This window comes from Mixophyes fleayi, chromosome 4 (genome assembly GCF_038048845.1).
Source record: "Mixophyes fleayi isolate aMixFle1 chromosome 4, aMixFle1.hap1, whole genome shotgun sequence".
Classification (NCBI taxonomy): Eukaryota; Metazoa; Chordata; class Amphibia; order Anura; family Limnodynastidae; genus Mixophyes; species Mixophyes fleayi.
In genome coordinates, this window is record NC_134405.1 from 8377745 (window position 1) to 8438692 (window position 60948).

General features: G+C 36.4%; 1 protein-coding gene across 1 annotated transcript; it reads left to right on the forward strand.

Annotated features, from left to right (window-relative positions):
• Positions 1–24200: 24200 nt before the first annotated feature.
• Positions 24201–50458, forward strand: LOC142149631 (uncharacterized). Its single transcript, XM_075204951.1, has 3 exons — positions 24201–24929; positions 50034–50294; positions 50450–50458. The coding sequence occupies exons 1-3, from the start codon at positions 24201–24203 to the stop codon at positions 50456–50458; spliced, it is 999 nt and encodes a 332-aa protein (XP_075061052.1).
• The last annotated feature ends 10490 nt before the right edge of the window (positions 50459–60948 follow it).

Consider the following 60948-nt stretch of genomic DNA (forward strand, 5'->3'; position numbering starts at 1 on the left):
CAGGTGTAACTACACTTACCAGAAGTGCGGACCTCTGGGTAGTGTGGTGAATCAGTGGAACCATACAGTAGAATAGAGGAAAGGAATGTCAATAGTATAAATGCTGAGTCTTGGCACCGTGGAACTATGATGGTTCAGCAGTTTAGTAAACAGGATCAAATGAGAAAAGAGTCCAAGTGCTTAGCATGCAGGTAGCATATATCAGGCCAGTAAATGATAACTGGGTAAAGTTAGGCAACGACCAATCAACAATATAGTAGAAAAGTCAGCGACTTGCAGCTACAATACAGAGGCACTTGTAGACTTTAGTCCAGCTAATAGGTACCATACAGAGTAGTAGCTATATCACAAGGAAACATGAATGGTCTTCAGCTGGTAAGTTTCACCACGGATATGTAGAGAAGACTTGTCCAGCGCAGGTGTTGTAACAGAATAGCGTGAGTGGTTTGCAATTGGCAAGTTGTACCACTGATGTGAAGGGAAGACTTGTCCAGGTGTAGGCGTGGAACGGAGTAACGTGAGTGGTCTGCAATAGGCAAGTTGTACCACTGATGTGTAGGAAAGACTTGTCCAGGCGCAGGCAGGGAACGGAGTAACGTGAGTGGTCTGCAATAGGCAAGTTGTACCACTGATGTGAAGGGAAGACTTGTCCAGGTGTAGGCGTGGAACAGAGTGACGTGAGTGGTCTGCAATAGGCAAGTTAGGCAAGTGAGGTAGCGAGAGTAGTCTGCAGCGGGTAAGTTCTACTACCGATGTGGAGAGAAGACTTGTCCAGAAGCAGGCAGGTAACGGAGGTAGTGAGAGTAGACTGCAGCGGGTAAGTTCTACTACCGATGTGGAGAGGAGACTTGTCCAGAAGCAGGCAGGTAACGGAGGTAGTGAGAGTAGTCTGCAGCGGGTAAGTTCTACTACCGATGTGGAGAGACTTGTCCAGAAGCAGGCAGGTAACGGAGGTAGTGAGAGTAGACTGCAGCGGGTAAGTTTCACTACCGATGTGGAGAGAAAACTTGTCCAGGAGCAAACGGATAACACGAGCAGAAACAGGAAACACCTCAGAGTCTCAAGGAATGAGAACCAAGAACAGGCAAAGGTAATAGGGCAACAGGTGCCTTAAGTACTGAGAGGTGAATAATAGACCAATGAGACTAGAGACGAGGTATTAACAGTTCAGGGTTTCTGCACATGCGCAATCTTAGTCAAGATGGCGGATGGCCACGACTCAGGAGAGGCGCCGGCAGGAGCGAGAGAGACCCATGTCTCAACCTAGAGGCACTAACAGTCTGGTGAGTGACAGCAAGGACACAATAGTAACATACAACAAATGTATTATCTATCTGTTTTTTGTTGCCGTCTCTGAAATATAAACACAGGGGACTGATTCATCAAGGAACGTAGATGCCGATTTGTTGCGAATAATCCGCAAACTTAATCTCTGTATGCCTCAACTAAACACAACAACGATAAAATCAGCTCCGTACTGAAATTACACTTACTACAGCTTACAATTTTCAGAGAGGGAAGGAGCATTCTCCCTTATTATATGTACAGTTAGGCCAAACATGGGCGCACGGACCCCATATCACAGTCATTACTCTCTCTCTCTCTCTAGAATGTAACCTATCATGGGCAGAGTCCTCTTTTCCCTAAGCCTCATGTCTGTCAGTCTCATATTTAAAAACTGACAAGAGGAAGTGCTGGTCTGGGTCATACAATGCTTTGAGGTCATAGAACTTGACGGCTACAGTGTTGTATAGTGACAGCGATCATTAGACTGTAGCCAGTGAGTGGATACTTTGTAGCCATCTGCAGGGGATCCTAATAAATAATGTTTGGCTGTATCCCTTAGAGGGAATATTGATCTGCCTCTTTCATCAAGTTGTCTCCATATCTGTCACCATCAAGGAGGTGACGTATGTCGTCCAGAGGTGTTATAATAAATGCCACAACCAAGATGGTTATGCTAAAAAGAAAACTTATATAGTCCGGCACTTTAAAACAAACAAGTAATCAAATCTCTCTGTGTCAATATATACACAAATAGGAGATTATTTTTTTTGTACCCAACATAACTATTTTGGGATAAGATCACCTGCCCACATCAAGGCATCTCTTGTAGGTGAAAAAAAAACAAAAAAACAGCACTGTAATTCAACAAATTCAAAATTGAGATACCAATCTTTTATTCATATAAACATATAATAAAGATATATCTAAAAAATATATTGAGATATAATAAAACACAGTTTGCTATAAATCTCACATAATCCAGCATGTGATAATTGCAGAAATCTTCTCACCAATCTCATATAATGATGATCACTTTTCTAGATTCTAATTAATTACTAACACTCTTATTAGGACCATAGGACACTAAGCATCAGTCAATAAGTTCCAATGCTTATAGATGACAATTAGTATCCAGCAATGTCCCATCAAGTCTTCTATAGAAGGATGATAGTCATATATGTGATGTTGTTTTAAAGCTATTGGACGTGTAGTTCTGAAACCAAATATAAGATGACTAATTCTTATGTCTGTACTTATATATTCAGCAGCTGCGATCAACATTCCCACTAGCGGCTCTTACCTGATGGTGTTACTGTGATCACAATGATCCTCTCTCATGGGATTGTTGTTTATCCCTTCTTAGTGCAGATGACCCACACGTTGTAGCTGTCATTCATGGGTCCAGCGAGAGGGGATCCCTGCAGTGTGCCAGGAGATCTCTTAGATAGGTGTGTTCTGTGGTCCAACCAAGATGGCTCCAATGTTAAAGGAAAACATTCCTGTGTGTAATCATACCGCTTGGAATGACAGCTGGAATCGGTCCTTTTACGGTGATAATCAGTAAGTCCAGTTAAGGATCTAATCTTTGAGTTTGTCAGAGCAGAGGTGACTTGTTTCCTGATGTGTTTCCTTACCAACAAGGTAGCTTCATCGGAGGAATATAATCAGTCACAATTCAACAAACAATGTGGAGAGCTTATCCCAATATAACTATATTGTGCACAACATTCTCCTATTGATGTACATGCTGAAACATAGTGATTTGTATATTACTTCTTTAGAGCGCTGGACTATATTTTCTTTTGTTTGCACATACACAGTGGTCTTAAGTGTTCTGGCTGCACTCCTTGGTGTCACTGATCTCTAACATGGTTCTGCTCTCTGTGAACAAAGCTGGGTGACCCCATTGGAGAGACACACAATTCAATTCCTAACAAATACAATTCCTTTCTTCTGCATATACTGCAAAATATACATACACTGTGCAGTAACGTAACATGGCGTTCACATGTATGATTGTACGGTTCTGTTCTTAAGGAACATAATACTGACTATTGTGTTGTAAAGTTAGCTATATAGTCATCTGTGTAATTCAATGTTTATGTTTGTATATTGTCTATCTAGTGGTTACTGATAATACAGTCAGGTGGGAGCCATAGATAATGTGGACTTATTGTCAAGCAGAGCGGTGATACAGACTTTTTAGCGGGTATTTCCCGGTGCCTTCTGTAAGCTTTGGGGTTATCAACTGGCTGGAAACTGTAACTATTCACTGTATTGTGTGATTTTAAAAAATAAGTCAACTTCTTTCACCAGTTTGGAGTTGTGCCCCAGTGATTAGAGAACCCACTGGTGGATACCATCCCTGGTATCTTTACACTCTCCTGAGAAATGTTTTCAGAAGAAGCCCAAGTTAAATGTCTGTGCTCCCTCATGTTTGTGGTTCTCCCAGGGGGATGAGTTGTGAGGGGGAAGTAGAGTGTGATGTGAATATAATATACAAGTGACACTAATATGTAAATCTATTTTATGTTATTAAGGATATTAGTAGTCACCTTGGCTTTATATGTCTTGTATAAAAGTATCCTGCTTTCAGCATTGTGCCCTTATATTGTTGCGGAACACCTTGGTGGTTTCTACTATCCTTATGACTTACAATAGAGGGTGCATGGTCCCATATATTTGCAGAATGTTATGCAGCTGAATATGATAACCTGCTCAATTCTATGCATCCAAGTAACTTTACACAATCTACTAGCTGCACCCTCTAGTGGTCACTCACATTTATGTCATAGCAGCCCTTTTCACATTATATTATTATTTATTATATTGCTGTATTACGTTGGCCAGTTATGCCCTTTCATGGTAAGTCTTTTTTTAAATTATTATTATCTTTTATTTATAAGGCACAACAAGGGTTCTGAAGCGTCGTACACTGTGAGTTAGAGCATAGAACACAATGACAAAATTACATAAGTACAAAAGGGACAATAGTATTTAAATACAAACAACAAATTGACATAATTACATAAGGAAAACTCTAGGATAGAGAGCTTACATTCTAGAGGGGATGGGCAGACACAGAGTGGGTGAAACAAAGTGGGGTGAGCAGAGGTGGGGGATGCAGAGGTGGGAGAGTTAGGAGGAGGGCTGGTAGGCTTGAATGAAAACATGAGATTTAAGGGTATGTTTGAAGGCTTTGACACTGATCGATAGTCTAATTGGGAGTGGGGATGTGTTCCAGAGGTTGGGAACAGCACAGGTGTAATCCTGATGGTTGGAGCGGGAAGAGATAATCAGTGAGGAGGTGGGGCTGCTGTCATTGTGTGAGTGCAGTGGGTGGGAGGAAGTGGGTGTGAGGGTGGATATGTAGGGGGGAGGAATGTCCCAGGGATTTGCAGCAAAGGAGTTTGATTTGTATTCTGAAGTGTTCAGGGTTGATAGAGTAGGAGTGTATTGTGACATTTTGAAATGGCCGGAATTAATTAATTCCACTCTGATTCATATTATATCTGCTCTCTTCACACTATGCCAGGTCTACCAGCTGTAATTTCTTGTGGTTTAATCATTGGAGATCTATATGTGTGTGTGTTAAGTCAATTTTGTGAATCACATTGAAATCAGAGTTACTGCTGATATACAGAACATATGTTTCTGCTCGCACCCTCTGCATAGACTGTAGGCTAATCCTAAACAAAAGATCCATTTGTTGACATATCAGGATGTCAGAAACTGTGATCCTCTAATTAGAAGATTTTACCTCCTGACAATGTCTTATTATAATTTGCCTTTGTAGTAAGTGACCTTAGGAATGTTTATACCCCATTTACAAGTCAATGAAGTTTACATGAGAGACCCGGAGGTAAATGAATCAAGCTGAGAGCTTTCCGGTGGCTTTGAAAAACCAATCAGATTCTAGCTATCATTTATTTAGTACATTCTACAAAATGATAGCTAGAATCTGACTGGTTGCTATAGGCAACATCTCCACTTTTCAATCCTGGAAAGCTCTCAGCTTGATACATTTACTCACTCGAGACAAACAGTCTGAGAACCTTCTGGGCATCCTGGGAACTATTGATGACAGATGGGGAGGAATGACTATAAATAGGCAGTATCAGACCAGTGTTAGTGAGTTGGTGGCTGGAGAGCTGGAAGGATGGAACAATAAGAATGATCAGGAGGGAAAGAAATAGAAGGAGAAATCTTCAGAGTAAGGTAATTATATTATGCCCAATAATATACTGAGACAAATACAAACATTTATAGATATTATGTTATAGATAATGTTTTCTAATACATATCGTATATGTTTTTATCTTAACAATGATTATCTGGATAGTATTGTAATCTAATAGCATTATAATTATGCATATATATATATATATATATATATATATATATATCCTTTGCATATTCTCTACATTGTATTATCTATTAGTAAACATTGTATTGTAAAACAAAGCAGCGATTACATGTGTTGAACTTTATATATCCTGATAATACACTGTACATTATATGTATCTCCTTTCTCCTGTGGTTCAGGTGTAGTTAGATATTAATGAACCATTACAAATATTATTGTACATTTGTAATATATTCGTAAATATATTTATAGACATTTCTAGATTTTTATCTTATTTGTATAAGTCATATATGTTAGAACAGAAATAATTTAGATCTCACATATTCATAAAAGCCAACTTTTGTTGCACAATTACTTAAGATTAAGACCCAAATAGGTTCATAAACCAACCACTGTATACATGAAAATTAATTTAGTGTGGCAATAATTCTATAACTAAAAACACCCATAAAGCGATAGATATACATAAGAACTGATTGGCCATTTTACTAGGTGCTGAAATAGAATTTATAACCCAGCGTTAAGGAATTAATTAACCCAATCCTAACAATGATGAGTTCATGAAAAGGAATATTACTGACTAACTTGATTATAAAATGACTTCAACAAATGAATGACAAATTGCACAATACTTGTTACACTTGCAGTATTATCATTTCATCCACTCAGATCAAGAGAAATATTATATTGTTATGATTATTTGTTTAACGGTTTAATTACTTTTTGTTTAAAAAAAATCCTACTGATCACCGGCTGCTTAGATAGAGAATAGCGCGTTTATACCGCTGGTTTATGGAAATCTAAATTGTTTATCATCTCATCAAACCTCATTTATCACCAGCTGCTCTGACCAAAAATAATAATCTTTGAGCCTCTGGTTTACATCCTTTAATAACTACAGGAGACCACTATATACATTGGAAGATGAGTGCACTGATCAGAACTTGATAGCAAAACAATATTTATCTTGTTATGTGGGGACCAATTAATACATTTTTAAGTGTAACAAGTAATTTATTCATTTATTGTTATCTTGATTTAGTAATCTTTTAATAAAGTATATATATGTATATATATATATATATATAGATATATATATAGATATATATATATATATATATAGATAGATAGATAGATAGATAGATAGATAGATAGATAGATAGATAGATAGATAGATAGATAGATAGATAGATATTCCTGGATACAGGAAGGACCAAAGTTGAAACCTTTCGGTAGGATTTTGTCTTCAATTATAGACAGTGTTCTTTTAGTAAGATTGTAAATTACGGTTTGCTGACACCCGTCAGTGATATTTGCAACCTTGTGCCGTGAGCCACATCCCCTCAGGTGTCGTCTTTTCCTTTTTCTCTGCCTTTTGCACTGGTATAATTCACTCCTAAAAAAAACAGTCTGAAGAGGAGCCACGTGCATTATCCATACTGGAAAGGGGGTGATTTCCTCCTCACTAGGTCTAGTTTCCTGGAAACAGACATCTCTTCTTTGAAAGTGACTGTTGGGACTATGGGATCTAGTAAGTTCATCCCCCAAAAGACAAGGTTATACTATATTTATCTTATAGTCTAGAGGAGCTTTGTGGAGTTTGACCTTATTGAAGGAGAGAAGCTCTTCACCATATTTAGTTGCCTGATCAGACACCTTCTTACACCAAACATTATATACGATGATAACATGTAAATCATTAGTCTGGGTGATTTAATTTCTAACATCCACCAGGTCCTTTTTTGCCTCCTCAGTAACAACAAGGATCAAATCCATGGAATATTTATTTAAAATTACCCAACATGTTCTACAGAATTCAGTGTTTGTACGACCTATAGTGGGCTGGATATTGAATCTAAAGAATCTTGGTATTTATTTAGCTTTATAATAGTGAGTTACAGTGGCTGAATGAAATGTAAATCCACCTCTCTTTTCTGTAATGTCAAAAATATATTATAAATAACTTTACTTGTAGTGTCTGCATTATCGGGTAAAGTCTCAGAATGAATAATTTTACTGGCTTCACCTCTGAAGAGGACAATATCTCAGCATGTAGCAGGTTTTCACCTATTAGATCTGCAAATGCAGATAAAAAGCAACAAAACATCCACCAAATGCCAATAACAATGAGATTGAGTCTCTATATGTAAGTATAAATCAGTTATTAAATTATATAAATCTGGACATTAATATAAATCTATATATTCTCTATTATCAGCACTATGGTATCATGTGTGTAACAGGTTGTAAATTGATTTGGGCAGGGCCATCTTTACCTTCTATCTGCCTAAACAATAGGTAAATCCTAAACAAAAGGTCCATTTGTTGACATAACAGGATGTCAGAAACTGCTATGATCTAATTAGAAGATTTTACCACCTGCTGAGGTCTAATTAGAATTTTCATTTGTATTCACTGATCTCAGGAATGTTTATATCTCATTTACAAGTCAATGAGGTTTACATGAGAAGCTGCTCTGATGAAAGAATATATATGAACGTTATGAGACCCTAATTTAAATTGGATAGAAACAGTCTGAGAATATCTTTTGGTCATCTCGGAAACTACTGGAGAGAGATGGGGAGGAATGGCTATAAATAGGCAGTATCTGGCTTTTGTCAGTTAGTTGATGGTTGAATTGGTGGCTGGAGGACTGGAAGGTGGAACAGTAAGAATGAGCAGAAAGTAAATACATTGAAGTCAAACTCAACAGTGTAAGGTAATTATTTTATGTCTAATAAGATAAAGAAACATACACAAACGATTAGATATTGTCTTGATATGAATCTGGTATGAGTTATTGCCTTAAATGTTCTGCCTTAACAATGTTTATATAATTTATATTGCAATGTAACAGAATTATAAATATAGTTTTAATGGTACACTAATAAGATTTGTATATTCTATAACTTCTTTCTATCTATATATTTTGTGGTACTGTGGGATCATGTGTGTAATGTTATAATATAGGGACACTGATCCTCAATTACTTAAGATTAAGACCCAAATAGGTTAATGAACCAACCACTGTATACATGATAATGAATTTAGTGTGCCAATAATTCTGTAACTAACAACACACATTAAGCGATAGATATACATAAGAACTGATTGCCCATTTTACTAGGTGCTGATAAAGAATTTATAATACAGGACTGAGGAATTATTAAATATTAATTACTTTTTGTTTAAAAAAAATCCAATTGATCCCCGGCTGCTTAGATATAGAATAGCGCGTTTATACCGCTGGTTTATGGAAATCTAAATTGTTTATCATCTCATCAAACCTCATTTATCACCAGCTGCTCTGACCAATAATAATGTACTTTGTGCTGCTGATTTACATCTTTTAATAGCTACAGAAGACCTCCATATATCATTGGAAGATTTTACCACCTGCTGAGGTCTAATTAGAAATTTCCTTTGTATTCAGTGACCTTAGGAATGTTTATATCTCATTTACATGTCAGTGAGATTTACATGAGAGACCTGGAGACAAACAGTCTGAGAACCTTCTGGTCATCCCGGGAACTATTGAAGAGAGATGGGGAGGAATGACTATAAATAGGCAGTATCAGCCCAGTGTTAGTGAGTTGGTGGCTGGAGAGCTGGAAGGAGGGAACAATAAGAATGATCAGGAGGGAAAGAGATAGAAGGAGAAATCTTTGCAGTAAGGTAATTATATTATGCTTTAGAATATACTGATATATATACAAATATTTGGAGATACTATGTTGTAGATATAGTATTGTTATAAATGTGTTCTACCGTAATCTTATAAGCAAATGTTTGTTGTACAATTAACATAAAACATTATATATATATATATATATATATATATATATATATATATATATATATACAAATAATCACACAAGAAAAAGCACCAAACTTTCCAGAGGACAACAGATATCTCAGATAAGATTTATATGTAATGTCACTTGGTATACAGATATTGATTAGTGCACATCGCTATTTACATTTATTTGATAATACTACACTGTTTTGTGCTTTTTCTTGTGATGCTTTGTGGATGATTACCTGGAACAGGTGAAGGTGTTTATCACTAATATTGGATAATCACTTAGTGCCACAAATTTTGTTCTTGTGAGTATATATAGATATGCACTCAGTGGTCACTTTATTATGTACACTGTTCTAGGACTGGGCAGGGCCCCCCTTTAGGTTGCTCTAATATGATTTGCTAGTTATATATTTACATTACTCCAGAGAGCCTCATTTTTAACACTTTTTTTCTTTAGTGTACTTGTTGTGAATTTTATTCACGTTAGTAACACCTACATCTAAACACGTAAACTGTTAAGTAATAGTAATTTTGCTGTGAGTCTATTATCTCCTTTGTGGATATATCACAAATTTTTTGTCTTGTGTAAGTGTACAGATATACCTTGACAGATTACTTTTAAGTATGTATGTTTGTATATCAATGTACACAAAAATAAAAACAATGGTCACTGTCTGAGTCATAGTTGTTAGTGTGTATTTTATTCCTTCCTTATCCAATATAATATGGCTATTGTTAAACTAGTTTCATTAATGTAATGAATAGGCTGCTAAAGTTTACTTTTGTTTTGCTTACAGATAAATTAATGAGCAGTATTCCCATTAATAACAGAAGATATCTTGGACAGGTCCTTGTTCTCTGAGCATCTGAGTGTACTAAGAAAACTCACCTACAAGTCATAAATACTGCAGTGATCAATTCTTCTGTATAGCAGCTATTTTCATTTTTGAATAGGAGAAATTTTCTACAACTAATTTGTTGCAAAATCACATAATGAATCTAAAAGAAGAGAAGCCCTATCTGTGCTCTGAATGTGACAAAACATTTTCATGTAATTCAAAGCTTATTGTCCATCACAGGACTCACACCGGAGAGAAACCATTTAAATGCTCTGAATGTAGCAAATGCTTTACCCAAAAGGCAAGTCTTGTTAAACATCAGATGATTCACACAGGAGAGAAACCATTTAAATGTTCTGAATGTAGCAAGTGTTTTACTGAGAAATCAAACCTGGTGGAACATGTGAGGATTCACACAGGAGATAAACCATTTAAATGTACTGAATGTAGCAAATGTTTTACCCATAAGGCAAATCTTGTTAAACATCAGATGATTCACACAGGAGATAAACCATTTAAATGTACTGAATGTAGCAAATGTTTTACCCATAAGGCAAGTCTTGTTAAACATCAGATGATTCACACAGGAGAGAAACCATTTAAATGTTCTGAATGTAGCAAGTGTTTTACTGAGAAATCAAACCTGGTGGAACATGAGAGGATTCACACAGGAGATAAACCATTTAAATGTCCTGAATGTAGCAAATGTTTTACCCAACAGGCAAGTCTTGTTAAACATCAGATGATTCACACAGGAGAGAAACCATTTAAATGCTCTGAATGTAGCAAGTGTTTTACCCAAAAAATAGATCTTGTAGAACATCAGAGGATTCACACAGGAGAAAGGCCATTTAAATGCTCTGAATGTAGCAAGTGTTTTATCCAGAAATCACATCTTGTTGTACATCAGAAGATTCACAGAGGATATAAACCATAAAAGACTAGAGCAGTCTGGATATTGGACTTGGGGACATCTTTCCACCTCGCATGTTAATTCTGATATGAACTAGAGCTGTATATAACTAGAACTAGACAATGACGATGTGGCAGCCCTTGCTGAGCTCTGTAATATACGGCTGTTCTGCTCATGCAGGTGCTGGGACTAGTACATAAAAGAACTTTCTATCTAGTAGGGAGTTCCTGCAGCTCTTCTCAGTACTGGGATTACTTCTATGACAGACAGAGCTTTAGGTACTGAATATATCTACAGTAACACTGCACACTGCCCTGTTTAAAATACATATTTGTCTATTGATCTATGTTACAGCTTCCACAATCTTTCCCTCATACTTTTCTATTGCTGTCTTATCTACCTCTGTAATGACAACTATGTAATCAGAAAGTGTTGTTTAGTAAATGTTAAATGTAAACTACTGGTTGCTGTACCCCATAACAACCAATCAGATCATCACATTTGCTGGTTTTATGGCACCAGGCTGCTAACAGCTGATTTTGGTTGCTATGGGTTACAACGCATCCTTGTTCTTCACACCATCTTATTAAATAAGTCCCATTGAGGACACATTGTTTCTCAGGGTATCTTCAAAAGTATTTCTTCTATACTCTATAGTGATTGTCATCAGACATCACTGACCTGTATATAGACTGAAGAACCATGTTCACACAATATCTGTAATTACCATTTATATTACTGACAGCTGTTTCTATAACACTTCATGTTGAATAAAAACTGATCATAATAAATTCTGTTTTTGATCGTGGAACTAACATCTTTTTTCAGTAATAATCAACATTGTACACTCTACGTTTTAAAAGATAGAACCAGAGGTGATATTTATGGGGTTGTGTGATGCTGACAATATGTGAACCAATAATGAAAACACTGCAAAGACCAGTTATCATTATTATCATACAGCAAATGTATTAGAGGGATGTAGTAGAAATGTCTAAAATGAAATTGAAGAAGTTTTGAAATGTAAAATGTCTAAACCATAATGTTGACAAAGGTAATGTGTACAATGTTATAATGTCGACCAAAATAATGTCAACACAGCAGTAATGTCTTCACATTTAAAATGTTGACATATATTATGTCTACACATTCAAAATGTCAACATCTAAATTGTGGACACATAACATTGTTGATACGTTTATAATGTCTACACTCTTGTAATGTCGACATAACTAATATCTAAACATACATAATGTCGACCTGTGAAATGTTGACACATAACATGCCCAACAGATTTACAATGTAGACATTATATAGATAAATTGTCAACATTATAAAGGAATATGTACAAGATATTTGGCAAACTACAATTTATTGTAGGCAGTCATATTTTCTGTATTTTTTTAATGATGTGTTGTCATGGCATTTTATTTGACAAAATTAAAATCATTCTTACCCTTCTATTGTAGAAATGAATGCACTAAATCTATGCGTGTGTTATATGTCGCAAAAAACAATAACTCAGCCATTTATTTCCTCTAAAATGCCACGACCATGCATATCCTTATAACTATAAAGTAGAAGACAACCAAAGAACACTTTATTTACCTTAATTTAGTACATCTATTAAAGTTAATAACCAGGAAGACCTGCACAAAATGTTACGTTTTTTATCTTACAGAAATTGTGCAAGATGTTTTGCAAAATACTATTCATTACATCTCATGCACATACAGTCATGTCTACTCATTGTCAGTGTGAAGATATGTGGTTCCCAAATCACTCAGACATGGTATTAGAGGAAAAATAGAAGGAGGATTAAATACAGCACGGCCCTGTAATGATAGCAGGTCCAACAAGTCAGGACATCAGTTCAAGTAAATCCAGTGAGATATGTTCCACAGCAACTCTCTGGCAAAGCATCACCTTTTGGCCAAAAGTTTTTTTTAAAAAAATTGCCCCATAACTTAATTATAAATTAATTTTGGCACTAAATATTGATTGCCCCAACTATTTAAATATTAGTGTTGCTTCCTATTATGCTCTGAATGGTAAATAGCTCAAACAGCAGCAGTATGAGCAATCTCGCCACTTACAACCAATTCTTTTGTTTTTGCCATTTGGATGGTGGTTTTGCAGCGGTTTTACAAACCCCAGCTTAGTAAATCTGGTGGTTTGTATGTTCATTATTGTTAAAATCGAGATGGCGATTTGTAAAGTGGTGGTGTTGTAAAATGTCAATTCTGGCTGTTTTAATGGCGGTTTGGGCTTTAAATCCGGCGATTTTAAAACCACCGGAAAAATCTTTTTATGCAATCTAGCCCCTAGTGTGCAATTTAACAGGTATACATGTCTAGTACTGGGTAGGAATACCTTTTAAGTTGCCACATGATTTCCTGCCTCATTTTGAACACTTTTTCTTCTATAGTGTACTTATTGTGAATTTTGTTCACAAGAGCATGACCTGCCACATAATATGTAAATTAATTTATGTAATAGAGTGAAGGTGGTGAATACTTCATCTCCTATGTGGATATATAACAGTTTCTTGTCTTGTGTGAGTGTACAGATAACCTTCACAGTTTTGCTTTAATTATGTTTGTTTGTGTGGCAATGTACACAAAAATAATAACAATGATCAATGATTGGATCATATTTGTTAGTGTATACAATATTTTTGTGTTCCTTACACAATGTAACACTACAACTGTTGTTAAGTAGATTCGTGTTAAATAGATTCATTGAGGTAATATTTTTGCTTTCAATTTAAACATATTTTTTCTCACACGTGAATTAATGAACCGGATCCCACTAAAAACAGAAGAAGCCTCAGAAAGCACCTTGTACTCTGAACATCTGAAATAACCCCTCACCTACATGTCACATAGACTACAAACATCAATACTTCATAAACTCTTGCGGATGCACACAATCTCGACAATAAGACAGAAGCCCTATATGTGCTCTGATTGTGACAGAAGTTATACTATCACACATCAGAGGACTCACACAAGAATGAAGCCATTTAAATGCTCTGAATGTAGCAAGTGTTTTATCCAAGAGTCAGATCTTGTAAAACATAACAGGATTCACACAGACGAGAAACCATTTAAATGCTCTGAATGTAGTAAGTGTTTTGCTAATAGTTTATATCTTGTTGCATATAGGAGAACTCACACAGGAAAGAAATCATTTATATGCTCTGAATGTAGTAAGTGTTTTACCCAAAAGTCAGATCTTGTAAAACATCACAGGATTCACACAGGCGAGAAACCATTTAAATGCTCTGAATGTAATAAGTGTTTTGCTAATAGTTTATATATTGTTGCATATAGGAGAACTCACACAGGAAAGAAATCATTTATATGCTCTGAATGTAGCAAGTGTTTTACCCAAAAGTCAGATCTTGCAAAACATCACAGAATTCACACAGGGGAGAAACCATTTAAATGCTCTGAATGTAGTAAGTGTTTTACCCAAAAGTCAGATCTTGTAAAACATCACAGGATTCACACAGGCGAGAAACCATTTAAATGCTCTGAATGTAATAAGTGTTTTGCTAATAGTTTATATCTTGTTGCATATAGGAGAACTCACACAGGAAAGAAATCATTTATATGCTCTGAATGTAGCAAGTGTTTTACCCAAAAGTCAGATCTTGTAAAACATCACAGAATTCACACAGGAGAGAAACCATTTAAATGCTCTGAATGTAGTAAGTGTTTTACCCAAAAGTCAGATCTTGTAAAACATCACAGGATTCACACAGGGGAAAAACCATTTATATGCTCTAAATGTAATAAGTGTTTTGCTAATAATTCAAATATTGTTGCACATAGGAGATCTCACACAGGAGAGAAATCATTTATATGCTCTGAATGTAGCAAGTGTTTTACCTAAGTCAGATCTTGCAAAACATCAGTAGATTCACACAGGAGTGAAGGTGAGAAACCATTTAAATGGTCTGAATGTAGCAAGTGTTTAATTGAGAGGAAAGCACTTGTCACCAGAGGACTTATACATGAAAGTGACCCTGAGGATCTGAATGTAGTATATGTATCATCATCATCGATTTATTAATATAGCGCCACTAATTCCAACAAGTTATTTCTATGTATAAATAATATCTATGCAGGGGATTTATCATTTTTATATTTAAAATGTGGTAAGTGTTTTATATAACATCAAGGCCTTGTTAAATGTCAGATAAGCCTAGAGTGGTCTAACTAGGGGACTTGGAGGCATTTTCCCTCTGGAATGGTCTAAGTGTTAAGAAATAAATCTGCAGTACACAATCACACAATGACAATAGGGCGGCCCTTGCAGAGCTCTGCATTATACTGCTGTCCTACTCATACATTACTTACATGATATAGAGAAGAAGACAAGAAATGTCTCACTTTAAAACTTTGCCGTCCATGGATAGTCAGTATGGTGTAATTCCAGCATTTAGAGATACCACAGAGGTGCTGCAGAGACAAGCATAAGGGATTAGTCATTGTCCCTGAAATGTGCAGATGCAGAAAATGTTAAATATTGATAGATCATGTAAATAATGTTATATTGGTGAGAATAATCAATACTATGCAGTGACTGGAAATATCAAAGGCAATGAGACTGGACTGTACAGTCAGAGGTGACGTTCTCTGTAAATGGGTAACTAGTTTATTTGTACAACTGAGTTGTACAATGCTGAATATGGATACTTGATGTTTTTTCTGTTTCATGCATTTAAAATGAAAATATACCCTGAGACCTCAGTACTGGACACTGTATATGTTACATTATTTCTTTTTAAAATTGTAATTTTGGGTATTATCCTTTCACCTGAGAATTTGTACAATTCTTCTAGCTTTTTACTATGCCAAAGTATGTGCATCCAATTCTGTATTTCCTGCCTTCTATTTCTTTTTCATTTTAAGTATATTTTTACTATTACAGTATGTCACAGTCTAATAACCATGCTACTAATAAGCATTGTGACTGTTGTCATATTAAATTACATTTAATAACATTCTAAGATTTTCTTTATTTTAGTGAATGAAGTATTATGTCTTAAATGATGTTCCCCACTTGCCATTAAAATATCTCTCAGTCTAATAACCATTTACCAATAAGCACTGTGACTAATTATTGTCATAATAAATTACATTTAGTAACATTCTGGCTTTGTTCTTAGAATCATTTATGTCTCAAACAGTCTTTCTGTTTATAATGCTATATTTTTGCAAGTAATGTTTCAATGATGGTAAATTTGGATAAATTGAGTTTTGATTGTATTTTGGTATGTTTGTGAGCAGCTGAAGGCTTCCTTAGAGTGCTAGCTCTGGTACCAATCCCTGGTGCTGGTAACAGTCTTGTTTTTTAAAAATGAGTGTGAGATAGATGTTTGTAGTTTACTCATCTATAGATAGAGAGAAGAGGCTTCTGCACCAAAGACAAAATTCTGCACCGCCTAGTGTATTATGTATATAATCTATTTTTGAATATTTCCATGCACCTATATATTATTATTATTATTATTATTATTATCATTTATTTGTTAGACAAGATCACAAGATTTCAGCAGCGCCGCACACAAAGCAAACAGTAGACTATACAGGGTGAGACATTACAGAACAATAAACAAAAATACCAATGCTTCAGAAACTCCAGGCAGGTTATTGCAGTAGAGGCGGAGTAGAAGAACAGGTGTGGAGACAAGAGGGAAGAAGGCCCTGCTCATTCGAGCTTACATCCTAATGTGTGGACTGATAACTCATCTCACATATATTTAATCTTCTCTAGCTAAGAGCTGCTCCACAGAATTTTTTTGGCCATGATTCATAAAGAAAAAGGGGAAAAGATGCTAATCAGGGCACTGTTTAACAGACTAAGTTTGAAATTGTTTTTTGCCTAATTTAATTCATTAAAAACATTTCATATGCTTGCCTATTAATAAAGTTTGCAAGCGACATATTAAATTATAATATGAGTTTGTGAAAAGTGATTGGTGCTTTGTACACTAAATAAAATTGGTAAAAATACATCTAATTAGATCCTCGTCAATTTGTTTTGTTAACCTGTTATTATATTTCTTTAAATTAATCTAACAATGTGATTTCACTTGAAATTAATTGTAGCAAAGTCTATAGAAGTTACTGCAGCACATAAATTATACTCCTGACACAGAGAGTCTGGACATAAGTCACAGGTGCCGGCATGATCATCATTATCAGCGGACAGAGCTGGTGTCTGACCTGCAGTCAGTCTTTGCTGAAACACTGTTATCTTATGTAGCAGTGCGGAAAGTAACATCTTAGCTTCTGATTCTTACAAAGTTTATTGAGCATTTTGCTTTATCCACTGACACCCAGGGCAGCTGTCACTTGTAGCCGATGGTTATGACAGATGAAGAGCAGAGATATGAAGGTAATTGGGTACAGTGTGTACAGCTGAATTGGCTGCTAATCGGGACTTCAGTCATTTATACAATCGTTAGAGACAACAAATTGGTCTAAAGTTTTAGTAGTGTTTACCCATCTTAAGGGTATTATCATTCTGGCGTAATTTAGATGGATATCATTAATAATCTGCCTTTACAAATCAGTTTATGTATATTTATATACTATTTGAACTATTGATACATTTGGACACCATTTATCTGCAAGATATTATGTTGTATGACTTTGAATAACTTTGTTAAATATTTGTATCTTGTTCACCTAACCATCACTTATCATTGCTGAGTACAACACATACAGATCATCTCTCTCTTTGGTAATTGCAGCGCTTGAGCAATATCTTTTTTACATTACTATATTTTGTTATAGTTCATTTTTAAGAATGAACAATATTAAAATGAGTTACTGCAGATATCTAAAACAGGTCACTCTGCTGACACTCTCTGCCTAGACAATAGGTGAATACTTAACAATAGGTCCATTTGTTGACATAACAGGATGTCAGAGACTGCGAAGATCTAATTAGAATGCAAGATCCTGCCAAGGTCTAATTAGAATTTCCCCATGTAGCAAGTGGCCTTAGGAATGTTTATACCTCATTTACATGTCAGTGAGATTTACATGAGAGACCTGGAGACAAACAGTCTGAGAACCTTCTGGTCATCCCGGGAACTATTGAAGAGAGATGGGGAGGAATGACTATAAATAGGCAGTATCAGCCCAGTGTTAGTGAGTTGGTGGCTGGAGAGCTGGAAGGATGGAACAGTAAGAATGATCAGGAGGGAAAGAGATAGAAGGAGAAATCTTCAGAGTAAGGTAATTATATTATGTATAAGAATATACTGATATATACACAGTCATTTGGAGATATTATGTTGTTTTTATATTTGTAAATGTGAGATATGCTTTTGTCAGAACATTGTTTATATAGTTAGTTTTGTAACCAAACAGAAATATAATTATTAATGTACATTACTGTTACATTACTGATGATGATGATACTGTACATTGTATATTCTGCATTTGTTGTATCTATTAGTAAATATTGTATTGTAAATCAAAGCTGGATATACATGTCTTGAACTTTAAATATCCTGATAATACACTGTACATTATATGTATGTACAGTCATATATGGTTGAGTGTAGTTAGCCTGCATGATTTTATCTATATGGGATATTCTCCAAAATAATAAATGCAAATTAACTTTTATTATAATAGTTAAAAGAAAGAGTGAAATATAAAACCAATTATTATGTATACATTATTTTAAAATTTAATTTAATTTAAATATTGCTATCTGCGCCAAAACGGTTCTCTCTTTTGGTGTGTGGGCTTTTACTGAAAATAGGATTGGAGGAATATAGTTGTTAATCCCACTTATCTCATTTGACATTTGTATCTGTAGCATAAAGTGAGTTTGAGATAATTATTACTAGGTTTGCTCAATAATTAGTGCAATTCCATGTTCCTGTAAATATTTGGCAGTTCCTCTAACTGGGATCAATGTTTCTATTTGATTCTTTCATTTATCCCATGTTGCGAAAACACCATCCCTTCTAATAATACAGGGGGTGTATATACATGCATATACATTTACACTGACATTCTCTAAATGACTACACTGCTCTTGGAGCAGATGAAGAGCACAGATCTGAAGGTAAATCATATATAGTATGTACACATGTATCAGCATGTTGATTGGGAATTTTATTTCCCTGTCATTGGTAAATCTCTAATCGTTATAATTTCCCTGTAGTGTGTACCTAGCCTTATTGCTGATATATAGATCAGGTCTTTCTGCTCACACCCTCTACATAGACAATAGGTGAATCCTAAACAAAAGGTCCATTTGTTGACGTAACAGGATGCCAGAAACTGCGATGATCTAATTAGAAGATTTTACCTCCTGCTGAGGCCTAATTAGAAATTTCCTTTGTAGTAAGTGACCTTAGGAATGTTTCTTTTTTGTTCCAAGTCAAAGAAGTTTACACAAAAAACTGCTTTCATTAAAGAAAACTTACACATTTCATGAAACCCTAATTTAAATATCACTTGGAGACAAACAGTCTGAGAATACTTTTTTGTTATCTGGGAACAATTGATGATAGATGGGGAGGAATGACTAAATATTAACCTACATTTGTAATATATGTATAAAAATATTGATGGACACTTTTGGGTTTTCAATTAAACTGTATGAGATATATATCAAGGACGGGTATAATATAGTTCTCCCACAATCTTAAAAGCCAAATTTGTTGCACAATTACTTAAAATTGATGCCAACTAGTTTAATGAGCCAACCATTGATTACATGATAACATAATAATATGAACACTACAGATTTTGACTCCAAGGGAGAATTAATATAAATATTAAAGCCTATTTATCAGATGAAGTTCTGAAAATGTGTTTTATATATTCCCATCTTCCTATAAATTCTCAGAAAATTCCACTTAATAGTGGTGTATATTAGTGTGTGTCCAAACTACTTCCCTTCAGATGTCCAAAATATAATTATGTAGTATTTCATAATGTATCATCTCAATCTCAGGTAGTTACCAAGTTATCTCCTCCACATTCTATGTATTTGTATAAGTGATTCCATCCCCATATCAGCCATAAGGGGCCACGAGTGCGACCAAATTAATAGACTGAGCAAAAAAAGTATTTTGATTTTCTCTATATAGAAAGGTGTTTTACACTGTAATGAAAATTGTTATCTTAGTGCTAATTATATGGAATTATGGAATTAATGGAAAACATTCTCCTTACTATAGTAGAAGCTGTCAGATGGAATATAAAGTAATAAGTGACCTGAACCTACAATTATATAGTGATTATTGGTGGGAGACACTGAGCTTTAGAACACACTAATCAGGTAATGAGCACCTAAGGGGTGACGTCCTTTCCCCTGTTTTACATTCTCACACATTTCTTGTATTACTACCGATCACATTATAATTTTCATTTTAATATTTTGCTTGGGAAAAGAACAGTCTAACATAAAAAAGAGCTTTCTTCGTACTAAATCACATACCCATTTTTTTTAAACTATGATATGTTTAGTAATACAGATGATTATGTTCTCTAAAGTCCAAAGAGTATATTGAGTTTTAATCCATATAATTCCATATTATTTGTACTACTGCAGCCATCTCTGCTTTTTCAAACACAATTTGCATTGGAAATCACAGGAGCACTTCTCACTTGTTAATGTTATAGTTCGCTGCTCTGGTTACTGTGACAAAACATGTAGATTTAATTTGGTATACAATAAATATTTATATTTTAGATTTACCTTCTTAAGTGAACTTATTGTCTATTTTGTTCATGGCAGCTCCACCTACAGCTAAATATGTAAAGTGCTTCATTAATAGTGAGTAGGTGAAAAGTCCATTATCTACTGTACATATATACAGCTTTGTGTTGGAACAAGTCTTTTGCTCACACTCTCTGCCTAGATAATAGATGAATAATAAACAAAAAGTCCATTTGTTGACATAACAGGATGTCAGAGACTGTCATGATCTAATTAAAATTCAAGATTTTACCAGGTGTCATGGTCTAATTAGAATTTCCCTTTGTAGTAAGTGACCATAGGAATGTTTATACCTCATTTACATGTCAATAAGATTTACATGAGAGTCCTGGAGACAAACAGTCTGAGAACCTTATGGTCATCCCGGGAACTATTGAAGAGAGATGGGGAGGAATGACTATAAATAGGCAGTATCAGCCCAGTGTTAGTGAGTTGGTGGCTGGAGAGCTGGAAGGAGGGAACAGTAAGAATGATCAGGAGGGAAAGAGATAGAAGGAGAAATCTTCCGAGTAAGGTAATTGTATTACCCTTAAGAAGATACATAATGAAGTTTTGTGTATATTATGTTGTAAATATTGTAGTATTATACATGTGTTATGTGTTCTTACCTTAACAATGTTTGTATAGTTAGCACTACAACCTAACATAATTATAATTTTTTCATGTGCATTGTACTTTGCATTAATATAACTAAATATTGTATAGCAAAATAAAGATGGGTCAACATGTATTGAACTATAAATATCCAGATAATACACTGTACATCATATGTATCTACTTTCCCACATGGTTTCAGTGTAGTTAGATATTCATGAACCATTATAAATATCAACGTACATTTATATTATCTTAAAAAAGAAAAAAATAAGCACAAACAGGCTACCCAAATTATATACCACACATCCAATTAATAATAAAAAAATATACTTATTAGCGTCCAAAATACAAAATTAAAATTGCCTTTTAATCGTAAAATAAAATAAATGGGGTTAATATTTCTCTTTGTGCGCAAACCAGAGTAACTCATTCATTAGTATCTCCACAAATTGTGTAAATAGTTATTTGTCACAGATATATCTTATATAAGGGAGGAGTCACACCAAGTGCTAATTGTAGGCATTCTGGGGAATAATAACATCCCTCTTATAATTCAGAGGCATAGATGGTGTTATTTAGATCGCTGCTTTCGGGACTAATTAAGATCAATGTTTTACTTTGTATACAGCAAACAGTATATTCAGCCTCCCGAAAGTGCTTCATAATCCAGTCTCTCCCCAGCAGCACATAAAACACAGCTCCCCGTCTGTTACCTTATCACGGCTCAGTGTATTTGCTGTGTATGATTAGCAACTTCGGGACCCAGCTCTCTCTTTTACCAAATTCAATAAAGACACACGTGACCATTCAGGCTACACTTTTCTGGTCAAACAAATCTTTCCTTTTCTGTATTTCTCTGCATAATAAAACTGCAGTTTCTTCAGACATGTGGAATTGACAGCTAAACTAATTTGTAACTTAGAACTGACCAATCATGGCTTTCTCTATCACAGATAACAAGTGATACAATCAATTAATTTCCATTAGTATGATATCAAACATAGCATAGAAGAAATATAGCATATATCATAAAAGAATAAAACAATATAAAATGCTTTATTGTTTTATGATATTTGTAGTATAACTGATTTTAATTGGCTCTGAAAGCTCAATGATACCATCTATGCCTCCGAAATGTAAGAGGGAAGTTATTTACTCCCTAACAGTCTAACAGAAGAATACCTGCAATTAGCACTTGGAGTGAATGTTACTTTGAATAGGATATATCTGTGATTTAAAACTATTTACACAATTCGGGAAATATTAATAAATGAGAATACTTCAGTGTTTTCTCCACCAGAATTATTACCCATTTTATTTTATAATTAAAAGCCAATTGTTGCTTTTTCTATTTTTTATTTAATTAGATGGAATTTACTTTAATTTTGTATGTTTGGATATTAATAAAAAATTTATTTTTTAATGATTATTTGGATAAAATGCATATATTTTGGCGAGTCTGTTTGCGATTATTTGTTTCTTTTTGAAGTTTTTGGTGGTTAAATTTTTGCACAGTAATTTATTATTGGAGCAGCAAATCTATTCACAAATAATTAAGAAATTGAATTAAAGACAAAACATAATTAGGAATTAATATTTCATTAAGATAGATTTCATCTGAGTATTTTTAAGTATCTAATTTATCGTGTGTAATAAAGGAATTAAGGTCATTGTCCAATTGAAATTTTGTAGATTTTAGATTTTGTTACATTGATAATATATTCCCAAATATATTGATGGACATTTCTAGATTTTCTCCTAAATTGTAAAAGCCATATATGTGAAGACAGGAATAATATAGCTCTTCCATAATCCTAAAGCTAACTTTGTTGTACAATTGTTTAAGATTATGGCCCAAATAGTTTCCTGAGCTAAATGATATAAATATGCACTCAGTGGCCACTTTTACAGGTAAACCTTTCTAGTACTGGATAGGACCAACCTTTAAGTTGCTGCCTCATGATTTTCTGCCTCATTTTGAAAACCTTTTTTTCAATTGTGTAATTATTGTTAATTTTTTTTCACAGAAACACCACTTACAAAAAAATATGTAAATTACTTAATTTAATAGGGAGAAGGTGGTGAGTACTTCATCACCTGTGCAGATATATCACAGGTTTTAATTTTGTGCAGATAATCCTTCACAGTTTTGTTTTAAGAATTTATGTTTGTTTGGCAATGTACACAAAAATAAAAACAATGGTCAATGATTGGGTCATATTTGTTAGTGTATAAAATATTATTGTTTTCCTTACACAAGATAACACTACTACTATTAAAATAGATTAATAATTGTTATAGGCTTCTTAATATAAACATGTTTTTTTCTCACAGGTGAAATAATGAACAGGATCACTCTAAAAACAAGAGACGTTTCGGAAAGCACCTTGTACTCTGAACATTCCAAAAGTATACCGTCATCAACAAGTCATATAGACTACAGACATTAGTTATTCATAAACTCTTTCTCATTCACACAATCTAATTTTATTTTTCAATAGAAAATTCCTTCCACAAATAAGTTCCTTCTCCATAAATGGACAGTAGCCCTATTTGGGCGCTGAATGTGACAAAAGTTATACTTATACATCACAATTGACCAAACATCAGAGAACTGACACCAACATGAAGCCATTTAAAAACTCTGAAAGTAACAATTGTTTTACTCAAATGTCAAAACTTGCAAGACATCAGAGGATTTACACAGGAGAGAAAGTATTTAAATGCTCTGAATGTAGCAAGTATTTTAACAAAAAGTCAAATCTTCTTAGACATCAGAGGATTCACACAGAAGAAAAACCATTTAAATGCTCTGAATGTAGTAAGTGTTTTACCCAAAAGGCAAATCTTGTAAAACATAAGAGGATTCACACAGGAGAAAAACCATTTAAATGCTCTGAATGTAGCAAGTGTTTTACCCAAAAGTCATATCTTGTAGAACATCAGAGGATTTACTCAGGAGAAAAAACTTTTAAATGTTCTGAATGTAGCAAGTATTTTAACAAAAAGTCAAATCTTCTTAGACATCAGAGGATTCACACAGAAGAGAAACCATTTAAATGCTCTGAATGTAGTAAGTGTTTTACCCAAAAGGAAAATCTTGTAAAACATAAGAGGATTCACACAGGAGAAAAACCATTTAAATGCTCTGAATGTAGCAAGTGTTTTACCCAAAAGTCAGATCTTGTAGAACATCTGAGGATTCACACAGGAGAGAAACCATTTAAATGCTCTGAATGTAGCAAGTGTTTTAACAAAAATTCAAATCTTCTAAGACATCAGAGGATTCACACAGAAGAGAAACCATTTAAATGCTCTGAATGTAGCAAGTGTTTTACCCAGAAATCAAAGATGGTTGTACATCAGAGAATTCACACAATATAAACAATATAAATGTTCTGAATGTTCTGAATATAACAAGTTTTTCTGAAAAAAGGACAAAGCTTTGAGTACTGAATATTTCTACTGGAACACATTACACTGCCCTATTTCACAATACATGTGTGTTTATTAGTCTATGTTATAGCCTCCATGTTCTTTCCCTCATGCTTTTCTATTACTTTCTTATTTCCATCTGTTATGACAACTATGTACTCAGAAAAAGTTATTTAGTAAATGTTGCATGTAAAATACTGGCTGCTGTATCCCATAGCAACCAATCAGATCATCACATTTGCTGGTATGATGATAGCAGACTACTAGTAGCTGATATCTGGTTGCTATGGGTTATAGCACATCTTTGTTCTTCACACTATGTAATTAAATAACTCCCAAGGAAAACACATTATTTCCCAGGGTACCTGTAAATGTCCTTCAAAAGTATAGTATAGTATAGTAATGTATAGTGATTGTCATCAGACATCACTGAACTGTATATAGACTGAAGGACCATGTTCACACAATATCTGTAATTACCATTTATGTTACTGGCAGCTGTTTCTATCACACTTGATGTTTAATAAAAACTGACATTAAAAATGTGGATATTTTCTTTTTAAATGTGGAACTAATATCTATTTCAGTAGTAATGAGCACTGTACACTCTTCTGCATTTTCAGAAGATGGAACCAGGGGTGATAATTAGGTGGTCACCCATGCTGACAACATGATAACCATTGATGAAAACACAGCAAAAAACAAAAAATTAGTAACACACAGCAAATGTATTAGCAATGTGCTTTTTTTTGCCTGTACTGAAATATGAAATATAAACACTGGGTCTGATTCATCAAAGAACATAAATGAGAATTTTATGTGTATAATCCGCAAATTTATTCTGTGAATGCCCATATCCAGACCATTCACAACTAAACACAGCAATGTTCATTTCATCTGCATATGCAAAGAACACTTACTACAGGTTACAATTTCTGTAAGGGAACGGACGGGGAAGCAGCGTTCTCCCTTATTCTATGTACAGTAAGGGCGTGTCAAACACGAGTACACAGAGCCACATCAGATTCAAGCTCTGGGAATCTCTCAGGTACTTCATTCTCTGCTGTATCTCTTGCTCCAGGTACAAGACTAGTTTAGGTCCTGATTACTAGTGATGACAGTCTCGTATGCATGCTATAACATGTGTTTGCAATCAGGAGGAACTGTAACAATGTATTTTATGTTCAGTAGATATTACAAACATCCTAATAAATGTATTGGGGGAAAAAAACCGAAAAAAACATTTTTTTAATTAATGCCTATATTATTAACAGGGGACATTAATTGAATAGGTTTTTCAGATCCGTTAATTGTTGAACTCAGGAGTCTGCAGAGCTGATTACTGGGAGCTTTAAATTAAAGCGCACATTGCTCTCAGTTTACATGACTTGATGAATCAGGCACAGGGTCTTACTGACAATCAGTAATTGCTGAGTAAAAGGAAAGATACATAGTATTCCCTGCTAGCTGCTGTCTGTCCTTGTCTCCTGTCCTAGAGAGAAACAACTACTCACTGTGTAATGGTGGCTAATTTAGTACACTAAACTAACATCTCCCTATTACATATATACACACATATCCATCAACTCCAGTACCCCGCAATACCCTCAGACCACCTCCAGGCCCTTGCATTAAATTACTGCCCTACTTGTAATGCCAAATTTGCTTGAAAAATAGAAATAAATTATAACTGTTCATGAAAAAAATAAAAATATTACTAACTATTCTGTATCCACCAAGTCTACTCCCATATAGATATGTCCTTTATGGGCTCCCTTTTCACGCAGAAGACAACCTTCCCAGAGATCATTCCCATTTTATGGACACATTATGCAGGGCTTTATTAACATATAATTTCATTACCACCCCACAATAATACTGAATGTGGTTGGATTATTCACTATTTTCAATTTGATCTTTAGCTCTCGATATCCATCAAAGACTTCTTTGATTTTATTACTTCTGACGACATTCATCATCTTCATCATCATCGTTTATATCTAGTGCTCCACAGATACCATAGTGCCGGACAATCTGCTTACAAATATGACATACATCTTACAGATACGACAAACACGAATATAATAAATATATTAGCTCATCCATAAATACAATTAAGTATAACAACATGTACATGGATAGTCATGAGCTGGCATACAGCTAGTATGGATACAAGTATGAGTTCCATGTGTGTAAGAGTGAACAAACAACTGAAAACACTGTTCTATCAGAGTCATATGAGAATGACAGACATGAGGTTTAGGGAATAAAGGACTCTGCCCATGATAGCTTACATTCTAGAGAGAGGGAGTAATGAGAGACAGTCGAAGCAGATAGGACATAAGTGAATGAGGTTGACAGAAGAAATAGTTGGAGTGGACATGATGGTCTAGGAGGGAGTGTGGTAGACAAGCTTGAAGAGATGAGTTTTGAAAGGAATTCCATTGGTTGGGAGCAGATAAGATGAAGTCTTAGAGATGGGAGCGGTAGAAGGATTAACAGCGGGAGAGAGTGGAAGGTCAGAGGTAGAACACTGTGGTTGAGCTGGAGTCTATCTCTTGATAAGGTCAGAGATGTATGAAGGGGAAGAGTTAGTCATGACACTCGGTACTTACCTTCAGAGATAGTCTGTGAAACACACAAATCTATATCTGAGGTCTCACATTAAGGCGGCATCTATGCTCTAGAAAAATATCAACCTTAGAAATGTAAAATTTAGAGAAACAATTTGGATCACTGCTCATCCAGTCCTTCTCCTGACCTCTTTATAACATAAACATCACACTTAAGGAACAATGTAACACTCTACTTTCTAAAAAGGCTGCCATTAACCTTAAAAAACGCAGTAGCACTTCTATGATAAACCAGACTAAGCTTACTCCTTTCTAGTCAACAAGCTTAGATAACAGAAGGTTGCAGAAACTTGGATTCATTAAATTCCAACGAGGCAAACTTACTGACCTGAATTTTGGGACTTTTATTTGTCGCTGTACAATTTACCTGTAATATGGATATTAGTAGTCACCTTGGCTTTATGTGTCTTATATAAAAGTATTATACTTCCACTGTGCCACAATCCTCTAGCTGCACCCCCTAGTGGTCACTCACATTATTGTTATAATAACAGTCTTCACATTATATTAGGATTGTCAGCTGCGTGTGGTCGCTTTCATATACTTCACTTACAGGGTGTTAGCTCTGTTTTCTTTGCCAATTATGTCCTTTTATGGTCACTTTGTTTTTAAAATTATTATTATCCTTTATTTATAAGGCACCACAAGGGATCTGTGGCGTCGCACACAGAAGGTTAGAACATACAACAAAATGGCAAACTAAGTTAAGTACAAATGTGACAATATTATATAAATGCAAACACAATTTTACATAACTATATAATCATAATTCACAAAATGACATAATTACATAAGGAAAACACTGGTACAGAGAGCCTCATGTTCTTCTATCCTTGCCCCTAATCCATGTCATCTATCAGGCAATCTGAGCTGTTCTCTGATAGTGACCTGTACAAGTGAATGGGTGGGTGACTGACTTCCAATCCCTGTTTTTATACTGATGTATTTCAGACAAAGTGATAGATAATTTCATACATTCGCTCTATGAAGTGTAAATTTGGCATTGAAATATATTGGTGTAAATATCCTGCATGCCGTTAATTGCTTTATTGTCTTGTTGTGTTGTATATCTGTATATCACAAGCAATGTTTTTAAGTCATTTTTATTCAAATATCTGCTGCAGTATGTGATCTAGTGTAGGGATGAAGGGAAAGTGAGTAATTTCACAAACAGAACTGTCCATTATGTTTGTTACCAGGGTAAAGGTGATATTACACATGGGAGGTAATAGTACACAGGAGAGGTAATAGTACACAGGAGAGGTAATAGTACAGAGGGGAGAGGTAATAGTACACAGGAGAGGTAATAGTACACAGGAGAGGTAATAATACACAGGAGAGGCAATAACACAGGAGAGGTAATAGTACACAGGGGAGAGGTAATAGTACACAGGGGAGGTAATAGTACACAGGGTAAAGGTATAGTACACAGGAGAGGTAATAGTACAGCCTCGGACTGGCCCGCCGGACAGCCGGTCAATCCACCGGTAGGCCCAGCGGGGTTGAAGCTCCGCCCCCTCCGTTGTTAGGGCGGAGCTTGATGTTGAACTTTGTTTAGATGGCGGCGGCGGTCACATCTCCTGTAACCACACTACCGCGCAGATGCAGAGAGCCCAGGCGCGGTAGTGTGTTTTTCAGCAGTTTGAGCAGGGGAGGAGGACGTCCTGATATCAACATACTGATCCAAGGTCAGTTTGGTCATCATAGGTTCATGCAACACTGGACGCAATAGACCACGCCCCCTCTGACGCTGCAGAGTTTCCCCGGGTTATCTGAAGCCCAGCCAGTTTGATCGTGGCTGGGATACAGAAGCTGGATACTGCCGTTTGATCGAGGAAACATATGGACTGAAAGATACCTTTTTAACATACAAAATGTGAGTGTTTTTAACCCCATGTTTTAACTTAATAAATAGAGAACGTAAAACACCATGAGATCTTTCTCTGTTCTCTCCCTGGTCTCCCATATGTGCACTCTGGTGAGGAGAAGAAACAGGTTTAGAGGGGAGTAAAAGTACATCGTGGTGGTGCTTTTTGAAGCAAGAGGACACATTATTCAAATACTGTATGGAATAGAAAAGGTCACATTGATGTAAGTTTACCATCTGGGACATCGGTATAGGTGGAACTAGAAGACCAACATCCTTTAATGACTTTGGGACCGTTTTCCCCTTGACTTATTCATTGACCCAATCCTTGTGTTTCTTTACCCTTCCCCCATTTGCGCCCGTCCTTTGATATTTATATTCTCTTTCATACAACACTGGCAGCATACCAGCATATATGGAATAAATGTGACAGGCTTTGGATGGGCTGTATTCTGTTCATTTTTTTGTTTTTTAAAATTTCCCTTCTCAACAAGCATTCATTGGTGAAGTACGCAACCGTAGTAGCACTGATGCTGTGTGTATGGTCTTTGACGAGTGGCATATTCTGTAAGAGTCCTTAAAAAATAATTATAACAAAGAGTCATTTTAATAATCAGACTGTGTATACAAGATCTGGCAAATGAAGGGTGTTTTTCATGTAGTCTAGTATTCCAATTGCATCCAGTTGAAAATATAATCATTCAGGGTTGTATAATATGTTGGTCTATATTGTATGTTAGTGTAGAAAGGCACATGCATAGGAGAACATAATTATATTTATATATTTTTCCTTTTGCCTATTGTGCATTCTTTTTGATGGTTGTCCTGTTTAGAATTTAGGGGTGATATAGTGAAAGTATTATAGGCATATATCAACCGTATTTAAAATGAAATTAGATGGATTTCACTGAGATTAGTTGAGAATTACAATCACTTGTTTTTTTATGAATTGACTTTTATTCCAGGACATGTCACAGCAACAACAGGTTGGTAACCATTGTACTAAAAAATTAATTGTGCAGTTTATGTCTTCTAATTGATGATGTTATTATTTGGTTTGTGTAGCCCTTGTAATGGCTTTTAATAAGCTCAATACATGATGGGCAATAACAACATATGAGGCGAGGGTTGGAGGTAACCAAATGATGCACTTATCATAAGTAACTGTCTTGGTGCATTAGGAGACGACAGGAGCTGGTACTGGAGTTTCTTCCAAACCATGTAGTTCCCTACCAGTAGAATGGGCAGGGTCTAATGCAAAAGGTGCACATTTAAAATAGTGCTATAAGTTGTCCTCCATAGCCTGACCACACCCCCTTTACTGGCCACACCCACTCCTAAAGTTGGCCACACCCCAATATAGTGGGCCCCTATCACTGAATTCCCCCGGTGGGCCCTTCATGCCCCAGTCCGACACTGTAATAGTACACAGGAGAGGTAATAATACACAGGAGAGGTAATAGTACACAGGGGAGGTAATAGTACACAGGAGAGGTAATAGTACACAGGGGAGGTAATAGTACACAGGAGAGGTAATAGTACACAGGAGAGGTAATAATACACAGTAGAGGTAATAATATACAGGGGAGAGGTAATAGTAAACAGGAGAGGTAATAGTACACAGGGGAGAGGTAATAGTACGCAGGGGAGGTAATAGTACACAGGGTAAAGGTATAGTACACAGGAGAGGTAATAGTACACAGGAGAGGTAATAATACGCAGGAGAGGTAATAGTACACAGTAGAGGTAGTAATACACAGGAGAGGTAATAATACACAGGAGAGGTAATAGTACACAGTGGAGAGGTAATAGTACACAGGAGAGGTAATAGTACACAGGGGAGGTAATAGTACACAGGAGAGGTTATAGTACACAGGAGAGGTAATAATACACAGGAGAGGCAATAATACACAGGAGAGGTAATAGTATACAGGGGAGAGGTACTAGTACACAGGGGAGAGGTAATAGTACACAGTAGAGGTAATAATACACAGGAGAGGTAATAGTACACAGGGGAGGTAATACTACACAGGAGAGGTAATAGTACACAGGAGAGGTAATAGTACACAGGAGAGAGATAATAGTACACAGGGGAGAGGTAATAGTACACAGGTGAGAGGTAATAGTACACAGGAGAGGTAATAGTACACAGGAGAGAGGTAATAGTACACAGGGGAGAGGTAATAGTACACAGGTGAGAGGTAATAGTACACAGGAGAGGTAATAGTACACAGGAGAGAGGTAATAGTACACAGGGGAGAGGTAATAGTACACAGGGGAGGTAGTAGTACACAGGAGAGGTAATAGTACACAGGAGAGGTAATAGTACACAGGAGAGGTAATAATACACAGGAGAGGTAATAGTACACAGGGGAGGTAATAGTACACAGGAGAGGTAAAAGTACACAGGGGAGGTAATAGTACACAGGGGAGGTAATAGTACACAGGAGAGAGGTAATAGTACACAGGAGAGAGGTAATAGTACACAGGAGAGAGGTAATAGTACACAGGAGAGGTAATACTACACAGGGGAGGTAATACTACACAGTACAGGAGGTATTATATAGTATACACACAGGGCAGACTAAGAATCGTCCCTGGCAGTGAAAGCACACAGGCCCAGCTGCTGTGGGGCTCCATACAATGTATTGTTACACGATGAATGACCATTGCTGGTGCAGTGTGACATGAAGCATCTCCATAGACATATGTTTCATGCTCTGTGTTCTGTCCAAACTAATCATTTCCCTTGTTGTGTAAAGCACACAAGCCTCTGTGTGATGCACTCGGAGCACCAGGAATATCAATAATACCATAATGTTTATTAAAAAAGATATATGTAGCGAAGCTTAAAAAGCACCACACATGAAACTGATATGATTTATTCAAGGACTAAGTGATGTGTTTTAGGTCTGCAAGTATGTATAACAACTAAATGTTACTATTATATCTGTAGCGTTGCACACAGGAGGTTAGAACATACAGCACAATGACAAAACAATAAGAACAAAGTTAACAATATAGCATAAATTCAAACAACAAAACAACATAATGATATAAGGAAAACACTAGGAGGGAGCACCCTACTCATGAGAGCTTACATTCTAGAGGGGATGGGTGGACACAGAGTAGGTGAAACAGAGTTGGGTCAGCTGAGGTAGGGGAAGGAGAGGTGGGAGAGTTAGGAGGAGGGCTGGTAGGATTGAATGAAAACATGAGATTTAAGGAATGTTTATCGGCTTTGACACTGATTGCTAGTGTAATTTGGAGTGGGGATGTGTTACAGAGGTTGGGAAGAGCACGGGAGAAATCCTGGTGGTGGGAGTTGGAAGAGGGAATCAGTGAGGAGGTTGGGCTGCTGTCATTGGCTGAGTGGATCAGGTGGGAGGGAGTGTGTGTGGAAATTAGCTTGAATATGTAGTGCGGAGCGATGTAGTCGAGGGCTTTGTAGGTAAGGAGTATGAATTATATTCTGAAGCAGAACTGTCTACTGTGAGTTTTACCAGTGGAGAGATAATAGGACACAGGAGAGGTGGGGAAACAAGACAGATAACCTTACATCACCTAATATATATATTATACCATATATTATATAGTATACACATAATAAGGGCAGCAGCACTCACTTGTATCTTGTACAGATCAGGTGCAGAGGCAGGGAGCATAATATAGTATATTACAATCAGGAAAACACTCAGAATGAGCACAAAATCATATTTATTAGGTTAATCCATTTCAGCAACAAGTTAATCCAGAGGTCGTCCTTTTGTCACTTCTTGTGGTCTTTTGTATCAACTCGTTAATCAGTTGGATTAACCTAATAACTATGATTTTGTGCTCATTCTGAGTGTTGTCCTGCTTGTAACATACAGGATCTATTTACATAAACACAGGATCCTCTGCACTCACCAATGGGATTATTAATGATATTTAAGCTGTAATCTGTATTGAGAAAATGACCAACTCACACTGAACTCTGCCCTTTCTGGACAGTTCCTACACTAAATATAAACATACATCACTGTGCTAAACATATTACCATAATCATTGTAGATGTATATGTGTGTTTTATGTCTAATTATTTATGATGAAATATATTGAAATCAGAGAAACTGCTGATATGTAAAACAGATCTTTCTGCTCACACCCAAATATAAATTTATTCAGAACCACTTTATGCTGTTTGCAATGTCATAAAAAAAATATGATCACGTCTAGTAATACAGTGTTTATAGTTTTCTATTATCCAACGTTAAATTGCAGCATTGTGTAGATTAAGTTCCTTATTCCAGGTTAGGGCTGAAGCCTACTGCATGTGAAACTGAACAGTTGAAGTAAGCTGTCTGGCAGGGATCCCATGTAACCGTAAGCAGCGGTGGGCACGGGTCTCTTCTGTGGCCGACAGATAGGTGTAATTAGCGTCACCAATGTACTCACTGATAGCCGTCTCCATCTTGTGGGAAGGAGGCAGCTCCAGCCTAGGAGTGAGCTGCAGAGAAGCTCCACCGTGGTTTATACTGTAACCGATGACAATGGTATAAATGTCCAATTCAGCCTGTGAATCACAATGGATTTCTTTGATCCTTTCATGAGCTCCAACAATATGTCATAAAAATGTCCTGACCGGTTTCATCACCATCCAGGTAATGTCCACAGAGGGGATGTGGACTGTACACTGTCAGCAAACAACAGAGGACCAAGCTGCTTAGATTCCCTTTTAGTACTTGTTATTGAATCAAGAGCAGCTGTATGATCTGTGCACAGGACGCTGTTTTGTAAACCAATTTTCACATACATAAAATGCTTAAATAAACTACAAGTAATGTTTCTTTATGTCACTTTTATTCAAGTATCTGCTGAAGTATGTGATCTAGTCTATGAATGTAGTAATTTCAGAAACATGACATTATTATTATTATTATTAGTAGGGATGTGCACCGGCGACTTTTGAGGTCTCGTGTTTTGTGTTTTGGATCCGGATTTTCGTTATTTTTGAGGTTCGGATTTGTCTCGCAAAAAACTTGACGAAAGGTCTCGGTTCGGATTTAAGGTTTTGGATTCGGATTTTTTTTGAAAAAAACATAAAAAGTTTAAAAATCAAGTTTTTGGGCTTATTTTCACTCCTAGGCTATTATTAACCTCAATAACATTCAATAACAAGCATTTCCACTAATTTACAGTGTATTCTGAACACCTCACAATATAGTTATTAGTCCAAAACGTTGCAACAAGGTATCTTTCTGGACTGCGTAGAGGAGTGGGTCACCACAATATATATTAAAAACCCTGAACTTTTATGATTCGCACCAATAAATGTACCTGGACTGCGTAGAGGAGTGGGTCACCACAATATATATTAAAAACCCTGAACTTTTATGATTCGCACCAATAAATGTACCTGGACTGCGTAGAGGAGTGGGTCACCACAATATATATTAAAAACCCTGAACTTTTATGATTCGCACCAATAAATGTACCTGGACTGCGTAGAGGAGTGGGTCACCACAATATCTTAAAAACCCCGAACTTTTATGAATCGCACCAATAAATGTACCTGGACTGCGTAGAGGAGTGGGTAACCACAATATATTAAAAACCCTGAACTTTTATGATTCGCACCAATAATTGTACCTGGACTGCGTAGAGGAGTGGGTCACCACAATATAAATTAAAAACCCTGAACTTTTATGAATCGCACCAATAATTGTACCTGGACTGCGTAGAGGAGTGGGTCACCACAATATATTAAAAACCCTGAACTTTTATGATTCGCACCAATAATTGTACCTGGACTGCGTAGAGGAGTGGGTCACCACAATATCTTAAAAACCCTGAACTTTTATGATTCGCACCAATAATTGTACCTGGACTGCGTAGAGGAGTGGGTCACCACAATATATTAAAAACCCTGAACTTTTATGATTCGCACCAATAATTGTACCTGGACTGCGTAGAGGAGTGGGTCACCACAATATATTAAAAACCCTGAACTTTTATGATTCGCACCAATAATTGTACCTGGACTGCGTAGAGGAGTGGGTCACCACAATATATTAAAAACCCTGAACTTTTATGATTCGCACCAATAATTGTACCTGGACTGCGTAGAGGAGTGGGTCACCACAATATATTAAAAACCCTGAACTTTTATGATTCGCACCAATAATTGTACCTGGACTGCGTAGAGGAGTGGGTCACCACAATATATTAAAAACCCTGAACTTTTATGATTCGCACCAATAATTGTACCTGGACTGCGTAGAGGAGTGGGCACTGGGCACCACAATAAAATATATAAAAAACCTTCAACAGATCTGCATTACACTACACATACGGCTGCTCCTCCATCCTCTCCATCATATACATGTTGGAGTTTTAGCGTGTGACAACCTCTTGTTTTTGATAATGTCAGTGCATTTTGAATATTTTTCAATTTGCCCCACACCACTGAATGTACTTTATCTATGATACGCAATACGCATCTATCTATCTTGACTGCGTAGTGTGGTGGCCCCGGTACACAATTTGGTACCGAGGCCACAATATAATTAAAAAACCCTCCACGTGTCTGAATTCCACCAAACAAGTATCTGGACTGCATAGTGGGGTGGCCCCGGTACCCAATTTGATACCGGGGCCACAATACCTCCTCCAAACATGGTACAGACAATTCGTCATTGAGATCCCAGACAGACAGGGTCAAAGTGTTATTGTTTGACTTTGTAAACCCAAAAAACTGTCCCTGTTGCACATAGTCGTGCAATGAAGACTGACTTTTTCATTTAAAGGCACGATCTTTCAAGTGTAGTGTTTGTAAGTCTAAGTCATATTATACTTTTGGTAAAATTGGTTTATTTTGTTCCTCTTTATGGTAATTAATTAGTAATAGAATTAAAGTATGAAATAGAATTAAAGTATGAAATAGAATTAAAGTATGAAATAGAATTAAAGTATGAAATAGAATTAAAGTATGAAATAGAGTGGTATAGAGTTGTAGTGTGGTATAGATAGAGTGGTCCACACAATATAATAATAATAAAACCCTCCACGTGTCAGAATTCCACCAAACAAGTATCTGGACTGCATAGTGGGGTGGCCCCGGTACCCAATTTGATACCGGGGCCACAATACCTCCTCCAAACATGGTACAGACAATTCGTCATTGAGATCCCAGACAGACAGGGTCAAAGTGTTATTGTTTGACTTTGTAAACCCAAAAAACTGTCCCTGTTGCACATAGTCGTGCAATGAAGACTGACTTTTTCATTTAAAGGCACGATCTTTCAAGTGTAGTGTTTGTAAGTCTAAGTCATATTATACTTTTGGTAAAATTGGTTTATTTTGTTCCTCTTTATGGTAATTAATTAGTAATAGAATTAAAGTATGAAATAGAATTAAAGTATGAAATAGAATTAAAGTATGAAATAGAATTAAAGTATGAAATAGAATTAAAGTATGAAATAGAATTAAAGTATGAAATAGAGTGGTATAGAGTTGTAGTGTGGTATAGATAGAGTGGTCCACACAATATAATAATAAAACCCTCAACTGGTCTGAATTTCACCAAACAAGTATCTGGACTGCGTAGTGTGGTGGCCCCGGTACACAATTTGGTACCGAGGCCACAATATAATTAAAAAATTGGGCATCAACTGTCACCGTTGTTTAATATCTGATACACCTAAATATGGACTGCACAGTGGAGTGGCCCCGGTAGTAAATTTGGTGCCGGGGCCACAATACCTCCTCCAACTTCCAAGTGTAGTGTTTATAAAGACAGACAGCGTCGAAGTGTTATTAGTTGACTTTCTTAACCCTAAAATTGTCCCTGTTGTAAATATTCGTGCAATGGACAGTTACTTTTTTATTGAAAGACTCAAACTTTCAAGTGTAGTGTTTATAAAATATAAACAACAATACAGTAGTTTTAGAGCACGTCAATACCTCTTGTTTTAAATTATGACACGGCATTTTACTTTTGGTTTAATTTCTTGTATTTTTTTAAATTTGGTTTTACTTTTTGAACATGGCAAACGACTGTTGATTGGTCATATAATGCAAAAAAAAAAGGTCCAAGATGGAATTGTCCTTGGGCCCTCACACCCACCCTTATGTTGTTTAAATAGGACATGCACACTTTAACAAACCAATCATTTCAGCGACAGGGCCTACCAAACAACTTTGGCTGAAATGATTGGTTTGTTTGGGCCCCCACACCAAAAAAGCTATTCATCTCTCCCTGTACAGACTAAACAGGCTCTACTGAGGCAAGATGTCGTCCTCATCCTCAACCTCTGATTCCTCTCCCCCTACAGTGTGTACTTCCTCCTCATCACACATTATCAATTCGTCCCCGCTGGACTCCACAACCACAGGTCCCTCTGTAGTATCTGGAGGGCAGTGCTGTACTTCATTGAGGAATTGATTATTCATTTTTATAAACATCATTTTTTCAACGTTGTGAGGAAGCAACCTCCTTCGCCGCTCACTGACCAGGTTCCCCGCTGCACTAAAAACTCTTTCCGAGTACACACTGGAGGGGGGACAACTCAGGTAAAATAGAGCCAGTTTGTACAGGGGCTTCCAAACTGCCTTTTTTTCCTGCCAGTAACAATATGGACTGTCTGACATGTCTACTTGGATGGTGTCAGCAAAGTAATCATCCACAATTTTTTCTATTGTGACAGCATCCAATGCAGCGAGAGTAGACATGTCTGCAATGGTTGGCAGGTCCTTCAGTCCGGACCAGATGTTATCAGCATCCCCGCCAGTGCCTCTTTTGGGAAAACTGAGCTTTTTCCTCGCAGCCATAGATGTGGAAGAAAATGAGGGTGGAGCTGTTGGCATGTCACGGTCCTCTTCAGAGGACAATCTCCTGACCAGCAGGTCTTTGCACCGCTGTAGACTTGTGTCCACCGGAAACAGAGACACAACATACGCTTTAAACCGAGGATCGAGCACGGTGGCCAGAATGTATTCCTCTGACTTTAAAAGAGTGACCACCCTCGGATCCTGGCAAAGCGTACGAAGGGCTACATCCACAAGAGCTACATGCTTGGTGTAATCGCAATGGCTTACCAGCTCCTCCCTCACTTTCTCCAGCTGCTTCTGCAACAGCCTGATCAGGGGAATGACCTGACTCAAGCTGGCAGTGTCGGAACTGACTTCTCGTGTGGCAAGTTCAAATGGCTGCAGAACCTTGCACAACACGGAAATCAGTCTCCACTGCGCTTGACTGAGGCGCATCCCCACTCCTTTGCCTATGTCGTAGGTGGCTGTGTAGGCCTGAATGGCCTTTTGCTGCTCCTCCATCCTCTGCAGCATATAGAGGGTGGAGTTCCAGCGCGTCACAACCTCTTGTTTGAGGTGATGGCAGGGCAGGTTCATGCTTTTTTGATGTGCCTCTAGTCTGCGGTAGGCACTGGCTGAATGCCGAAAGTGTCCAGCAATTTTGCGCGCCACCGCAAGCATCTCCTGCACACCCCTGTCACTCTTGAGGTAATGCTGCACCACCAAATTAATGGTGTGGGCAAAACATGGTACGTGCTGGAAATTGCCCATATTTAATGCCCGCACAATGTTACTGGCATTGTCTGACACCACAAATCCCCATGAGAGTCTAAGTGGGGTAAGCCACTGGGAGATAATTTCCCTCATTTTCTCTAATATGTTGTCAGCGTTGTGCCTCTTATTAAAGCCTGTAATGCACAATGTTGCCTGCCTTTGCATGAGCAGCCATTTTGTAGATGCTGCTACTGATGCAGCTGTTGCTGTTGCTGCGGAAGGGGATGCATCTACCCAGTGGGCTGTCACAGTCATATAGTCCTTCGTTTGCCCAGAACCACTTGTCCACATGTCCGTGGTTAAGTGGACAGTGGGTACAACCGCATTTTTAAGAGCACTGAGGACACTTGATCGTACTTCTCTGTACATTTTTGGTATCGCCTGCCTAGTGAAGTGGAATCTCGAGGGGATTTGGTACCGGGGACACAATACCTCCATCAATCCTCTAAATCCCACTCCACTGATGGCGGACACCGGGCGCACGTCTAACACCAACATTGCAGTTACAGCCGCAGTTATACGCTTTGCAATAGGGTGACTACTATCGTATTTTGTGGTCATGGCAAACGACTGTTGGACGGTCAATTGTTTTGTGAAAGACTTAGCGGTCTTACGACTTCCCCTCTGGGAAGATGACCGACTAACAGCAGCAACAGCAGCAGTGGCAGTAGTAGGCGTACCGCTGCAGGATTCCTCGGATGAATCCCGTATTGAGGAGGACTCAGTCTGGCTGCTGACTTGGGCTGCAGGACTGAATCTGATGGAGATTGTGGAGGAAGTTGACGAGGAGGGTGTTGCTGGTGTGTATCCAACTGGACCACGGGATTTAGGTGTCCCTGTACCGATGAGGGTCCTAGCCCCAGTTCCTGAACTAACCACTGAACTATGAAGGTTATTCAGGTGACGTATAAGGGAGGATGTTCCTAGGTGGGCAAGATCCTTACCCCTGCTTATTTGAGCTTTACATAAGCTACATATGGCCATACATTGGTTGTCTGGATTTGGATAAAAATAACTCCAGACCGAAGAGGTGCATTTTTTGGTCTTCTGACCAGGCATGACGATGGGCTTTTTCATCCCATGGACATCAGCTGTTTCCCCCCCTGGTGCCTCATTTACAATAACCACATCACCATCCTCATCATCAAGTTCCTCCACAGCGCCAGCTACATCATCAATAGCCTCCTCCCGAGCCACCTCTTCCCGTACAGTGATGGGAAGGTCAGGCTTGACAACCACCAACACCCTTGGACTCGCCTTGGGGATTTGTGATAATTTCTCTTTAGAAGGCAGAGTTGTTTGCTGTTTTGTTGCTGACAGCATAACTCTCTTCAATTTTTTGTAGGGGGGGGAGGAGGAGGAGGGCTAAGATCCGTGGGTGAACCTGAACCACTAGTCATGAACACGGGCCAGGGCCTAAGCCGTTCCTTGCCACTCCGTGTCGTAAATGGCATATTGGCAACTTTACGTTTCTCCTCAGATGATTTAAAGTTTCTCTTTTTGCTACATTTTCTTAACTTGGGCTTTTTGGATTTTACATGCCCGGTACTACGAGATTGGGCATCGGGCTTGGAAGACGACGTTGATGGCATTTCATCGTCTATGTCATGACTAGTGGCAGCAGCTTCAGCATTAGGAGGAAGTGGGTCTTGATCTTTCCCTACTTTATCCTCCAAATTTTTGGTCTCCATTATATGTAGCACAAGATACTGCAGAATGTGTGAACTTGGTAATATTGCAGTACCAATGGACTTATACTGCTGTATTGTTTTTGCAAATTTGGTTATAATTATTATATATTTATTTTTTTTTAAATTTTTTATTTTTTTTTACTTTTTTTTAATTTTTAAAAAACTTGGGAATAGTGGGGAAAAAACTATGCCCTTAGAAGCACAGAGCACAGGACACAGCACCACTGGACTGAACAGGACACGGCACAGGACCCAGCAGCACTACGGAACTCAGCAGGACAGAGCACAGGACACAGCACCACTGGACTGATACTGCAGAATGTGTGAACTTGGTAATATTGCAGTACCAATGGACTTTTACTGCTGGATTGGTTTTGCAAATTTGGTTATAATTATTATATTTTTTTTTTTTTTTTTTACTTTTTTATTTTTTTTTACTTTTTTTTATTTTTTAAAAACTTGGGAATAATGGGGAAATAACTATGCCCTTAGAAGCACAGAGCACAGGACACAGCACCACTGGACTGAACAGGACACGGCACAGGACCCAGCAGCACTACGGAACTCAGCAGGACAGAGCACAGGACACAGCACCACTGGACTGATACTGCAGAATGTGTGAACTTGGTAATATTGCAGTACCAATGGACTTATACTGCTGGATTGGTTTTGCACATTTGGTTATAATTATATATTTTTTTTTTAATTTCTAATTTTTTATTTTTTTTTACTTTTTTTTTATTTTTTAAAAACTTGGGAATAATGGGGAAATAACTATGCCCTTAGAAGCACAGAGCACAGGACACAGCACCACTGGACTGAACAGGACACAGCACAGGACCCAGCAGCACCACTGACCTCAGAAGGACAGAGCACAGCACACAGCACCACTGGACTGATACTGCAGAACACAGCACAGCACAGCACAGCACAGCACAGCACAGAACTAAACAGCACAGAACTAAACAGCACAGAACTAAACAGCACAGAACTAAACAGCACAGAACTAAACAGCACAGAGGACCACCTAACACACCCTCCCTCTACCCTGATCAATGCCCGAGTGAAGATGGCGGCGACTAGCGGGGAATTTATAGGATCCGAGTATCGCGAGATCCGACAACGGGATTATGAGTCAGAGCCTCAGTTTCACTTTTGAATTTGGCGCCAATACCCGGATCTGTCTCGGATCCGACTCGGATCCGCAACGTTCGGGTGGGCTCGGATTTCATAAATCCGAGTGCGCTCATCCCTAATTATTAGTAGTAGTATGATTATTATTATTATTATTATTAGGATAAAGGGGTGTCCTTTTGAATCATGTCCCAGATATGCGTCCTTACAATGCAATAAAACAAGTCTGTGTATTATGTCTTATTTTTATCAGTGAATCATATTGAAATCAGAGTTACTGCTGATACTTAGATCAGGGGGTAAATGAATCAAGCTGAGAGTTTTCCGGCGAGTTTGAAAATCCAATCAGATTCTAGCTATCATTTATTTAGTACATTCTTCAAAATGACAGCTAGAATCTGATTGGTTGCTATAGGCAACATCTCTACTTTTCAAACCCGCTGGAAAACTCTCAGCTTGATACATTTATCCCCAGGTCTTTCTGCTCACACCCTCTGCATAGACAATAGGTGAATCCTAAACAAAAGGTCAATTTGTTGACATAACAGATTGTCTGAAACTGTGAGGTCTAATTAGAAGATTTTACCACCTGCTGAGGTCTAATTAGAAGATTCCTTTGTAGTAAGTGACCTTAGGAATGTTTATATCTCATTTACAAGTCAGTGATGTTTACATAAGACTGTGCATTGATGAAGGAAAACTTACACATTTAATGAAACAATAATTTAAATATTACCTAGAGACAAACAGGCTGAGAATATATTTTGGTCATCCGGGGACCTACTGAGGAGAGATGGGGAGGAATAACTAAATATTAATGTAAATTTGTAATATATGCATAAATATATTAATGGAGATTTCTAGGTTTTCTTCCACACTGTATGAGCCATATATGTAAGTATAGGAATAATTTAATTCTCCCATAATCTTAAAAGGAAACTTTTGTTGCACAATTACTTAATATTAAGACCAAATAGTTCCATGAGCCAACCATTGATTACATGATAATATAGTAAATGTAGTTTGGAAATAATATATTCTCTATCAGTGCTGTGGTATCATGTGTGTAATATATCTATATATTCTCTATTAGTACTGTGGTATCGTGTGTGTATTATATCTATATATTCTCTATCAGTACTGTGATATCATGTGTGTAATGTATCTATATATATTCTCTATCAGTTCTGTGGTGTCATGTGTGTAATATATATATATATTCTCTATCAGTACTGTGTGCATTATATCTATATATTCTCTATCAGTACTGTGGTATTATGTGTGTAATATATATATATATTCTCTATCAGTACTGTGGTATCATGTGTTTAATATATCTATATATTCTCTATCAGTACTGTGGTATCATGCGTATAATATATCTATATATTCTCTATCAGTACTGTGGTATCATGTGTGTAATATATCTATATATTCTCTATCAGTACTGTGGTATTATGTGTGTAATATATCTATATATTCTCTATCAGTACTGTGGTATCATGCGTATAATATATCTATATATTCTCTATCAGTACTGTGGTATCATGTGTGTAATATATCTATATATTCTCTATCAGTACTGTGGTATTATGTGTGTAATATATCTATATATTCTCTATCAGTACTGTGGTATCATGTGTGTAATATATCTATATATTCTATATCAGTACTGTGGTATCATGTGTTTAATATATCTATATATTCTATATCAGTACTGTGGTATCATGTGTGTAATATATCTATATATTCTCTATCAGTACTGTGGTATCATGTGTGTAATATATCTATATATTCTCTATCAGTACTGTGGTATCATGTGTGTAATATATCTATATATTCTCTATCAGTACTGTGCTATAATGAGTGTAATATTAATGTAATGGCCCTGCACAGGAGGTCCGGCTAGTACTGATAGCAATTGAATAGCAAACTCTCTGCCTCAGTGTAATTACTAGCAAACTGCATTGTAAGTCATACAATTAATGTGTCTGAATCTTACTATGAAAAAAACCCATTAATTAGCTATTAATATTTAGTATTTTTTATTAGATCTTCTATATTACTTAACCGGTAGATGTTATTTAATCTCTAGCTGTGGCCTTTTACCAATGTAGACTTGTGGCAGAATGAGGATCATCTGTTTATCTGCAGCCGCTGACTTACGTGTTTATTTAGTTCATCTGACACATGTGATACATCGACGCTCCCATTGTATTTATGTGATGTAATGTGACACATTGTTGCTTCTACTTAGGTTATTGTGATACATATATGTGATACATTTAGTTGTGCCTCTTGTCACTGTTGTTTCGTATATTCTTGTTCAAATTACATTGGTTGATTATTCTAATCAGAGTTTCTCTGTTCTCACAAATTTTTACATACGCTGATAATCTGTTCTCTACTCTGAGCTGTTATTATTCCATATGTGATTATCTGTTTTACTGAAATTTTGCTGGTAGAAAGAAGTCAGATCCATTAATACATGTAAAAAAAAAACTTTTAATACTTATATATGTTCTGAATTTTAATCTTAAATATCAAAGAGGTTTGCAGCAATCCTTACAAAGTTGGACATTCGTCTTTCCGTTGTACAGGTGATTAGTGATCAGATGTGATTGAATACATCACATATAAATACTGAGACTGTATCACTTGGATTCATCCTTCTGATGAAAGTCCAAAAGCACAGAAACGTGTCAATATAAAATTCTTCTACTAACATACAAGGCCATCAACAAAATTGCACCGACATACATTTCCTCACTTGTCTCGAAATATCTCCCTACTCGACACCTCCGTTCTGCACAAGATTTACGTCTCTCCTCCACTCTCATCACATCCTCCCATTCTCGGTTACAGGATTTTTTCCGGGCTGCACCCACTTTGTGGAATTCCCTCCCACGCACAGTAAGACTTTCCTCTAGTCTTCAAACCTTCAAGCGTTCAAAACCCACCTCTTCAGACAAGGTTATGATATTCCTCAACCATCATCTTAATTTCCCTAGATTACCCTATTGCCATCCTCTACACTGCTAACGCAAGACAACAACCTTCTGACCAACATTGCAACACACACAGCCCACTCAGTACTTTTACCTTTGCAGTCTGGCTGGTCCATTGTGCAATATGATGTAGCACATGCCCTTGTGTTTCTAACTCCCATTGTCCTATAGATTGTAAGCTTTCGAGCAGGGTTCTCTTACCTCTCTGTATGTATGTATTACCCAGTATTGTCTTATTAATGTTTGTTCCCAATTGTAAAGAACTATGGAATTTGCTGGCGCTATATAAATAAATGTTGTTGATGATGATGATGATGATGATGATGAAGGTTCTTACTACAGTCTCCATAAGGATTGGTCCCATTATTTTCAGAAGTAGATCTCTGCTTTCAGTATTTATGAAATTCGATATCTATGATGAGCCTATTTTTTCCCTGTTATTTTAAGGCAGAACTCTGATAATTGAAGGGTTTTAGATCTCAACATTTATCACCTGTATACTGACTGTCTGTTTTCAATCCCAGATTCCAGGAATGACATTGCACAGTGAACCCAGGTGACATTAAGTTACCTGATATATGATCATTGTTAACAGCTAGTTCTAATAATTGTATACATAAATCTTTCAATCATGTTCCTGAGGGTGCTATCATCTGCTTTATAACAATTGAAAGGAGTTTTTTTTATTGTGTATTAAATATATTTGATAGTTATAAATGAGGTTCTGCTATATGTATCATTCTGGCTTTATTTAGATGAATATCCTCAATAATCTGCCTTTTCAATTTCATTTATATTAAATAATTTACTTATATCTTTTGTTATAGTGTATTTTTAACAATGAATAAAATTAATATCAGAGTTACTGCTGATATGTACAATAGGACATTCTGCTCACACTGTCTGCCTACACAATAGACAAATCCTAAACGAAAGGTCCAGACTGTGCTGATCTAATTAGAATGTGAGATTTTACCACCTGCCAAGGTCTAATTAGTATTTTCCTTTGAAGTCAGTGACCTAAGGAATGTTTATACCTCATTTACAAGTCAATGAGATTTACATGAGAGACCTGGAGACAAACAGTCTGAGAACCTTCTGGTCATCCCGGGAACTACTGAAGAGAGATGGGGAGGAATGACTATAAATAGGCAGTATCAGCCCATTGTTAGTGAGTTGGTGGCTGGAGAGCTGGAAGGATGGAACAGTAAGAATGATCAGGAGGGAAAGAGACAGAAGGAGAAATCTTCAGAGTAAGAATATACTGATATATACACAAACATTTATAAGTGTTATATTATAGATATTGTATTGTAAATATGGGATGTGTTTTTGTCTTAGCAATGTTTATATAGTTATTATTACAATCTAACAGCATTATAATTAATATAGTATATTACTGTGCATTGTATATTCTGTACATTGTATTATCTATTAGTAAATATTATATTGTAAAACAAAGCTGTGTTACATGTGTTGAACTTTAAATCTCCTGATAATACACTGTACATTATATGTATCTGCTTTCTCCTATGGTTGCAGTGTAGTTAGATATACATGAACCAGTATGTTTGTAATATATACATAAACATATTTATGGACATTTCTAGATTTTCACCTAAATTGTATGAGTCATATATGTAAGGACGGGAAACATTTAGATCTCCCATAATTATAAAAGTCAACAATTGTTGCACAATTGCTTAAGATAATGGTTCAAATAGTTTTATGAGCCAACCATTGTATACATGATAATAAGTATAGTTTGGCAATAATATATATTCCCTATCAGTACTGTGGCATCCTCGGTGTATTATATCTATATATTCTCTAGCAGTACTGTGGTATCATGTGTGTAATATATCTATATATTCTCTATCAGTACTGTGGTATCATGTATGTAATATATCTATATATTCTCTAGCAGTACTGTGGTATCATGTGTATAATATATCTATATATTCTCTATCAGTGCTGTGATATCATGTGTGTAATATATCTATATATTCTCTATCAGTACTGTGGTATCGTGTGTGTAATATATCTATATATTCTCTATCAGTACTGTGGTATCATGTATGTAATATATCTATATATTCTCTATCAGTACTGTGATATCATGTGTGTAATATTTTCTATATTCTCTATCAGTACTGTGGTATCATGTGTGTAATATATATATATATATATATCTACCAGTACTCTTGTGTAATTTGTGTAATATATATACTGTATATCATAACATTATGATTACTCCAGATAGTGTATTTTCTCCAAGAGGTAATTAACATTAACAGGAAAGCCTATTTCTCAGATAATGTTCTGAAAATTTGTTTTATACATTCTTATCTTCCTAAAGATTCTCAGAAAATTCCCATTCACAGTCATGTATATTAGTGTGTGTCCAAACTACATCCCTACAGGTGTCCAAAATATAATTATGTAGTATTAAACAATGTATCACTACAATCTGAGGGAGTTACCAAGTTATATACATATTCTATGTATTTGTATCAGTGATTCCCCCATATCAGAAATAAGGGGCCATGATTGTGACCAAATTAATAGACTGAGCAAGAAGTGTTTTATTTTGCACTATATAGAGAAGTGTTTTACACTGTATTGAAAATTGTTATCTTAGTGCTAATTATATGGAATTATGGAATAAATGGAAATCATTCTACTTACTATAGTATAAACTGTCAGATGTGATATAAAGTAAGAAGGGACCTAAACCCTATAATTATATAAGAGATTATTGGTGGGAGACACTGCACCACTAAGGTAAATGTAATACAACATTGTTTAAAAAATATAGAACACTAACTAGTTAACAATGACCTAAGGGGAGACGTCCTTCCCCCTGTGTTACATTCTCACATATATCTTCTATTACTACTGATCACATTATCATTTTCATTGTAATAGATTGTTTGGGAAAACTAGATATAAATAAATATTTGTTCTAAACGATTTGTTCTTGTCACAACATTAGTGAGGACTGAGAGAGTCTTCAATACTGAGATCATTTATCTTTCCTCCCTGTAATAGTAACACTTTGTCCTGGGAGAGCTCCTCATAGAGAAACACATAAAATAAGGAAAAAGGATGAGAATAAATGGGATAATTTACTGGTATTTATACCGATGTCATCTCTTTATCATGTGGGAATAATACATATTTGCTTTAAATTGAATAATAGTAACAACAGACAGATCTGCCTATACTAGGAAGTATTTTAGAATTATCACAGTAAAGAAATATAAAAACAATGGTTAACTTAACTGGATAAATTCTTATAGGGCCATCATATGATAAATGTCAGCAAATAGCTTAATTATTGATTCACTATAAATCATGCACCCAATTTTCTTCATAATATGATATGTCTATTAATAGAGATGATTATGTACTCTAAAGTCCAAACACTATATTGCGGAATTACCCCATATTATTTATATATATATATATAGAGTATATAATATAAGTTATACTATATATAAAATAATATATTATGTGACTCCAGAGTGCCCTCTTAAGTGAACTTATTGACTATTTTGTTCAAGGGAGCACCACCTACAACTAAATATGTAAACTGCTTTATTAATAGTGAGTAGGTGATGAGTCAATTATCTCGTGTGCAGATATATCACAGCTTTGTGTCTTGTAAGGATGTACAGAGAAAGCCTTCACAGTGTTTATTTAGAATGCATGTATGTAATTTTAATTCTACTTTTAATACCTTGGTATCTTTCCCATATTATTAGCGCCTTACTCAGTGTTCTTCATCTGATTTTGTAAATCTGTTCTTGGCTGGTCGAAGATGTACAAGATCTGAGGCTTTATCTTGAGGATAACGTGTATTTATTGCATAATACTTTATATTATGGCTTATTTTTAACAGTGAATCACATTGAAATCAGAGTTAGGGCTGCCTAGACAATACATACATAAAAAACAAAAGGTCTACTTGTTGACATAACAGGAAGTCAGATACTATGATAATCTAATTAGAATGCAAGATTTTACCATGAGTCAAGGTTTCTTTTATAGTAATTGATTTTAGAAATGTGTATACATCATTTACATGCCAAGAAAGTGAGAGACCTGGAAAGAAACAGTCTGAGAATATATTTTGGTCATCCCGGGACCTATTGAAGAGAGATGGGGAGGAATGACTATAAATAGGCAGTATCAGACCAGTGTTAGTGAGTTGGTGGCTGCAGAGCTGGAAGGATGGAATAGTTAGAAAGATCAGGAAAGAAGTGATAGAAGCAGAAATCACCAGAGTAAGGTAATTTTATTGATACATAAACACAATTGCGTATATATTATGTTGTAGATATCGTATTGTTATATATGTGTGGTGCGTCTATGTCTTTACAATGTTTGTATTGTTAGCACTGCAACCTAACAGAATTATAATTATTAGGGTAATCATTTGTTCTTTTTATATTCTGTAATTTGTATTATCATTAGTAAATATTGAAAAACAAGATTTCTTTCCTCATTTTGATCTGTTTTTCTTCTGATGTAATAGTGAGTATGTGGAGAGTACTTAATCTCCTCTAGGGATGTATCACAGCTTTTTGTCATCTGTGAGTGTACAGATAAGTCTCCACAGTTTTATTTATGAATATATGTGGCAATATACACAAGAATAAAAACAATTGCAAATGGTTGGGTCATAATTGCTTGTGTATAAAATATATTTGTCTTCTGTACAAACATTACTTTTGTTAAAGTAGATTAATTATTGTATAAGGCTTCTAAATATTAACAAACTTTTTTCTCTTAGGTAATTAATGAACAGGATCACACTAAAAACAGAAGACATTTTGGGAAAGGACTTTGTACTCTAAACATGAGTGTTCCAAAAGAATAGTCACATCTACATGTCATACAGACTACAAACATCAGTTCTTCATAAATTCTTTCAAATTATTTTATTTTTTAATAGAAGAAACCTTCTAGAAATAAGTTGCTGGTAACTAATACGCTAGAAGTCCTATCTATGCTCTGAATGTCACAAAGTTTTTGCTTGTAAATCACAACTACATCAGAGGACTCACACAAGAATGAAGCCATATAAATGCTCTGAATGCTACAAGTGTTTTACCAAAAAGTCAAATCTTGATGCACATCAGAGGATTCACACAGAAGAGAAACCATTTAAATGCTCTGAATGTATCAAGTGTTTTTCCCAGAATTCACATCTTGTTGCACATCAGAGGATTCACACAGGAGAGAAACCATTTGAATGCTCTGAATGTAGCAAGTGTTTTACCCAGAATTCACATCTTGTTGCACATCAGAGGATTCACACAGGAGAGAAACCATTTAAATGCTCTGAATGTAGCAAGTGTTTTACAAAGAATTCAAGTCTTGTAAGACATGAGATGATTCACACAGGAGAGAAACCATTCAAATGCTCTGAATGTAGCAAGTGTTTTACCCAAAAATCAGATCTTGTAATACATCACAGGATTCACACAGGAGAGAACCCATTTAAATTAACCATTAACACACTTTTTTCTCTTAGGTGAATTAATGAACAGGATCATACTAAAAACAGAAGACATTTTGGGAAAGGACTTTGTACTCTGAACATGAGTGTTCCAAAAGTATAGTCTCATCTATATGTCATACAGACTACAAACATCAGTTCCTAATAAACTCTTTTGGATTTACAATGTCTTATTTTTTTTTTTAATAAAAGAAACCTTCTACAAATAAGCTGCTGGTGAATAATGTGCTAGAAGCCCTATCTATATTCTGAATGTCTCAAAAGTTTTGCTTATAAATCACAACTGACCATACATCAGAGGACTCACACAAGAATGAAACCATTTAAATGCTCTGAATGCTACAAGTGTTTTACCAAAAAGTCAAATCTTGATGCACATCACAGAATTCACAGAGGAAAGAAATCATATAAATGCTCTGAATGTAGCAAGTGCTTTACCAAAAATTCAAGTTTTGTAAGACATGAGAGGATTCACACATTAGAGAAACCATTCAAATGCTCTGAATGTAGCAAATGTTTTATTCAAACGTCATCTCTTGAAAAACATTGGAAGATCCAGACAGAAGAGAAATTATTTTAATGCTCTGAATGTACCAAGTGTTTTACTCATAATTCATGTTTTCTTGCACATCAGATGATTCACACAAGAGACAAACCATTTAAATACTCTGACTTTAGCAAGAGTTTTACCCACAAGCCAGCAATTATACAGCATCAGAGGGTTCACACAGGAGCAGCAAGTGTTAAATTGAAAGAAGAGCACTTGTCACTCACCAGAAGATTCATACACAAGAGTCACCCTGAGGATCTGAATGTAGCATATGTATCATAAGCAAGTTATGTTGTTCTATCACCATAATATCCATATAGGGGATATGCAGTTTTATTTTTTTTTCAATCTGGCAAGTGTTATATATAACATCAAGGCCATGTTATATGTCAGAGAAGACTAGAGGGGTCTGGCAAGGGGACTTGGGGGCATTTTCCATCTGGAATGGTCTAACTGTAATGATCTAGGGCTGCAGTACACAATCACAAAATGACAATGGGGCAGCCCTAGCTGAGCTCTGTAATATACAGCTGCTCTCTCATGCAGGTACAGGGACTAGTAGAATAAAGAACGTTCTATCCAGAAGAGAGTTCCTGCAGCTCTTCTCAGTACTGGGATTGCTTCTATGACAGGCAGAGCTATGACTACTGAACATATCTAAACTAACACTGCACACTGCCCTGTTCTACACTACATGTGCTCCCATTGGTCTCTGTTACATCTCCTTAATGTTTCCCTCATACCGTTCAATTGCTGTCTTGGTTGCTGTATCCACTAATAACCAATCAGATCATCACATTTGTTGTTTTGATGACACCAGAGTGCTAATAGCTGATATCTAGTTTCTACGGGTTACAGCAAATCCTTGTTCTTCACACCATGTTATTAAATGAGCCTCAAGGAGGAGACATTGCTCCCCAGTCTACTTGTATTATATTAGTTATCCAAATCATACAGCACTGACCTATATATAGACTGAAGAACCATGATCACACAATATCTGTAATTACCATTTATGTCACTGGCGGCTGTTTCTATAACACTTGATGTTGAATAAAATCTGATCATGATACATGTGGAAATTCTGTTTTTGATTGTGGAACTAACATCTTTTTTCAGTATTAATGAATATTGTACACTCTGCTATATTTTAGAAGATGGAACCAGAGGTGATATTTATAGGGTTGTGTGATGCTGATAATATGAGAGCCAATAATAAAAACACTGCAAAGACCAGTTATCATTATTAACATAAAGCAAATGTATTAGAGGGATGTAGTAGAAATGTCTACAATGAAATTGAAGAAGCTTTGAGATGTAAAATGTCTAAATCATAATGTTGACTGAGATAATGTCTACACTGTTATAATGTTGACCAAAATAACGTCAACACCGTAATAATGTCTTCACATTTAAAATGTCGACATACATTATGTCTACATATCCAAAATGTCAACATATGGACACATTGCTGACTCGTTCATAATGTCTACACTCTTGTGATGTCGACATAACTAATATCTACACATACATAATGTCACCCTGTGAAATTTTGACACATAACATGTCTAACAGGTTTACAATGTTGACATTATATAGTTAAATTGTCAACATCATAAAGGAAAATGTACAAGTTGTTTTGCAAACTACAATTCATTACAGCTGATGCTCATACAGTCATGTCTGCTCATTGTCAGCCATCTTATTAATGATCATGTGTTGTCATGGCATCTTATGTGACAAAATTAAAATCACTCTAACCCTGTTGTTGAATAAAGGGATGAAGCAAATATTTACAACTGTTATATGTCACAGCAACAAAACATAATTTAGCGCATCCATCAAATTCCTCTAAAAATCCTATGCCTACTCTAATTACTGTAAAGTAATTGACAACCAAAGAATACTGTATTGACTTTAGTTTAGTACATCTATTAAATATTTCTAACTCATATGACCTGTAAAGAATGTAAAGTTTTATTATTTGGACTAACAGCAATGAAACACTGTACACCCTATAGTCCATTTTTTTGTAATTATGATTATTTTCCAGTCTGCCATTAGCATGTGCAGTACAGTAGGGAAGACAGGACATAGATATAACAGGGACTTACAAGGTAGACAAAATACATGCAGACATGAAAATAAAGGTTATAGAGGACCCTGCTCAAAATAGAGCTTACATTGCAAATGTGGAGTGGAGATTGGGACAGTTGTTAAGGTTCATTAGTGTGAATAGTATTATTGGGAATAAGGTGAGCTCTAAAAAGAGATGGGCGTTCAGAGAGAGCATCTAAGGATTTGACGGCTGTGGGAAAGTCTGATAGGGCATGGTAGGGAATTCCATAAGTGAGGAGCAGCACGGGAGAAGTCTTGTAGGTGGGAGTGAGAGGTGGGTACCAGAGACTAGACAAAGAACAGGTAGAGGTAGCTCTAAGAAGGCGGGAGGGAGAGTATTTTGATATGGAATTTGAGTTGTATGATGGGGTGGTATTGTTGAGGGCTTTGTAGATAAGGGGGAGTAATTTGAACTGGATTCTAGAGGACACAGGGATACAGTATAGGGATTTGGAAAGTGGTGCAGCAGATGTGGATCGGCGAGAGAGGAAGATCAGTCTTGCAGCAGCATTAAGAAGGGATTGAAGTGTGGATACATGGATGTTGGAAATGTCAGATAGCATTTGGTTTGCTCTAGTTAAGACCAGAGATTATGAGAGAATGGATACGAGTTTTAGTAGTCAACACTGGGAGAGAGTCTGGTATGAGGAATAAAACAGAGAAACAGAGAACCGGTTCAAGTGTGACACCAAGGCTGAGGAATGTTTGTTGTTATTGACAGTAAGGGAGCTTTGAGGGGAGATGGTGACTCTGGCAGGAGGAAAGATGATAAGCTCTATTTTGTGGAGATAGCAGAAAGACAGTGTGTTACATAAGAAAGTACAAAAGGACAGAGGTCAGTGGAAGAGATATAGCTTTGGGTGTCATCGGTGTAGAGGTTGTTCTAGAGGCCGAATGAGCAAACTAGTTTCCATGTAAAGAGGTGTACAATGAAAAAGTAAAGGGCCAAGAAAAGAGTCTTATGGGAGCACAGCAGATAGTGGGAGTAGAGGGGATGATGTGCCAGAGATAGTAACACTTAAGGGGAAGTATGATAGGTAGGAAGTGACCCAGAAAAGAACTATAATCACAGCAAAAATATATATATATATATAATCATCCAAAATGGTGCTCCCTGCAATGTAGCTGCCTAATTACCTCAAAGAATGCCACTTCATTCAGCCTTATACATAATACAATAAAGGTACGTAAGGCGCATAAAGCAAGTTCAACACAGAAAAAACTGAATACTGGAAAAAATCATCCATAATGTCCACCACAAAAAGTCACTTCTTTTAAATCCAATAATGGAATTTTCTTAATAGTTGTTGTCAAAACAGATATCTCATGAAGGGACTTTGCTTGTCTTATGATGTCTGCAAACGGTAATAGTCACATGCAATTTGAAAAAATAAATAAAAACTGGGTTAGCAATTGAGTTAGCAATCACAAACTCTACACCCAGAAATACCAAACACCGTGTGTTCACTAAGCACCAGTCAGAAACACCGCCACACGTGTTTAGTAAACAAAAATAAAATGAACTGGATCACTTACATGGCCTAAAAGCAATCCACTCATTGGTATTAATTCCACAACAGATTCTCTTGTTGGTTCATTACCCAGTCATGATATATAGAAAGAGAAAAAATATATAAAGAGAATCTGGCTTGTGCTCCCACCTATGCCAATTTGCTTTTGGGTTGGTGGGAGAGTATGTGTTTAACGCTCAGAACGAAAAATACACAAATCACATAAGCCTGTGGCTACGCTACATTGATGATGTTTTATTATTATGGGATGGTCAGGACTCTCTCTTTCAAGAATTTGTAATGACTCTTAATAGTAATGATATAAATCTCAAGTTAACCTCAGAAATCAATGAGATGGCAATCAACTTTTTGGATCTTACAATCACGAAGACTAATGATGGAAGACTAGATACGGCTATATACCATAAAAAGACAGCCACTAATAGTCTCCTACATTTCACAAGTTCTCATTTCCCCCCGGTGGTTAGGAGGGGGGTCCCAAATAGGGAGCTGTTAGGAGTCAAAAGAAATTGCTCTGATAAAACAGTTTATACACAAAGAGCTGGTGAATTGAAGAAAAGATTTCTTGATCGGGGATACAGCAAAAAGGTGATTAGACAGGCAGAGAAGGCTGTCATAACAAGAGATAGAGAATCTATTATATATTAGTTAGACTCAAATATAGAATCACTATACATGTATAAAAACTGCACTCAGAATTTTGGTCAGGAATAATAAATCATTGCTATACATTATGTAATGCAATTCATTTTTCTTTTTGCACTTCCTATGCCGTATTTCTGAATCAGCCTGAGTTTCAGAATCAGTCCTAATTTTCATTCATGTTTTTATCACTTTTGTACTTTATAGGGTGCATTCTTAGCATAATTTAGTACAAAGTACTAATTTCTTAATTGTTTATATTTTTCTTTTATGTTTCACTTAGTTTGTTTTTCACTTTGGCCATGTACCACACCAATAAGATGGATTTAATACTTAATTTACAACACTTTAATAATATTAGTAAATATTAAATAATAAAATAACAAACAATATTAAATATCACTTCCAACACCATATATCACATCATCACTATATATTATAAAATGCAATCTACAGGATTTTAAACATAATTTGCAATGCAACGTGATTGCTTATACATCATTATAAAAACAAAATTAGACACTCTATGTATACTGTTACTCAGCTATTTATACAAGATCCATTATGAAGGTTAAATAAACCTGATGGATTGGCAAGAATCCAGGATTTATAAGCAACTGAGCTCTTCCGTATATAACCCACAAAGTAAAATCATCTTACTAAGAAATCCTGTATAGTCTCAAGTCATCAAAATACTTTTACAATGGAAGATAGGTAGGACCAATCGAACAACTCTAATATAAACGAGCCCCCGTGTACACAACGATACTAACAAACTATGTCACGGTACCACGTGACATATCACGTGACACGGAGGACCAATTACAAAGCTTTAATAGAAATGAGCACCCGAATCTCTAATCCTGCTGATACAATTACGTCACATTAGCGGTGGATCTTCCCCCTTTATAGAGCCAATCTCAACCGACCATCGGGTTGCCTTGTTAAAGCTCAGAAGTGAAACGCGCGTCGGCGTTACGCTGAGCCTGCTGTTCTATGTCCATTATGTTATTTATTAGGCTGATAGTTATTGTATATTAGCTTAGGAGAGCAGGATCCAGTCAATAATATTTATTAACAGTGAGGGAGTCTATTAAGGGGTAATACGATACTACCAGCCACTCGGATATATCATTATTAGATACCTGCTCACAGATACTATTACAGGGACGAGCAGTTGTTCTAGCGTGCTATATTGTATCCTATAACCAGACTAATACTTACCTGTTTAGATACTACGTACAATAAGCACATTACAATCCTTAGCAAATAGAATGGCTATGCACCAATTACACCCCTTATTATATAGACCACATGTAACTTAATATTCACCTCTGCTTACTTTAATTTATCAATATACCACACGGATCCCTTCCTGTCCCCCTTGATACGATTATCTATTCAGGGAGTAAGTACAGGATCTCCTACATGCTGAATAGTATTTTCTGCAAGTATAATATATGTAATTTATCTTATCAGAAGAATTGGAACAATATTATAAACAACAAGCCACCATGGTAGAGTTTTACCTTTTAACTGATTAATTATTAGGTTCGCAAACATTTCAATCATTTTTTAATATTTTGCTTTGGCATTTTTAATAATTTATCAATAAAGTTTTTGATTTTATTATTCATTATAAGACTACAACAAACAAGTATTTGTACAAAAGAGTGCCCTCTGTATACTAATTTATCTTTCTCTTTCTTTAACAATAGATATCTTAACCTTACAAGGTTTTACATAATAACAGACCTTAAGCAATTGTTTTTGAAGCTGAAATACAATAGATTGTCACATCAATCAAACCAAACATATCTGTCCTTGAATTTCATAGGTCAACAGAGGAGAATCTCCTTGAAGACTTGCAGCGGTTTCAACGAGACACAGATAGGGACATAGATTATTTGAACAGAGAACTCTAAGAGCTAAACAACTCAGATCTTAAAAAAGGAAAATAATCTTAGGATCAGGCACATACCTGAAACTACATCCAAGTGTGACCGTTTCTCATAAGTATGAATGAGAGATCAGTATGTAGTGCAATATTGTCAGAAAAAAGAATACAAACATATAAATTATATTGGTGCCCACCTTACAGAACACACTACTATGCTCAGTGTTGGCCCTACTACCCTGGCGAGTCACCCTCATAGCTGTTATAACCTTAAGATACCGGATGGCTTATAAAAAAACTAAACTACATTCTGTATATAATCTTTCTCACTGTGTGATAAATACAAAACTGTGTGTGTCTACAGTAAACTTTTTACTCTATTTTCTATCCCCTCATGGGGGGTCCCTACATACACAATTTAGTTTGCAGGACCCTCTCCCCTGACAGGAGACATATTACAGAAATATATAAATCCCCCTTGTTGGTTGAACAAGGGAATATGATAACCCTGACCTCACACTGTGCTCTCCTTTATCATAGTGTGTCACTGCCTCCGTTAGTTTACTTACCTTTGTATTGTGTTCTTCTCTTCTGTTTATCTCTTTTCTATTTTCTGTTTTCTCATCTTCTGTTCTATTTTCTTTCTTGTCTGTCACACGCTCCTCTCCTCTGTGAGTCTTGTTGTCAGGTATGATGACATCACTGTCACACGTGCCTCTCCTCTGTGAGTCTTGTTGTCGGGCATGATGACGTCACTGTCACACGCTCCTCTCCTCTGTGAGTCTTGTTGTCGGGCATGATGACATCACTGTCACACGCTCCTCTCCTCTGTGAGTCTTGTTGTCAGGTATGATGACATCACTGTCACACGTGCCTCTCCTCTGTGAGTCTTGTTGTCAGGCATGATGACATCACTGTCACACGCTCCTCTCCTCTGTGAGTCTTGTTGTCAGGTATGATGACATCACTGTCACACGTGCCTCTCCTCTGTGAGTCTTGTTGTCGGGCATGATGACATCACTGTCACACGTGCCTCTCCTCTGTGAGTCTTGTTGTCGGGCATGATGACGTCACTGTCACACGTGCCTCTCCTCTGTGAGTCTTGTTGTCAGGTATGATGACATCACTGTCACACGCTCTTCTCCTCTGTGAGTCTTGTTGTCGGGCATGATGACGTCACTGTCACACGTGCCTCTCCTCTGTGAGTCTTGTTGTCAGGTATGATGACATCACTGTCACACGCTCTTCTCCTCTGTGAGTCTTGTTGTCAGGTATGATGACATCACTGTCACACGCTCTTCTCCTCTGTGAGTCTTGTTGTCAGGTATGATGACATCACTGTCACACGCTCCTCTCCTCTGTGAGTCTTGTTGTCAGGTATGATGACATCACTGTCACACGCTCCTCTCCTCTGTGAGTCTTGTTGTCAGGTATGATGACATCACTGTCACACGTGCCTCTCCTCTGTGAGTCTTGTTGTCAGGCATGAGGACGTCACAACTCACGCCCGACAATCAGTGGAATGCAATGGAGCGGAGAGAAGGGGAGGAGGCTGCCGGGCGACACCGCAATCAGGTAATTTTTTTTTCAATCACCCGCAGCAATTTTGTTGTTTTTGGCTGGTGCCCCCCACCCCCTGCGACTTGCGCTGAACCCCCAGGAGACTGCTGGGCCCTAGGCAGGTGCCTATGTTGCATAGTGGTAAATCCGGCCCTGCACAGGAGGTCCGCTAGTCCTGATAGCAATTGTATAGCAAACTATCTGCCTCAGTGTAATTAATAGCAAACTGTATTAAAAGTCAAACAATTAATGTGTTCTGAATATTACAATGAAAAACCATTACTTAGCAATAAATATTTTTACTTTTTATTAGATCTTTTAGATTATTTAACTGGTAGTTAGTTTTTTTTATCTCTAACTGTTGCCTTTTACCAATGTAGACTTGTGGCTGAATGAGGATCATCTGTTTATCTGCTGCCGCTGATTTACGTGTTTATTTAGTTCATCTGACACATGTGATACATCGACGCTCCCATTGTATTTATGTGATGTAATGTGACACATTGTTGCTTCCACTTAGGTTATTGTGACACATATATGTGATACATTTAGTTGTGCCTCTTGTCACAGTTGTTTCGTCTATTCTTGTTTAAATTACATTGGTTGATTATTCTAATCAGAGTTTCTCTGTTCTCACAAATTTGTACATACTCTGATAATCTGTTCTTTACTCTGAGCTGTTATTATTCCATACGTGATTATCTGTTTTACTGATATTTTGCTGGTAGAAAGAAGTCAGATCCATTAATACATGTAAAGAAAAAACTTTTAATACTTATATATGTTCTGAATTTTATATCTTAAATATCAAAGAGGTTTGCAGCAATCCTTACAAAGTTGGACATTCGTCTTTCCGTTGTACAGGTGATTAGTGATCAGTTGGGATGAATACATCACATATAAATACTGAGACTGTGTCACCTGGATTCATCCTTCTGATGAAAGTCCAACAGCACAGAAACGTGTCAGGTTCTTACTACAGTCTCCATAAGGATTGGTCACATTATTCTCAGAAGTAGATCTCTGCTTTCAGCATTTATGAAATTCGATATCTATGATGAGCCTATTTTTCCCTGTTATTTTAAGGCAGAACTCTGGTAATTGAAGGGTTTTAGATCTCAACATTTATCACCTGTAGACTGACTGTCTGTTTTCAATCCCAGATTCCATGAATGACATTGCACAGTGAACCCAGGTGACATTAAGTTACCTGATATATGATCATTGTTAACAGCTAGTTCTAATAATTGTATACATAAATCTTTCAATCATGTTCCTGAGGGTGCTATCATCTGCTTTATAACAATTGAAAGGAGTTTTCTTTATTGTGTATTAAATAGATTTGATAGTTATAAATGAGGTTCTGCTATATGTATGATTCTGGCTTTATTTAGATGAATATCCTCAATAATCTGCATTTACAATTTTATTTATATTAAATAATTTACTTATATCTTTTGTTATAGTGTAATTTTAACAATGAATAAAATTAATATCAGAGTTACTGCTGATATGTACAATAGGACATTCTGCTCACACTCTCTGCCTACACAATAGACAAATCCTAAACGAAAGGTCCAGACTGTGCTGATCTAATTAGAATGTGAGATTTTAACACCTGCCAAGGTCTAATTAGTATTTTCCTTTGAAGTCAGTGACCTTAGGAATGTTTATACCTCATTTACTTGTCAATGAGATTTACATGAGAGACCCGGAGACAAACAGTCTGAGAACCTTCTGGTCATCCTGGGAACTATTGAAGAGAGATGGGGAGGAATGACTATAAATAGGCAGTATCAGCCCATTGTTATTGAGTTGGTGGCTGGAGAGCTGGAAGGAGGGAAATCTTCAGACTAAAGTAATTATATTATACATAAGAATATACTGATATATACACAAACATTTATAAGTGTTATATTATAGATATTGTATTGTACATATGGGATGTGTTTTTGTCTTAGCAATGTTTATATAGTTATTATTACAATCTAACAGCATTATAATTATTAGAGTACACTACTGTGCATTGTATATTCTGCACATTGTATTATCTATTAGTAAATATTACATTGTAAAACAAAGCTGGGTTACATGTGTTGAACTTTAAATATCCTGATAATACACTGTACATTATATGTGTCTGCTTTCTCCTATGGTTTCAGTGTAGTTAGATATACATGAACCATTACGTTTGTAATATATACACAAGCATATT

Excerpts from the sequence above, each read along its gene's own strand:
- LOC142149631 (XM_075204951.1), top strand. The coding sequence starts at position 24,201 with ATGAAGCCATTTAAAAACTCTGAAAGTAACAATTGTTTTACTCAAATG. Across the intron at positions 24,930-50,033 it reads TTACCCAGAAATCAAAGATG|TCAAATCTTGATGCACATCA; the intron begins GTTGTACATCAG and ends TTTACCAAAAAG.